At 39.5% G+C, this 72,089-nt stretch overlaps 4 protein-coding genes across 5 annotated transcripts in view; 2 read left to right on the forward strand and 2 right to left on the reverse strand.

Annotated features, from left to right (window-relative positions):
* Window positions 1-14,494: 14,494 nt before the first annotated feature.
* Window positions 14,495-25,976, forward strand: LOC306734779 (testis development-related protein; the record flags this gene model as incomplete). Its single annotated transcript, XM_079216169.1, has 4 exons — window positions 14,495-14,581; window positions 19,197-19,253; window positions 24,476-24,591; window positions 25,538-25,976. The coding sequence occupies 4 exons, from the start codon at window positions 14,495-14,497 to the stop codon at window positions 25,974-25,976; spliced, it is 699 nt and encodes a 232-aa protein (XP_079072295.1).
* Window positions 25,977-28,337: 2,361 nt separating this feature from the next.
* fbxo25 (F-box protein 25) lies at window positions 28,338-38,771 on the reverse strand. Its single transcript, XM_079216218.1, has 11 exons — window positions 38,715-38,771; window positions 37,713-37,884; window positions 34,647-34,741; window positions 33,784-33,833; window positions 33,572-33,664; window positions 33,390-33,483; window positions 32,613-32,797; window positions 32,154-32,336; window positions 31,671-31,814; window positions 30,223-30,249; window positions 28,338-29,766 (listed from the first exon to the last, which is right to left on the reverse strand). Exons 2-11 carry the CDS (start codon window positions 37,835-37,837, stop codon window positions 29,677-29,679), a joined length of 1,086 nt encoding a protein of 361 aa, XP_079072344.1. The 5' UTR covers window positions 37,838-37,884; window positions 38,715-38,771; the 3' UTR covers window positions 28,338-29,676.
* A 6,998-nt stretch (window positions 38,772-45,769) lies between these two features.
* Window positions 45,770-46,825, reverse strand: fam110c (family with sequence similarity 110 member C; the record flags this gene model as incomplete). Its single annotated transcript, XM_079215600.1, has 1 exon — window positions 45,770-46,825. One exon carries the CDS (start codon window positions 46,823-46,825, stop codon window positions 45,770-45,772), a length of 1,056 nt encoding a protein of 351 aa, XP_079071726.1.
* A 14,895-nt stretch (window positions 46,826-61,720) lies between these two features.
* Window positions 61,721-72,089, forward strand: part of acp1 (acid phosphatase 1) — a 13,630-nt gene continuing 3,261 nt past the window's right edge. The window contains exons 1-5 of one of the 2 annotated variants that reach the window (XM_079214744.1): window positions 61,721-61,792; window positions 62,644-62,717; window positions 63,517-63,630; window positions 68,942-69,003; window positions 71,554-71,659. In XM_079214744.1, the coding sequence (XP_079070870.1) occupies window positions 61,750-61,792; window positions 62,644-62,717; window positions 63,517-63,630; window positions 68,942-69,003; window positions 71,554-71,659 (399 nt within the window). In that variant the 5' untranslated portion in view covers window positions 61,721-61,749. Of the gene's footprint in view, window positions 61,793-62,643; window positions 62,718-63,516; window positions 63,631-63,701; window positions 63,816-68,941; window positions 69,004-71,553; window positions 71,660-72,089 lie in introns of both variants that reach the window. The other variant, XM_079214743.1, reaches the window with a different exon arrangement.

The raw sequence follows: 72,089 nt of genomic DNA on the forward strand, positions 1-72,089 counted from the left end.
CTGAAGCTTAAACAAGTATCCAAATAACTGACACTGCAGGCATTTGACATAGGGTTTGACCTTTACTAAACAAACATATAAAACGTTTAGGTATAAAAAACAAATGTTTAGTTGGAGCTGTAATGGCTGCCTGGATAGCAATGCATATGGACTGACTGGCACACTTCTTTACATATGAATGCCCAATAAACAGTATATACATATGTATGCATAGGAAAACCTGAAAAGGTGTAAACTTGCTTTGTTCTTTGCTGTCTAGGTTTGGAAAAAGGAATTTGAGGAAATCATGAGAAATCCCCCGTTAAGCCCAATATCAACCATGTATGTTAAAGTGTTAGGTGATATCAGATGCAACGTAACTTAGTAAAAGCAGCACTTCCATCGCAAATGAATATTATCAACAAGTCTCGCTTGGTTATCTTGGGACATCTAGCTCCAGTTAGCGCCTTCCGTGTGTTACAATTACATTCAAGAAAGGCGTGAACTGTGGCCAGTCAACATTACATAACACAAGGATGTCTTGATCCTCCACGTTGCCAGAACTTGACAACTATAATGTTACTACCTGGAAACAAATGTCCGGCAAATACGAAGTTACCTCTGTGGTTATGTTGTAGTTAGCGGCAGTCAGCTATCAAAGTTAGTTAAAGTCGGCCCATGCCACTCTCGAAGATGTACTATTGCAGGAAAACAACACAACTAAAGTAAACAGACTGGTTTGCTTAGTGTCATAGTGGGTGTTGTCGGTGTTTTCTGTGAAACGAAACTGCGCAGCTGTGTAGCAACTTTAGCCGTTAGCCAGCTAGCTTTTTAACAGCTCAAACGAAAAACTCACTTCTGTGGCGGCACAGCAGCGACAAAACGTTAATTCCGCATTTGTTTCGAGCTTTCCCCGTTGGATTTGTATTTGCATGGGCACTTTTGTTATAAATACACCGTTATTTTTAAAGTTTACATTAGCCCGCGTTCTGCTTTTACAGATTTCAGGGGTCCTTCCTTTTTTGACGATACGCAGTGATGACGCGCGTGACGTAACGTCTGTCTATACAAGTGCCTGCGTGTTTTTGTTGTTATTACTCTATTTGTTTTATTTATTCAATTCAATCAATTTAATTTGTGACCTCTTCATTTATTACTTTTTGTTATTAGGGATTATGACAAGTTATATACAAATTGAATGTAACATGCAAAGGTAATTTATTTATATTGTGTAAGTGTATTTATCAGTGACTACAACAATTGTAATTTTAGGCTACTACATAATAACAACACAGGGCTTCCACACAGGTTGGGATTATTTGTTTCCTCTGTACTATGAAGTCCCAAAAAGGTTTTAAAAGATATAAACACCCCTACTGAAAGCTTTTTCCCCATTTAATCTACCTGTCATCACATAAATATGGCAACCTCAATTTTGTGTGGATGCAGGCAGCTTTGATTTCATTGTGCCTAAAAAAATACCACTAGACTAATTTTCATAAAACTTCAATTTTATTGTGTGTGTGTGTGTGTGTGTGTGTGTGTGTGTGTGTGTGTGTGTGTGTGTGTGTGTGTGTGTGTGTGTGTGTGTGTGTGTGTGTGTGTGTGTGTGTGATTAAGTGAGTAAATATTCCTTTAATCAGTCTCACGTGTCTGTTACATTGGGCTAATCTGTTCTTGGCATGTGAGTTAAGGGATCCTGAGCTCCCCTTAAAAACAATTATTAGGCTATTTCCAGTAGTACTTTACAATGGTTTAAATAACAAATAAATACAATTAAAACAATATCTCTGCTTTCCTGTGAGAAAGGCACTGACACATATGCCAGCATAACCTTTATGGCTCCAGACTGTCTGCACAGTGATTGCATTTTTCTCCCACAGGCTAAATTAATCATATTTTCAGTGTATTTACCAAATGTGAGCGCTGAGCCAGGTACAGTAGATCCTATAGGATTAAGTTTCAATCTCTTCCTTTCGTGATGTAGCTTGAAGCAAACCTGTCAGTGCATTGCATGCCTTCATTGATGAGTCTGTGAAATCCTTCTTAGAAGAAACAGCGTCACTACCCTGAATTCGTGACAACAAAGAGACAAGCACTCACGCTCTGCTTCCTGATGGTAATTTCAGAATCCTGGAAAAAAGAAATAAAAGTAATCTATGTTAAAAGGCGTGAGATGGACTTCTTCAGGACCCTGGGGGTGGCTTAATTTACACATAATTACAATACCTTTTTAATTGTAACACACATTTGAGATTATTCAACATTTAGGAATAGGATATATTTTTGGGTAAATTGTTTTTTTAATTGAAATGCTTGTTTAATTAAAAAGAGTTCTGACAGAATGTATGTTTGGCATTTGTTTTGCCTATTGACACACTTGCAATTGTTGTTGCACTGCAATTTGTCCTTTTAATTGTACCTAATTCCTTGTGACCCCAGACGTCGTTACAGTGCTGCTTGGTCATTGATTGGGTTGTGTGCTTCTTCCCTACATAATTGGTGGCCAATGGATTTAGAGCATCTCAGGTATATTAATCTATCACAACTCCAGTTGCTCTGCTAATCCTACACTGACACAAATACAAAGACACACACCAAGACAATCCTACACCATGTGACCAACTTACGCAATGAAACCAAGGCTTTATATACCACCTGTATAGGGACTGGTCTCCCTCGAGGGAGATTGTCACAGTGCAGGTGTGTGTATCTGAGAAAAGGAGCGAGGAGTGTGTTTCCGGACACAGGGGAGGGCTGCTGCCACACTCAGCCTGTTGCAGAAGACCGAGGAGAGAAACAGGCTTCACAGGGATAAAGTTGCTTAGCAGACAGTCCTGAGGGCTGGTTGCAGAGGGGTCTCTTGTGGTTTCTGCTGTGAAGCGCTGAAGAGAACAACAACAATGTTTTTTCGCATCCCTCGACTGACCCCTGGATATATAAGATACCTCCAGGTGCGTAACATGCTTTCGGGCAAATTCCTACTTTATATAGATTAATAATTGGCCTCGGACACAGTGGAACAAATTCCATTAGAGCCTCTAACAACAAACAACTGTTGAAATCTAGAGCCTGCACATTTCTCCTTTTATACTGCTTCAGTAAAATGTCGGTGTTGCAGTGATTGTGAACAAAATAAACTCAAGATTTCTCCTAAATCTGCCTTTAGGTATGCGTTAAAAAGATAACCTGTTAAACTATTTTATTCATAACTGAAGAAAAGTTCAATATAAATAGAAAATATATTTGTATTGAGTTGTCACATCACTGCTGTCACATCAGAGCTATTTTAAACTGATGCGACTGACTCACTGTACACAAAGTGTCCATTTGTGTGTGTGCCATGGCAGGATTTAGAATAGAGGATTACAGCAGCCTGTCTTTGAATGGATTTGAATTATAGATGCTTTAGTTCCTCAGGTTCAGCTAAATGCCCTCTAATTGGATCTCCAGAGGAATAGTATGAGATCCATGTTCCCAATCAACCTGGTGGGCATTTCAGAGCCCTGCAACTGGATTTAGGAACTTACAGTGGGGCTATTTGTCTTAAAAACAGACTTTGTCAAACCTCATTATCTGTGTCTCAGGTCATCAGAGTTCAAGTCAGATTATTCTCACTCACGATGAAATATGTCTGAATTACACAAATTACCATCACTTGAGGTTGTTGTGTACTTTTATGACTGGGAAGAAACAGTCGCTGTCTTGGAATGATCGTGCATCTCAAAAAATGTTCAGTTTTGTAACAATGCTTTTTCAGATAATCCTGTTATCGGTGAACACACATTTAACTCCTCAAAATGTATCTGAAAAATTAAAACCAAATTCCCTACATTTTGGAGACCCACTGTTTTCACTGGACAGCGACTAACATAACAGTGATGAGCTAAGAAAATAACCAAATTTATATCTGACTTTAGGAAATGTCTTGGATTTGCTCAAATTTCTGAGATGTCTCCAAACCTGCACAGGAGATCAAATATGTATTGAAACCTGATACAAATGGAGACTCTAGTGCGTCTTTTCCCTCATGGTAAGACTATCGCTGGAATGAGGCAGGTGTGAGACCAGAGACACCTTTTTTAAGGACTCTACCACGGCCAGAGACAGGAGGAACGCTGCTGGCACATTGCCTTGGTCGTCATCATCCCTGGCGATGATCATGCTCGGTGGTGGATGTCGTGGCGATATGGGTGGTGACCCCTGCTCTCTCTTTCAGACTCAGGCAGCTCAGACTGTGCTGCAGAGCCGCGAGGTCCCTGTGATGCCGCGCATGGCCATCCTGCTGGGCTTCATGGGGATCGGCATGTCTGGCTACAGCACCCGCCAACTCACCCTGAACTACAAGCCGTCCAGCCACCTCTTTAGATAAGACAGATGGAGGACGGGGGAATATACATGCTTACGCACACATTTTTTGCTGAAAGTTTGACATTTTGGGAAACATGCTTGTTCAGACTGTTTCTGCTGTTGTAGCGAAGACTCTAGGAAGTAACACAATTGTCCCCCCTTAACTCCCTGCAAAACAGCGAACTGTTTTTACAGTTATTTTGTTTTCGAGTTATCGAAAACAAAATAGCATGTTGACTATGGAGCTAAGAGGTGCTGGTAGGTGGATTTTATTACCATTTGACAGAGCCAAATCTAGCCCTTTCTTTTGTGTTTCAAGTCTTTATGCTAAGATAATTGGCTGCTAGATGGAGCCTTATTTATCAATCTCATCCAGAAAGCAAATAAGTATTTATCCCAAAAATGTCAAATTATTCAGCAACATGAAAAGACCAAGAAGATTGTAGAAAGCGATGCTACCAGGTTTTCTATTTCTTTTCTATTTTCTCTGTGCATAATAATCTCCTCAGTGTGGTTCAAGTTCAGTGTCATCCTGGTTCTGGATTTCATTTTGATTTAGTTGTACTGGAGATGAATAGATTGTAGCCTTAATGCTTTGTTTGTGCAGTAAAAAATAAAAACCAATCCTCCTTATTTAAATACCCTTTAAAGCTAAGTGCAGTCTTTTTTCACGTGATGCAGTGGAACAGAAAGGCAGCTTTTTATGTTTCTGATGACCTCTGGTTGACGTTAAACTTGAACCACAATCCCTCCCCAAGTCCCTTGCCTTAACATGGAGTATTCAGTCAGAATTCCCCATTTAAATTATTTCTTTCAAACACATCAACGGTCTTAAAAGTGCTTAATCTCTTTCAAAGTTCTCATTCTTTTAATCAGTATTATTTCATCCACTTTGACAATTTCCATGTTGTAACACAGAGTTCCAAGGTCCCTCCTCTTTCAGAGAACAGCCACTATTATGAAGTCTTGTGATGTTTGCTCTGCTTGGATTTAGGGAGATATCACATCAGCAGCAGCTTCAACTCAGAGAATCCATACATTTATATTTCAGGCTGATTTCACTCTTGATTCAGATTGACAATCGGAGTTTCTCTTAGATCTCTCTCCTTTGTGTGAGCGTGACAAAATATCAGAGGAAAAAGTAAGGAATTGCACTCTTAAAAATGCACAGAGAAAACATTCAATAAACAGAAATATTTACCCTTTATTTATATTGTTCATACCCTTTGATGTATGAACAATGCTACTTTGCACTTTTTTTGTGGACATATCTTGTACATAATCATGTACGTATTACTTTGATGCTAAATGAGATTAGTAGAACGTGACATTGGGTGCTGCCAGCCTGTGTTGTGAGCTGGACTGGGAGACATCTAGCTGGATTGACACACTGCTGTGTTGTTGTCAGGCAGAGGAACCAGGACAGCCACCCTGGATACTACCTGAACCAACATGTGAATCCACCTGGATCTCTCCCTGTTGCACACCACTGTCAGACAAGATGAATGTAGATGAATGATCACTACGGTCTCTTAACAGAGGTAGACTTTTTTTGGCTGTATATCCCTTGTGCACAATGTTTTGTAATGGAATATATTTGACTTTGACAGCATATGATTGTATCACCGACGGTATAATGTGATTGTGAAGATGATTGTGTGTCCTACAAAAGAGAGGTTATCTGTATAGTTTGAATAAGAAAAGATTAGCATGTTAACAGGTCATAAAGTGTGTGCAGTGATACAGTGATCCCTCGCAGATCCTCTTACGATCTTTTTTAGACCAGCTTATACTTACACGTGAGAGGGGTCAATAACCCTGAGATGGAGACATGTAAGAGTGTGACAAAGCAAGAAGTCTGGTTATTTTATTTTAGGATTTTGTGCTGTAAATTAATAACAAGTACATTTTGTATGTCTTGTGGGTTTTGTCGGGAGTTAAACTAGGCTTGTGCCGAATGGCGATCAGACAATTTTGAATGAAGTATTTGATTTCTTGATTTGTCTGTGTTTATTCTTTAGATTTGCCTTTGTGATGTAAAGTATTACAAATGCATAACAGAGGCCCCTTTAACTTGCATTATTTTGTATTTTAAATTACTCTGTATGCAAGAATAAATCACAAGATTGAAAACCACTTTGCAGATTTGTATGTGACTTTCCGAAGAACACCGTGAAGACAAAATAATACTTCCTCCATGCTCTAGATGTCAGCATAGATTTTCAGCCATTTGCTCACACTGAGGCAATGATAATATAAATCGTTATATTCTGTAGATATTCTGCATTTCATTATTCTTATGTCTATTAGAGTTCAGGTTGTGCGAGGTCAGTTTAACAAATACTTTCTGTGAGAAGTTTCTGTGAGAACAGTCCGGTTGTCTGTTCCTCAAGGTTCCACGCTTTGCACCACAACACTCACACCTGTTTATCAGTATATTTACATTATGGAAGCAGACTGGTCATTGCATGTTCCAGCCTTGTGAGAAAAGATGAGAACATGATTCTCCTCCTCTTAGACAAGTTAGAGCCAATAGAAATGTTAGATGTTCATGACGGAAAACCGTGTATTAAAAAGCCGAACTTCCGGCTGTTCGGGGTGTTTTGAACGATCAACCTGCGTGTTGACTGGACGACTCCCTGCTATCGCGATTGCAGCACTTGTTACTTTACTGGTGATCAAGGAAAAATAAATTCCGAGAACGAGAGAAGTTGTTTGACTAAGTTCTCCCGGACGCTACACCAGGCATCCAATAATTGACACACGCTAACAGCAACAAGTCTGTAAACTTTACTTATCCATTCACAAGGAAGTGATGGATATGACCCGAATGACCCCTACACAACTACATACTTTCTAAAACAAGTTGTATTTGATAAAACTCCACTGCAAACCTACTTAGTCTGCAACAATCACTTCAACACCGTTTTGCTGTACAAAGGAGCATTTTGGGAAACTTTATGCATTAACTTAGCTCTACAGATAAATAGATCTATAGATATATTTTTTATTTTTTATTTGTGTCTCCCTTTTTTTGTGAGGTTTGTTTTTGTCACTCTACACTGGGAGATCGATACCCATTTTCTTGCTGAATCACCGTCTCTCGATCCAGGCAGGTTGATCTGTCCGCCAGACAGTCACCTCCAGTGTTGATAGCTAGCTCCAAGTAAGTCAAGCTCAAGGCTAAGACAGAGAGGTCTGACCCAGTTAAGCTGCTTTGGAAACAAGCCTAAAACAGTGGGAGCCAGTCAGGGTTACAGTTGTGCCCCTCTGGACTGAACAGGAGCATTCAGGGTTTAGCTTTACAGTGAAAATATGTGGAAATATACGGGGCGCTTTAAACATTGTGGGTTTGACCACTAGTTGAAAACATTACAAACATCCCTGTGGTTTCCTTTTGTGCAGGAAAACACACTTGTTCGTCTGGGTTTTTATCATCAGATTTCCAGCCTCAGGGAGGAAAGGAGTCAGGAGTCAGAGGCCGGCAGACACAATTTCTTACTCTCTATTATATTTGATTATATTATATTTATTGCCAACTTCTTCTTCATGGAATATTACAGGAATATAATTGCGATACAACAAGAAAACTATCAACAACATCAATCCACCTGTAGGCCTATACAACAGATATATAGTAGATGTACTTCGATAGGATTGACAGACATCACTTGTTTTTGGAAAAAAGATAATTATACACACACACACACACACACACACACACACACACAGACACACACACACACACACACACACACACACACACACACACACACACACACACACACACACACACACACACACACACACACACACACATACACAGAGGTCCATTGTGTATTTGTTTCAGTGACTTCTCCTCAGGAAGCTCTTGTTACCGTTTCTTACTGCAAACAACAAAGAGCTGAATGTCTTTGCAACCAAAGAGATGGATAAGAGCGAGTGAGGGACACATCCACAAGGTCTTTTAAACATTTAGAAGCTGTGTGTGTATGTCCATATGTAGATACAGTATGTGTATGTTTAAGCAGTGTACAACTTCCTGGAGGAGTGACCAGTGTTATGTCTCTTAGATTCTGATGTTACAGTATTATACCTGCATCAAATGTGATATATATACAGCTGCACCTGTGTTAGAGTCTGTCACAGCTGCCTCAGTTGAATCATAAATCAATGTGGAAGAAACGCCCATACTATATTCTGCAGGCATGTTGTGCAAAGTCTTTACAAGTAAATACAATTACGACAAGTGTATTGCACATAGCTGCACAGACAAAGTCAAAAGGTGGCAGACCAGCTGCAGGCCATGTTAACACAGAAAAACAAGCATTATGCCAATGTGTCAGTGAGCACTTTGTTCATGGCAGTGTAGTCGCAAATTTGAGCCCAAATGTAGTCAAGTATCGAGTAAACACCTCAGGGAAGTGTCCTCGAGCAAGACACTAAATCCCTATCTGCTCTTTTTCTTTGAACACTTTATAGAGCATAATTCTCTAATGGGTCATACAATATGTGAGTTTACAGCAAAGGTTTTGTTTCAGAGAGTAGATCATCATCAGCGGCTAACTTATTACTGAGCTTTTTATGTTCTCCATTACATAATCTGTTTCTAAATCATTGTATTTTGACAGGGTATTGTAGGTGATTCATCTACATATAACAGGGCAAGAATGGCATTGCTGATGATGAATTTATGGTGAATTCATTACAACTTATTTCCCCGATAAAGTACAGCTTTCCATGAGTACATTTCCAGTCAGATTTATTCAGTATGTGGCCAAAGTCACTTTTTGACTCTAATCAATATGTTTTTTATAACAATTAATCAAATTACAATTTGAAAAAGGGAGCTCAATTATGAACTGATACATAATTATCACTCTTGCCTCACATTGTTCTGGCCTGCAAAGTGACAGTTTTGGTTCACTCTCAGCACTCTCTAGCTTGTTTTCAGCCATTGCAGGCAGCTGTTTTCAGTGAAAAAGCTCTGATAAACTCAGTCCACACTATAACTTACCACCAAACAGAGCTGGTGAACATAGTGGAGCATATAGGAGCTAAAGAGCAAGAGATTTCTCTCAGGAGTTGACAAAAAACAGAGCTAAAATATAGCGAATATAGAACTTTCCAGGAGACAAACACAACGCTAAATATGGGAACTATTTGCTAACAAGTTCGCCATAGCAACCTAAAAGGTGATTATACGTCAATGTTGTGTTCAGAATTCGTTTCTCCTTGAGAATTACTTGAGAAATTAAAATTTTTACTTGAGAAATTAAAAATGACTTGAGAAATTCAAATTTAAGTAAAGCTACCTGTTATTACTCTTATCAAGACAAATGTAGTTTTCATTCAACAATATTACAATAGCGTTAATATGTTTTGTGTATATCAATAGCTGCATATTCTTCGTCTAGCTCTCTTTATTCACACATACAAATACACAAACTTGCAAACACATGGTCTGGCATGAATAAGCACAATTTGTACACACATGTGTGTGTGTGTGTGTGTGTCTTTTCCCCTCCCTTTATATGGCTCGTCTTAAGCAGCGGAAAAGCTTACCCTTGTTTAAATTGGTTTTTCTACCTAAAGCTCATTAAAACACCTCTAGTGTTCTATTTTGTTTGTCACACAAACACACATAAATACAAAACAAACCCACACATTAGCAGATACATGCATATAACCTAAAGGTATGAAACACTTACCAATGCTGTTACTGTAAGTACAGTGTGATTAGGTGTGCATTGTGTTCTTGGTTAATTTACAGGCTGAGAGGAAATAGCAGCTGCGTGGTGTTACCTGGCAGCTTGTTTCCAAACACAAGGAAGTGTGTATTCCTAGACACATGCAATCTATTTTAAGTCTGCTGTGCAGAATTGATGAGGTGTGACTGAAATGACCGTAATGTGGATGTTAAGGAGCCTTTTACAAGTCTTTGATAAAGCTTCTCTTTTAATGTCCTCTTCAAGGTCTAAAAATGGAGATGAGGTCCTTAAAAACACCCACAAATGTGGCCACAGATATATAAAAGACATACAACTTTTAAGCCCAATTGCCTGAGGGAACAATTGAAATAAATCTAAAGTTATACTTCAAAGCTCAACATTAGTAAAAGAGCACATACTTTCCTCGAGTTTCTGCTGCACTAATGACTCAGCACTTCAAATTGAAAAGTGTATGACACTCAAGGTATACCTGCTCTACAGCCTCAAGACCCCCCAAGATGTTCTACTTTCCACCGCCTCACCCCCACCGTTTCTATCTCTGACCTTTGACATTTTCTGGCAAAGACTTTTAGTCTCACATTCTTTTTCCCTCTGTCCAGTTTCTGACGGAAAGCTTACATTTTACGAGCCAGTCATTGATAATTCTCTCTCAAAAGTCAGGGTGTGGTAGGGCACTGTTAGCAAGAAAAGAGAGAAAGATGAGCATTTTAAATTCAGCCGGAACCATTTTTTAATTAAAACTTTTTTTTTTAAACAGTAAGTGTTTGAGCAGGAAGTATTATTCAAAAGCGAAAAGTGTAGTGATCTTTGGCTTGTAATTGTGGAATTCAGTACCTAAACTCTAGTATTTGTTTGGATTGCTGTGCAAACATGTTACAAGGTTTAAAGGGAATCTCTCATGTCAGTACAATGTCTACTGTTGAAGCAAGCTTTATACCTGATCTCATTGTGGATTTTGTCGATTTATAACTAAAACAAGCCTTGAATTTAAGTTACAATCAAACACAAGAAAATGCACACGGAAAATGACGACAGTAATCTAAATTTTATAGCTGTTCAGTTACCAACTGTGTTTAGTAAAGCTAGAGTCTCGAAGGAACATCGTTGAGAGTTGGCCTGTGAACATAATTAAAGCTTTAATCTCTGTTCTTGGCTAACACGTTTTGACAGCCCCGTGGGTTTGTGCAGGAGAACCCTGTGACCTCTGAATCTCATCAGATAGTTGTTGAGTCATGGTTAATCTCAGTCGGCTCCTTCCGTTTGCTGAGTAACCTCGACGGACTGAACGCTATGTAACCTACTAAGATCTCATTGTGGCCTTCAGTTTTTATTTGGTAATGATAAAACTGTAAAATTAACTGACTTTGGACTATTTTTTTGTTACTTTTGTTTCATTAAATCTGCACTAACAGATCTGTTTTGGCCACTTGTGGGCTAAGGAAACACTGATATATGCTATGATCCAGCTGATACATCAAGCAGTTACGGAGCAACATTGTCATGCATTTGGAGTCATGATGAATGTTCACATCATTTATTTTTTATTTTTGTTTGTTTCTACCAACTACTGAGGAAAATATCTGTCTCCTAGCAGTTAAATGCGTCAATTTGCTCACCAGCTGGCTAACGTTGTTACGTAAATAAAACTCATACACTGGAACTTTAGAACTGAACTGCATTTTCTGCCACTTCGTGTTCTGGCATATTGGTGAAGCACATTCATAAGTTAAAAACACCGCCCAATGTTCTTCAGGCCTAGTTTAAACTTTACATTGGATAATCCCAGCTGTGTCCATTATGACTGTGTGACCCTGTCAGACCGGACCTGCTGTCTCAATGATTAGAACATCTGACGTAGAAGTGATTTATACTGTGTGCCCCTTAACAACACATACACAGTACATCATGACATGCTGCAGTTGATAAACAGAGCCGGATAAACCCACTAGACGGGCTTGATATGAGAGGCTTTTACACTGGTTGGTGTTTATTAATATATACATCAACAACTATAACTTATCCTGTGGGCATTCATAGGAAGAGGCTTGTGTACAAACAAACAATTAATGGCAATACAGTAAAACACAGTTGTAAACACTTATATCTGCATGCAACTAAATTTTTTTATTTTTTTAATTACTTTATTACATGTATATTATATAAAGTTTTTACGGTGCTTATGAATGCCAAATGCGAGGTTAAATATTTGGTGTATTTAAAAAAAAAAGAAAGTCTAAAGGCCACACTGAAAAGCTCATGGAGTCTTTTTTTGCTTTGGTTTTGTATTCCTGTCTGTATTTTGAAAAACATTACAAACATTGTTCAGCTATATGATATATAGAGTATTGAGTGAATAATTCTTCCGTCTAACGCAGTATGAAGGATGTCAGTTTGTCATCCCAGATCTAAGGGTTTTAACAATGTGAGGGATTTCTAATTTGTATAAAACGCTCCTTGTAGGGCAAAGACGATCATCAAGAGGATTGATTAGGGACATAAATATTGGCAACCAGGACCACTAGACTGTAAATAACCACTGTAGAGATACTGTGGGAATACACTTCCCAGAAAGGGGTCTCAAATGGACAGTTGACCCACTGATGACCTCAGAGGTCAAAGGTCACTGACCTGACTGATGACAGGTGATGGACACATTTTACAGTAACAGCATGGCTTGTGTCAGCTGATGCTAATCAAGAGCTGCACCAAACCTTACAAGCAGTTAATTATGAACACTATACTGAATAAGGACCTTGTTGCACACACAGACACACAATTAACAGTTTAGAGCCAAGCGTTGTTTTGATCACAGACTTTGACACACCTTGTATGACTAACAACACTCAACCTTTTCTGGGCAGAGCAGATCTCTATTTCTCAAAAACAGAGTCTGTGTGTTTCTTTTGTTTTTTTCTTGTAAGTTCTTACACATCTAGCAATCCGCATTCCCCACTGACTTTACTGTATAATGTGGACATTGAAATGGAGATTTAAGAACCCTTGAATCAGGTGAGTGGCCTTAACCGGAGCTAAACTGTGGCTATTTTAGGAGGTCAGCCCACAAGCATAATGTGTCATTTGTTTCCTCTAGCGTCAGAGCTGGGTTTGTGTGTGTGAGAGAGAGAGAGAGAGAGAGAGAGAGAGAGAGAGAGAGAGAGAGATAGAGAGAGAGAGAGACTTCTGTTTGTGTGAGACACTCATATCTCTACTCTGAACTAGAAAAAGTAACTCCAAGACATTACTGTAATACAGAGCTGTAGGTTTTATTTTATTCAACAAACTGTCAATAAAAAAAAAGATTCGCTGAAAACCAACCATCCAGTTGTTTTGATGTCAAGGATTTGGGAGACAACAGTGGAGACCTTTTAGAACTAATAATTAACGATTAGTATTCCACTCATTGATTTATTATAATGATTAGATTTAAAGAAAGAACTTTCGATTTTTTGATTATTTCCCTTTGTTTATGTGGTGCTGTGTGCCTTTCGGAAACAACAAACAGAGGTCCTAGTTTTCCTCTTAATCTTTCCAGGTCTCCTGATCTCACTTTCAAGCTATAGTTACTTTGCATATTAAGAGTTTACTATGAACATTTGATCAAATATGCTGAATTGTTAAAGATGAACCTGCCTAAGGGAATATAAAGTGCCTAAAATTAGCTCCATCTTGCCCAGCAAACAATTTAAATACTGCTGACATGTTTATGCATTAGTAATAATAATACCATCATATTCACTATAATGATATATCATTGACAGGCAACATTCAGCTGCATTTAAGTGCTTTTATTTTGTAATGTTCTGCAGACAATGCTTCACATAAGACTGTTGCTTCAAGGTTTATTTTTAATTTGCTGTATACTTAGCCTTCTGGAGCAAAGGATATGAGTACTTCTTATACCACAGAATAGTTCAGAATATGTCATTCAAACAAAAAACTGATTTATCTATTTATACAATTTGACTCTGCTGTCAAACAACTTCATGACCGCGTAGCTCAATGCTTGCGTTGGCCAGAGATGAGACGCGTGACCCTTTCCTCCTTCCTCCTTCCTTCTTCCACCATTGCAACTTCAACCGACGGGGGTCGATGGGAGGAGCGACGTTTGGTCCAGGTGGTCGAGCCTGCGTAAAAATGCATCAAACACACGCACAGCACTTACGAAATAGTGAGCGTCATGAAAAAAAAAGTTGATCCCTGCAGCTCCTGGCACTCCTATGAATAAATAAGCTGTTTTCAGAGGAAACCTCCTGGATTTTCTGCGGGAGATACAACCAAAAGAGCGGAACGCGCTTCGGTGGTGCGTCGCTGCGATCTCTCTGGAAAACGGACGAAACGGGACCAAACAGTTCAGGGTGAACGTCTGACTTTTGTTCAAAGAAGGTAACTTGAAAACAAGATAAAGACGGCTTGTCTCAGCGACCAGTGGAGATATGTTTAAGAAAAGCAAGAGCAAAGTGCTGGTGGATTATGCTTCAGAGGAAGACGACATGTCCTGGCACCATCATCACTCCTACAAGGTAAAGAGACGACAATGACAGTCACTTATGTTCGTTTTTTTTCCTTAAGCAACAGGATTAAAATGACAAAATGATACTGTATAAATATACTAGAATGTATTATTATACTTGTTCAGCGTGCTGTGTCACTTGTTTCATGCAAGGGCTTAACAGTAAAGCTGAGACAGTTGAAACGGATCAAAAAAAGTTACACAAACTATTATAAGTAAATGAATAATAGACACAAAGAAACAAAACTAGACATACATGTTACATGTTGAGGAACAAATTGTGAAGCTGCTAAACTTTAAAAAAAAGTGGTCAAATACACCTCATGCTGTTAAATTGAGAATGTGGAGAAGGAGGAGGAGGAAGAGGACGACAAGTGCTCAAACTCCTGAAAATGTTTCAAAATAATTTGATGTAAATTAGTGTAAACTTTGAATCTTTTAAAATCATATACAGCTCAAAGATAAGAGTTTGGATTGACAGACAGCACTTGTTTTTGGAAAAAAAGAGAATGAATGCACACACACACACACACACACACACACACACACACACACACACACACACACACACACACACACACACACACACACACTTGCACAAGGAAAGGCCAAACGCACCCAGACGTCCAATCCCATAAGAAATACTTCACTGACATGTTTATTTATTCTGCTTCTTGCAGTAAAAATAATGTGCCATCATGAATTAAGGTTTTATGGTGAGAGTAAATCAATATATTTATGAATTCTGGGGCATACTAACATCTCAATAGAATTGTGACACACTTAGTAATTAGTAAAACTTAATATTAACAAACTACAGAGTTTCAAAATTAAACTAAAGAAAAATGTAAGATAGTTTTTAAAACACAGAGAAGAAAATAATGTTAAAAGTTAATTGTAAACCATTATGAATTTGTAATACACCACTTCAGATGTTATCCAGTCCCTGCATTGCCGCACTGGATGTCTAAATGTGTTATTAGCCAATCGGAAAGATGAGCCAACACCAACAGCATTTTTCATCCGTTGTTGTGATAATGTTGATATCTGCGAGCCTTGGCTGGGTTTTATTGGCTGTTCTTAACTTCCACCCTGGGAACCAACACATGTAGACCTTGACCCCCAAAGAGCTGATTTGAGTTCAGTTGGTGACACTGGCTACAGTGGTCACCAGAATAACTTTGGATGATGGGAGCTGATCTGAGATCTTTCCTGGGAAAGTCATCAGGGAGGTCTCTTTGAGTCACCATGGAGATCAAGTACATGCCGGGGTCAGGGGTCAGGTCATAAAATGTCGTAAACACAGTGAAGAGCCCGGTCCAGCCCAGCAGTGATACAGGATGAAGCAAGGATGAAGAGTTATGATAACACAGTCTGGACACGCGGGCTGAGCTCGTTCACATCACCGGCTGATATCGAGATGGATTATCTGGAGCCTCTTTGCGTCACAATCACATTGCATGAATATTTGAACCTTTTTTAAAGTATTTAGGAAGAAAAAAAAGCTAAATTAATAAATAAAGTTTAAAGATACAAAAAGGGAAATTTCAAAGGAAAGTCAAGGTTCAAATTAGGCTAACAAATAATGATTATTTTCATTATTTTCCCATTATTTTCTTGATTAATCAATTAATTGTTCAGTCTGTAAAATGTTAAAAAATAGTTACAAATGCTGATTACAATTTCCCCAAATGCAAGTTGGCCTTTTTCATTTAGTTTGTTTTGTCTGAACAACAGTTCAAACCCAAACACATACAGTTCATGGTCTTAGAACACATAGAAAAGCAGCAAATCACAATTGAGCAAATTATACAGAACAACTGTTTTTGTTCGATGACTTAAACGATTATTGATTGTAAAAATGTTTACCAATTCATATTATGATTAATTAACTAATTGTTTCAGCTCTAAAAGTTAAAAGCATATTTTGCCACTTTCGAAGTAAGATTGACCCACAAGTCTGACTTTTAACTTGTCTTAATCTTGTACAAAGTACAAGATCAAAATGTTATGTTTGCATAGTCATTACAAGATACATAGTCTCTTTCTGTTGCACTTGTTTATTCTCTGTTATCTGATTTTTTTATGGGAGAGCAGATGGCCTCCATGTCTGGTCACTCAAATGAGTTAAAACTGTACATCAGCATCACCCACACGGACAGAGACAAACAGGCAGACAGATAGAGACAAGTATTAAGGGATAATACAGCCAGAGACACACAGAGGAAAAGAGGGAGTGCATAAAGGGGGAAATTAATATCTATCCTCCCTCCACAGTGCTCTAGGGCGACTACAGTACAGGCCCTGTGCCGCAGCTTGCTTTCACTCTCTATTGAAGTTCAACAAGGCAGCTGTGAGCTTGCAGGAGGTACGTGTGTGCCTGTTTGTCTATGGCTTAAAGCGGTAACACACTTGAATACTTCAATAACACCACTCTAATACCACGGATGGGGCCTGCTTTGTGAAGTGGGATCATGAGAGTACAGATCATGTCTGAGCAAAAAACTTCAGACGGCCTCGCATATACATCATAAGTGCAGAGGAAAAGAAAGGCAAAGCTGAGTGGATCATGTGTTGAAGGAGTAAGGGTTAAAATCAAGGAAATCAAATGTTAGTTTTGTCAGGTAAAAAGTACCTTTGTACATTTAATGCAATGGTTCAATATTAAAAATATGATTATTCTTTTCACAAAGATTTAGACCAAGGGGTTAATGCTCCTTTATCTCTATAAACAGATTATGGAGTCATTTGCTAACAGTTCCCCCCTGTTTCCAGTCTTTATGCTAAGCTAAGATAACCATTGCCTGGCTGTGTAGCTTCATATTTAGTGCACAGGTATGAGTGGTAGCAATATTCTCATCAAACGCTCATCAATAAAGTGAATAGGCATATTGTCTCACTATTCCTTTCACCATCTTGGTCGTTAAAACATTTTCTGAGTCGCTGTTCTTGGAGAATATAGAGCATTGTTGGTGTGCAGTGGCTTTTTGGGAACTACTGCATCTTTATTGCCTAGTAATCTGGCTTCTAAAAGGACAACACTGTGGTAACATTTACACACTTGCACACAAACTCAGTCAAAGAAAGAAAGAGAGACAGACGGAGAAAAAAATGCCCCCCTAAGGTGTGAAAGCAGAACTCTTGCTTTCTGTTTAGAAATGTTTTTACTCCCTGAAACACTACTTTCCCCCCCTGAATCTCCCCCTCACCTCCCTCTCTCTCCGTTCCAAGTTGTTAATGCGTTTATGCCCTAACAGTAGTTTGCAATCAATGTATGTGAGTGTGTCTTTGATCAGCTCAGGTGGCGGAGACCCAGCAGACTTTGCTCAGACATGTCCAACCACCATTTCTCCTCCCCTATTTCTCTTTCTCTCTCCCTTTCTGAGCTGTTAGAACTTCTTACAGCTTTGATCATTTTACAGGAATCCTGGCTCCACATCAGTAATCTCAGGCTCAGCTGCATGTCTGATGACTTCTTGCTGCCCTCTTCTTATGATTTCATGTTTTTAAATCTTTTGGACCAAGTCCAAGTCAAGTCATGCGTCTTCACAGACAAAGCACAAGTCAATGGCAACTGTAAAAGTTGTGGACATATACATCCAGAATACATTAGACTTATAGAGCTGGATCTTCAGGAGAGGCATGTTATCCTCAGTACAGTAATGCTAATGCTTAGCCCTGTGCACAGAATTGATTGGTCTATATTTTAGAGTAGTCACAGTCTGTCAAGAGATATTTACGTGACTATGTGCTAACATTGTTCACTTTGTGTTTGGGTTATGAAAGGCCTACCAGAAGTCTTATTAACTTTATGTTTGTTTAGGGATTTTATTAGAGCCAACTTTATGGCCTGAATGTTTTGTTTTGAAGTGTGACGTCTTTAGGGAGCCAAGTCTCCACAATTCAATTAGATCATTATTGTTATTATACATATTATGTACAACTACATTGTCTGCTGCGGCTTTCTGAAAAATTAGGAAGAAAAAAATGGAGGCAGTTGTAATAAATGTATATTAAAAAATAATAATAAATAAGATAAGGTTAATAAGATGCAGGATAATTACAGTGTACACTGTAAACATATTAGGCACGTCAAGTCTCACAGTAGTTAAGTCCAAGTCAAGTTAATTCAGTCCAAATCAGGCTTACAGCTCTATATAATCCAAAACAAAGTAAAACAAGTTGTTCACATAAAATGATAAAAACAATGAAACTATAACATATTTTTTAAACAAAGGATATATGAAAAATGAAAAAAACCTGGACACTGAAGCACAATGGAGCCAAAATAGCTCCATTTATATACCCAAATCATGTACTGTTGAGGCAATAGGTCAAGGATTTGTTTTTTCTCTCTTTTGTTTGAATGTGCCTTTTGACTTCAGTGGCTTCCCCTCATCCAGCCGGTCCTCGATCCCTCCATCTCGCCTTCCAAATGCAGCATGTTTATGTTACACCTCAGAAAAAGATTGCCCTCAGTTTTACAGAAAACCCTGCACACACGTCGCAGACACACACATCCCTGCCACAAAGTGTGGATAGTGTGTGTATTTGTGTTTGGGGTGGTTGCTATTTGTGCTAACTCACTGCTGGTGTGTGTTTGTGTGTGTGTGTGTGTCACCTAGGACAAAGACATAGAAGGAGAGGAAGAGGAGGAGGAAGCTATCACTGCAGTATCCAAGGTAAACAGCACAACTCCACAGCTATTTGGACATAACACAGACACAAACTATTTGCTTCCAAATTAATTTTAGTTACCCCGTAAAGATATGCACTTGTCCAACATGCTCTTATCTTCTTACACATCGACTGCACACACACGTGGACATGCTCACAATATTGCACTTTTGACTCATGGTTGTGTAATCCTAAAATAATGTCTTATGTCATCAAAAACATTTTCTTTGAAGGGCTGCCGCCTCATAGTCGACAAAACTGTTGTTTTAGTACACTTGTCATGCTTTTTTGTGCTGAATGACTTATTCCCAAGAAACCTATGAGCACATCTCAAAACAAGAATTATTAAACTCAGTTTTACAAATTTGGCGATTAAATCAACAAATCAATTTGTCTATAAAATCATAGGTGTTAGTGTACTAAGAATGTCTTTGGTCGAGAACAGCCCTAATCCTTTGATTAACTCAATACCCCCAATGTACTCATGTGCACAGGCAGTTTCTTCTTGTCAGATGACCACAACGTATTTTCCGGTGCAGCTGAAGACGGTGCAAATCAGGAGGGTCAGAGCACTTCTGCGTTTATCTGTAAACACACCAGCTGTCAGCTGTCATCCCCTGCTTTATCCTTAACCTTATCACTGGAAAATCATTTTGTTTGTTGTTATAGCGCATGTTTGTGCACTTGTACTATTATCCTTATCCTAAAACCCACAGCTTGGAACAGTGGAGTGAGGTCACTGTAGTTTAGGGTAATGATTTAAGACTTTGGGTCTTATATTTGTAGTTTTGACCATCATTTTTTTTAATCAGTAATAACAACATTATATTCACAAAGCTAAAAAACACTGCACAACGTCAGATGGGGAAAGAGACACATAAGTCAGATAATCATTCAAGTCTTAAACAAACCGGATATGGTTGACACATCCAACCTAATTAAAAAGATGTTTGACAACATTGTAAACTGGAGAGATTTTAAATGACATTTTACAAAAACATTACACTGTATCTAAAATTATAAAAAGTTACCAATAAGGTTCAACAGAATGATCAAATAAGATTGGCTAAACTGAATGATTATATTAATTATACATATAATGTACACATAGAATAAAAAACTACAAAGGATTGACATTTAAGTTGAATGCATCATTTGGCTCTTTTGGCATTTATGTTACATATTACTTGATGAGGCTGCAGTGACAAAGTTGATTGCTCTTGATTGGACAGCGCAAAACATGTTTGTTGGAAGCAATTTACACACTAGAAAGTATGAATTAGGCCAAAGGTCATCGTGAGTTTGATGGAAAAAATGACTTTGTTATCATCTCTGTAAACTTTGATTTGTAAATTATGGTTTTATGATTTTATGATTATGGTTTGACAAGTGGCCTTTTTGTGTGCAGCAGCTTTATCTGCAGTTGTGCCCACAATGTGTGTGTGAGAGATGCATCTCCTGATCTGTATACCGACAACAAGTCTTCACTCTGAGGTCTGGTCCTGTCTGAACAATGTATTGTCTCAGAGCTCTGCCTTTCCCTTTATGTATGCAAAGCTACTGTAGGTGACTTAGTTCACAGGACATATTTAACGGTTTATCGTGTTCGTGAGGACAGGGGTGGCTGGGCTGGAGAAGGGAAGGAAACGCAGCATTCATTCTAGGAGCTGAGCCTTTTGGACGGGAACAATCACTGTGGAAGAAAAACAAGGCTGAAAATAGCCACAGACCGCTCTGACACCATGGAAGGCTACAATTCCTCCACCATCGGCTGTTTTATGCTCCTATTAGGACACACAAAGTAGACATGGCGTCCTGAAAGTGAAGGTTACCTTTAACTGTAAAAGGCTGATTCCATTGACATTCTACAGTGCTGTTTTACCACTTTTTAACATAAAACTAATCAGTCACTGCAAAACATTCCTGATTTCCCCCTAAAAAAACATATATTTGTTAGGCAGATGTCCTAAAGAACTTTTTTTTGAGACAGCTATAGCCTGGCTTGCACTAAACTCACTGTAAAACCACAATCTGTCATTTTTAAATGGTGTTGCTTGTTGTTCAACATGTTAATTAGTGAGTTGAGGTCAGAGTCGCTGGTCGGGGGATTTTCTTACCTTCAGATAGACCTAGGCTATTTCTTCAAGTTATTTATAAATATTTGCTGAACCTAGCTTCAGAAAAGTGAGAATTCGCTGGATTGCTGATCTGCAATCTATGGTTATGGTTTGTAGAATACAATTATTGAAACAAAGACAAATTTATTGATGCTGGAAATAATCGTTAAATGCAGCCCGAATACATAGCATATTATAAAGAGTGACGGGAGAAAGATGTCAAACAACAAAGGCTGTGGACGGATCAAAACTAGGAGTGGGTTAAAAAATCAATTACATAGTATTGCGATATATTGCAACAAAACACGAACGCCAAGTATCGATTTCTTATTATATAAACTATTAATATTGCAATTAGGAAAGTCGGGATTAACTGATTATCTGCGGTTATATAAATTGCGCTTTCATATCCATAACAATTGCTGAAAGATACAATATTTGTGGTGCCATAATTTCTGCAGAGACCGTAGACTGTATAGCTAGCTACATGTTATTGGTTTGTGTGTGGTGAAATCTCCTCTCGCAGGAGTCACGTAACACTTGAACTTCACAGAGGTTCTCAGTGTTCGTTTTCAAATGCCAAAAGATGCATACATTGCCTTATTCATTGTTTTCACACAGAGCCACACATGCATCCACGTTTAAGTGCTATTGTAAAACTGGGACATCTGGGACTTAAGGTAAATTGTGTATTATTTCAAAGTAACAGAATTTAAATAAACAGAATAGCAATACATTTACCAACCATATACTCTATACAGTAGCCAATAAATGTAAATATGACAAAAGTCTTTGCAGTAGAAAAACAATGACCTGATTGCTGACTCTAACCATGACTGACTAACCATAATTAGCAACTTTTCCAAAATCCAAATGCCTCTTTAATCATTCAGTTTCCATTTCTGGCGTATGGATGGAGGAATTCGGTCCAATAAGAGCTCTATTGTTCTGCCAGGCGTGGAGCTGTAGGTAAATCTCCCCCACACAGTGAGTCTCTATGAGCTGCTGGGTTTACCTACTTTTTGGCCGAAGAGATTACTGGGCACTGAGCTGCTTTGGATCTAGAGGCCCGGAGGTTAATGTTGAAGAGAATGGTGAATAGGCAGGCCTCTGTATGTGCACACATGCATGCATGCACATACACAGCTGGACTTAAGCTACAGTTCATGCACACACACACACACACACACACACACACACACACACACACACACACACACACACACACACACACACACACACACACACACACACACACACACACATATACAGGCTGATACATTCAATCTGTTTTGGCATCTCTGGTTTCTTTTACTGCAAAGCTCGAACTACAGCGAATCTGATCCACGGTTCACACTTGGCACGATGGCACACAGGAAACAAGAAGCAGAGCAAGGAGAGCGACAGAAACAGTAGAGGCCGTGTTAAAATAGGCAAATTTTTTTATTTCTTGCACTCAAGCATGTCCATAATGAGGAGAGGTGAGATGAGGAGGACCTCATTTTCCGTTTATCAGCATTATCAGCAACAGTGCCTGCCTCCTTACGAGATACCACAGTGAGCAGAGTGTTTCCAAATCCATCAAATGTCCTTTCGAAAGTGAGAAGATATCACAAGTGGGATGATGAATAATTGTGTGTGTATGAACCGTAGAGCGTGTGTAGCCTGTGGAACAAGCACATCTGTTTAAGTTCATGTTATCTATGCTCACAGCGATTTTAATTGATCACCATAGGTATAGAAGCATAAAAAGCAGTTTAGGGGACGCCATGGTTGGAGGCATTCATCAAACAGTGTTGTGAGAACTGATAATGTTTTGACAAGGGTAATGCAAAGGCAGGCACGGATATGAGTAGGAGCAAACGTTATGGCCTTGACAGTTGACATTGGGAATTCTTCCCAGGCACGAAGAGAAACGGAGCCAAAGGTTTGTAGCATACTCACTGAGGAGGGAGGTATCTGTACACGGTGGAAAGCAGCGAGGGCAGAGAGGAATTCTGATGTGACGGGGGAGACCGGGGGAGTTTCAGAGAAGGTGGAGGGTCTTCCACTGGAATGTGCCGCACGTTATTGCCAAGTGAATTCCACTCAATCGCTCTGTCTCTGTATTTATCTCTCTATAACATTTTATAGATTTTTGTTCAACAGCAAGTTGCCCTGCAGTTGTATGCAGCATTATTACCGTAAAACAGTATTTTGGGGGAATATGCTAATTCACTTTCTTCTCAAAAGTTAGATGTGTTGAGTTTTCTACACGTTAAATATGCAGCTAGTTAGCTGAGTTTAGCACAAATACGGGGAATGGAGAAACCAAAAGTAACATAATCTGCTTAACAGTGGAGTAACTTGTGGATGAGAAATAGTCCAGCACACATTTACCCACAGTAAAACTATAGTATGTTGTTTTTATGCTTTGGTTTTTCTCCAGATTAACAACTGGATAGAACCTGGCTGGGTATTATCCCTGTTTCCTGCTTTGTTTTAAGCTAAGCTAATAAGCTACTAACCAGTTAGCTTAGATCATACCATCCTCTTGTCTGTGTGGTAAATGTGAACCTAGAGCCAAATAGAGCTTCATCTATGGGGGAAAACAGCTAGCCTGTCTTGGTGAAGTTCCTTTGTCTTTGGTCTAAGATAAGATAACCAAGCTACAGGCATAACTTCATATTTACCAACCTAAGAGTGGTAGAATGCAGCTTTAACACATGAAGCATAGACTTCAATTGTATTGTTCAACTCTCAGCAACATTTTTCCAAAATGTCAAACAATTTCATTAAGGATGATAAGTGCTGCAGAAAAACCTTTCGTTAATTTGAAAAGACGGACTTAAAAATGTTGTGTAGAGATGACTTAGGTTTGACGGAAAGCACATTTCATTACTTCAGAGCCAATGAAAACCATCACAGAATTTCAAAACGTGCACATTCATCAATCTGAGCATAAGGTTGCTTTTCTAAATTCCTACCAAGTTGACTTTACCCTCTTCGTGTAGCATAAATCACTCATAAATAGGCATCGAGATAACAAGCTAACATGCAACAGATGCGGGTCATAATTTCATCTCTGCAATTCTAAATCAAATGCTCTCTTTTCTGCCGATTTCCGTCAGGAGGCCAAGGTGAAGAAGATCATGTCCAAGAAAGAGAGGAGGGAGAAGAAGATGTTCTCCTCTAAAGATGACGAGCACTTCTTGTTGACCGGAGTAAAGCTGGCTGACCGCAGAGGGTGAGGTTACACACGCAACTGCGTCATTACTCATCTCACTCCAAAGAAGACATGTTATCTTTATCACAAAGTTATTAATTAAACGTAGCCCTATAGCATCACAGTGTGTTTGGACTTCCCCATGTGGCTGAAACGAAGAGAGAGGCCCGCATGTCATTTTAACAAGCCTAGATTGTGAAATCGCCCCAATCCCCCCAACAGGCGTTAACATTTCACTAAAATATTTACTATATACTATACTATGAGGGAGGAAATCCATCTAATATCATGACTATACACACAACCATTTCCTAGGTCTTACACATCGATGTAGAGGGGGTAAGGTGTCAATCAAATATAAAACTCTTTGAAAATCACAAGTCAAAACTTGGAACAGTTTATTTGCTCCATACATCTCTTTACATTTTTTATAAATAGACCAAAGAGCCAAATTATGAAAATAAACAAAAATGTAATAAAAAATCTAAACTTTAACAGACAAAGACATTCTGATATTGATTGCCAGGTGGATATGAAGCCAAAAAAGAGCCTCTGTACACTAAAGAGGTCCGTATTTCAATCCGTATCATATTACCACTACCAGTATATAAAATGTCCAGCCCAGATTTGCTGGTTTACATCGTTGTAAGTCGGATATACTACTTTAAGTACCCATTGATGTATGCAGCAAAAATATTTTCAAACTTCTGAGTCACGTCCAACCACTTGTGTTTGTTGGAATGTAAGACAAAGCTTCATTTGCCAGCTGTTATTAACTTTCAGACCCTTTCAGGAAGTGGAACATGTATGAGGAGGAAACCCTAAATGAATCTCTGTGACAAACAACCGGGAATTCCTATAAAGCCTTTCTGTGTGGGGAAAGTTCCTGTCTCCAGTATAAAGATGTCTTGTACCCCACCCACCTATAAGTTTGTGCTTCTCTCCCTCTATTTGTTTTTCTCTTAAGGTCTCTCAAGAAAATCAAGGATGATGAGAAGGAAAAGGAAAAAAAGGACAAGCCAGAGAAGGGCCACTGTTTTTGGGAGAGTGTTACCATGACCATGAGGCAGATCTCCCCCACCAAAAAACTGGAAAAGATGGAGGGCTGGGAGCCTCCACACCTGGAGAACTCAACTGACACTCTGACCGATGAAGCCCCAGAGGACAAGATCCAGAAAGAGCACTCGCCAGTGCCCTTCCCCGACTCTGTAGGCCTCCCGTTGGAACTGGCCTCCTGGGCGGGCCAGGGTCTGGAGGAGGACTCTTCCCGCTATGCGAATCTGTCGGACTCCAAGAATTCAACAGCTGCCATCAGGTGGACAGCCCGCGCCAAAGTCAAGTTTGCTGGCATCAGCAGGATGAGCAGAGGGATCGTGTCAGAAAGTGCTTGGGAGGGGTTTAAATAGGAGCCATTTCACCTTTAATGCACTCCCTTCTCACTTATATACCGTCAATAAAGAGTATGAAGACCTGAACCAAAAATCTGCTCGTCTCTGTAGTCTAGTTCTGGATGAAATCGCTGTTAACTGGTATTGAGATGCTGTTGTAAAGCCCTGAATATAACACTTAGCGTTGAAGTCACTCAACATGCTAGTTTTATCGATGGGCTTTTGAATCACTGACAAACTGTAAATTACAACAAATAAAAGCCTTAAACTACTGTACCATTTGAAGTGTTATATACACTGGCCTGGCATTTAGATATGTTGTATTGCCAATAAATGAGAAGAGTGATTATCATATAATTATTATGGCTGTCGGTGTTAGAGAATTAATGAAGAATATACAAGCCTCCTGAAGACTTGGTTTTCTGGCTTTCTGTAAATACAGCACTAAGTGAAGAATGTGAGTCTGCAGCTTTACACATCGATAATGGGTGCAATCATGAAACAGCTTATGAAATAATTTAGTTTGCAAGTGTAAAAAGAGAGATTGATGGAGAGGAAGTGAGTTTGATGGACTTGCATGCACTTTTGTTTTAGCGAATCACAGTTGGCATTGCTCAAGAGATTTGAAGTTCTGTTGTGTTGGGAGCATGTGAGGGAAACAAATCAAAGCAACCCTCACAGTGTCATAGTTTGATACATGTTTAAATCTGATGCCGAATAATTTTGTATAACATTTGTAATGCTGACAAGATGAAAACCAAATTATGTGTGTACTTGTTTCTTGAGAAAAGCAGAGACTTCATGCAGCTGTGCCTTGTATCAATACAATGACATCAGGTATGTGCCGAAAATTTGAACTGGACCATTCTCTGTGCACAAAACAATGTCTATGCATGTGCAGATGGGTCGACCCAGCATGCACTTGTGCTGCATCAGAGACTCAAACTGATTTTCAGTTACAATCCCTGGATGCTGTTAGTTTCACCAGCAGTTGCAGTTCAACAAATGTGTGTCTGCTACATTATAAAGTAATGTAATGCTGTTTGTATATCTGTATATTGTTTAGGCCTGAGACAATGAAGAATCATTTAATTTCTACTGTGATTTATTTTTCTTTTAGGTGAATAAGAAACGTCATACCACTGATCTTTGCCTCTCTTTTCTTCTTTTTCTTTGTTTTAATCTGTTTACTGAATTTGTTTGATGCTGCAGTCTGATTCATTGCAGCCAGAAGTGTACACAGATACTGTTCTTCCAGGGATGCATGTATCCTGTATTTATTCATTAAACAGCTGGGTCACATTTTCTCAAGCGGAATGAAGATCTAGTTGGACTGTGTGGCTCTACTTTGTTCAACGCATTGCAGTCTGGAGTAGTGTTGCCCCGCTACTGGAATTTCTAACTAGTACAACCTTGAAAAATATCAATATTTCCATGGAGAAAATTGGCACAAATTGTACATAATATACAAATATGTTTTTTAAATAGTGAGGAACTTTGATCAAGTTATGAAACTGTCTCAATGTAATACTGATGCCTCTATTTTACCTTCATAAATAAATGAGACCATCAGCGAAAAGACTGCCTATTTTATAATTATTCTTTATGCTCGTCATCGGTGCCACCGGTTCGGATTCAATGCAAAAAACTGTGAAATCATGCAGGTTCACCAGAAAGTCCTTCATCTCAGACTCCAGCGACCAGCCCATCGCGGACTGACCCAGATCCGGATTTCCTCCGACCTGAAGTCAGAAGCTCCGGTGGGAGGAGGAGAGCTCAGCGATCGGCAGCAACATGTCTTCTTCTGGCCAGGGGGAGAGCTTTGCCTCACTGCGAGCCAACACCGACACCAAACTGCCAGAGGCCAAGACTGTATGTATTGTTGCTCAAGGGAAGGGAGAATCAGGAGAACCAGAACCAAACTGTTTTCTAAAAGGGACATGGATTCTCGGAAACTACCACTTTTGTCCACAGAGACCACCAAAATCAACACAGGTTGAAGCACTGGTAGTAGCTTTAAAAGATAATTGTAACAAATTGTGTCAATGATGACCTTTCTTGGCTAGTAGCAGAGAAAAGTGAAATGGCCACAGCAGCAGTGTGTCAACTGTGTGTTTCGAGAGAAGATACAAATCTTAAGTAATCTACTTCTTGATTTTCACTGATACAGAGGACAAATCAGAAACGGTCTTGTAAAGCATACTGTTAAGTAAGTTATTATGAAAATTATTGTTCTGTAAAATACAATTTTTCCTCAATTTCCAAAATATTTAACTATGTGTACAGATATCACAATCTATTTCTTCTTCCTTTCCATTGTGTTGCCTTTAGAAAGATTGAAACTGGAGCAGTATAAAATGAAGAACAGAAATAGGTTTTTAGAAATGTTTAATTATTTATAGCTAGTTCATGTCCCATAAAAGCATTGATGGTTCCATCAAGAGTATTGGGACGGCATCAGAATATTACGAAAGTTGGAGGAAAGATACAAAACCATTTATCCCCATAAACAATGTTCAACATTTTCTCTGTCTGTCACTTGACAGTTCTGACTACGGTAGATTGTAAAAATCAATGGAGTTTTTCATTATTTTATCTTTGTGTTGACGCTTCCTATGCACAGCAATAATTCACAAAGGACAACATACAGTATGTAAACAGAGACTCAAACATGACATGCATTCAGTTATACCACCATATTATTTAAATATCACCAAAACAGAACAAACAGAATAGTTAACTCCATTAAATAAGCAATTAACCAGAGTCATCATATTCTGCCACACTGTAAATATTCCTCCCTTTTTCCATTCCAAAATTAAAACAACTTCTTAGACATTACCTATCACCGCTTACCTACCATAAACATGCTACAATTCCTTGTACATATAAATCCTTTCACATATCACATTTAAATATAATTTTTACCTTTCCTCTCATGAATAGCCTTTTTTGTCAAAAAGACAAATATTTGTGCAGGAGGAGGAACAAGGTTACATGTATTTCAACCATTAGCAACATTCTTAAAATCTACAAACCTTTCCTTGGTTTATGGCAGTGGTTCTCAAATTTTTTTGTCATGCCCCACTTTGAAGGAAGAAAAATGTTCATGCCCCACCGCCCCAACAAAATTGTAACAATAGATTGGCTTTTGGCAAAATGCCAAGAATTGGCAAATCGCCAAGGCTCTTGGCCGTCGCGCATGCGCAAGCGTAACCTGTTAACGTTTCAACGAAGGTACAGGCATTTGGCCATGTATTTATTATTGAAGTTGTATATCTGTGTACTTTGTACTATGTGAAGTTCTCATGGGAAGAATGGTCGTCCTGAAACCACAAGGTAGCCGGTTCGATCCCTGGTCTCCCCACAGTTCGCATGTGGAAGTGTCCTTGAGCAAGACACTGAAGCCCCAGTGCTTCACAGCAGCCCACTGCTCCTTAATTACTAAGGATGGGTAAAATGCAGAAAATAATTTCCCCACTGTGGGATTAATAAAGGATTATAAAAATAAAACAATTACCCCACCACTAGAGCCCCACAGTTTGAGAACCACTGGCTTATGGAAACACTTGCGAGTAAGGAAATGAAGACTTTAAAAAAGTTATTTCTTTCAGTTGAAGCCCTTTGTATTTGGGTAAATGACCCCGAGGTCTCGCAAACGCTCTTGTTTTGGGAGTGAGGGTAAACGGCGGTTTGCTTGATGACCAACATGGAGGGTTTAGAATTTGAAGAGGTCGATAAAGTGCTGTGGAGAAATGGGCATGAGGCAGCTGTCTGGATCGTTGGCAGTGCATGGATGGCCACAGTCCTGGAAGAGTCAATCAGCACATTGTTAGAAAAGAAGGGAGACCAGGAAACCAGGGGAGCACAGATGCTCCCAGTTCAGACACAGCAACCAGTCATTACTAAGAACATGGAAGGACTTCAACACAGATTTAGTGATGGATTTACAAATAACTGGTGCAACCTGACGTTAGTATACACAGAGAAACATTTGTGTAAAACTGAATGACAACTGACCCTTTTCTTTTAGACGCAAGAACTCTCAACATTCAGAGGAATTTATTAACTTTAAGAATGCGATTAGAGGCCATTAAAAAGACAGCACAAAGAGTGAGATTGTTTACTCAACACACCTGGGGAAAAACAAGATGACATCAAGAGAAACTGAGAATAGAACAAGACATAGCTTAACACATGAAAAAAGATAAGTCACAAATGCGACCATCGGGGGAAACATGACACAAACTGGGACGGAAAGTACCTTGAATAACAAAGCCAGGTGGCAATCCTTAAGGAATCAGGGAGAATGGGAACCAGGAGAAGAGCCGGGAAGGAAGGGAGACGAGCAAGGAGAGGGACGCAAAGAGGGCAGAGGTTAAAAAGTACAGGGACCCAAACAAGGAGGATAACAAGATTGTTTAAGTAAATAAATGGGGAGGGAGGATAGATACTTGGAATAGCTGCATTTTACATCTAAGCACTGTCAGTATGTGCAGATGGTTTAAGGTCAGATCTCATATGTCAATGAAAGCAAACAAATAATATGTTTGCTCTTGGACTGATATGTAAAAACAAATTGTACTGGACAATTATTACCTCATTGTTAATGTATGCTTCCTGATGAATAATCAGAACATGGAGCTTTTTTTTGTTTTCTTTTTTTTACACAGTCCTCAAGTTTTAACAATCATTTTATCTGTAAAAAGTCAAAGCAGAAAGGTCATGTCAAGGTTTATTTTTCAAAATATTCCTCAATATTTACAGTTTTAAGTTGAGATTCCAATTATTATTGAACACCTTTCTCACGGTATGCAAGAGACATATCAGTGTGAGAGGGGCTGTATGGTTGGACCAAAGTCTCCTTGAGACTTTAGAAACAATAGAGTGTGTACCAAAGACTGTACCAAACAATAATGGATGTTTTGTCTCTGGCCAAGGGAATACGATGTGCTCTGATACAAACGTGATACTTGATTTGATAGACTCTCCTGTCTGGCCTACGTACAGTTTAAGAGATATCAGGTCTGTTTCCTTGAACAGTGCAGGTTTCAGCCCCAAAGCAAATGCTGTTTTTCTTTCGCTTCAAGGAAAAAAAGAAGTCAAGCTGCACTTATATCAGGAATTGATTATGGGGATATTTTATAAATGCATGCAAATGTATCTTCTTTGAAAATGTTTGAGTCAGTGTACCATGCTGTGCTACATTTTGTCTTTGTTTTTGGTTTCTGCACATACAATATCATTGCAGTCTGTATAAGAACGTTGGCTTGCCTTCTATATAAAACCGCAGAATGGAACTGTCACTTTCCTATGTTCTCTTCTGATGCCGGAAAAATATCAGTAGCTGCAACTCCTGATCTTGTATACAAATTATGTTTGTAATTCCTAAAACCTGCACCGTTTTTGGTGAGAGCGCTTTTATCGTTTCGGACCTCTATCTTTGTGTGAGCGAGATATTTCAAACTACATTATTTCATAAGCATGCAATATTTAAAAAAACAGGATTATGGATCATTTGAGCATTGAATGCACTTGCCTGAACATGAAATGAAAATTATTTGTTTGATGCAGTTTGATTGTGTTTTGATGTAATTTTCCTTCAATGTACAACTAGTAATTTATTTGCAGTTTGTTGAACCGACTGGCTAGTCACATAATGTTTCCTAGATAATATGAATATTGTTGCAGGTGTGTGCTCTTATTGTTTACCTTCCAGAAGAGGATGTTACAGTTTTTGCAGAAGTGCAAGGTGTCGCCATACTGCTCCTTCATTGGATAATGTTTTGTCAGGGTGAAGTACATCAGCTTCCAGTCCACTTTGTCACTGTTGGATAGGACCAAATCCCTACAGAACTGCACATGAATGGAAAGAAAAAGACAATAATAAAAATAAAAATAAAAAAAACACAGGGGACAGGGATGTAATTAGAACTGGAGCTAAGTGTAATTAGATATAGTTGAGAACAAATTCTCATTAACACCAATTCTGAGTGGGGGTGTATGCATCTGTGCATGAGCTGTGAAAAACATTGGCCAACTTTGCCCTCTAGTGGTCAAAAGGTGAACTACTTCGCAGACATCTCTTTTATTAACTATTATTGCAAGTTCACTTTTAAAATCATGATTAAAATGTCAGATGTTGTTGCATATTCTCATTTTCCATGTCTGATTAAACTAAATATGTTCTCTCACCTGTTTATCTGAGAAGTGAAAGTGGCAGAGTTTCTTCCACAGTATCCTGTCCTCACTGAGGCTGTGCAGAGTAGGCATGGCCTCCCCGACGTTAATGATGTCATAGGCGTCAGATAACTCACAAAGGATCTTGTTCTGTATGTGTAGCGGCAAGTCGTTGAATGTCATGCCATTGCACACTTGCTGGGAAGACAATTAAGAGAGAAAACTGGACTGAACAGAAAAACAAAAATATTCCTATGACATGAGTGGTGACCCACTGATAACCACGTGTTACAATTCATACAGGTTGAACAGATAAGTTTCCACTACTTCCACATTTACATACAGGCAGCTCAAATTTGACCTGGAAGCGTGTTGAGGCCCAGAGGACGCCAAAGCATGTCTTGGGATGGACTAAACACGATGGAATACAAACACGCAGGCGTACAACACAAACACCAGTACACCTCCTCCTACCTTGGGGATCTGCAGGTTTCTGACCTGCTGCTTCCATTTGTGAATGGTCTCCAGTCGGCACAACCAGATGTTGACGTTGCCCACGAGGACACACCTGCCAACATGGATAGTCAGATTGTGCAGCGTCAAGCTCAGGTCCTGCAGCAAATCCTTGACAAGGCGCGGGTTGTAGTGGTCGTCTAGAACTAGTAGTGACATTTTAAAAAGTTTTTTTTTTTTTTTAAACAACGAATATTTAACAATCAAAACGAATATTTAAAGTCAAAATATTAGCTGCTAAAATATATAAATTAAAAACATAATTGAACAAAAATGTTTCCTTCTCCCACCTTAATACCTATAACTAAATTTAAGGGAAATGAAAATCCTTAAAAATAAATGAATTGCTGAGACAACATATTTTTTCTGAAAAAAAAGAAGAAACAATTTAAAGAACCACAATTTCAAATGAACAATGCATTATTTTAAAAAGGGATGACTTTACATGCGGCAGACTAGATCTAAGTAAAGTAATTTGTTCCACCAGGCAACACAACCCCATAAACTACAAATACTGGATTTGTGGTTCGGCATTCAGTGCAATAACACGAGCGTGACTAAACAGTAGCCTGAGAAACAGCATCTTCTAGTTGCTCAGAGGGTTACCATTTGGTAAAGAGATGTTCTTTCTGTAAAATATAATGCTATATTTACACAACAAGGGCCTAAATATGGTGTAGGTTGCAAAAAAAAGTGTACTGACAAAATGTTTATACAATATCTCTAAGGCCTCCTTACCCTTTCGTACAATCTTCTCCAATATATTGAAATAGTTTTTCTGTGCAGCTCCGCTCAAAGAGGTCAGCTGGGTCCTGGCTATTAGCTGGAAAAGCTACGGGATAAAAACAGAGGTATACTGTTGATCTTGTATGAGTCGTAAAACTATTTCAAAATCAACATTTGTGATTATCATTGCTCACTTTTGCAACATAGTTGAATCTTCTCAGGTCCTGAATAGCACTGGAAAAGTCTAGACGGTTGAGTGCTTCACCAAGCGTGGAGTACCCATGTCGCTGTGTGTCAACATGAAAATACACACACATACATTTTTGTTTTAGAAATGTTTATTTAAAAAATAAACATGTACAAAAGCCTTCATGTGAAATGTTTGAGTAACAGCTGCATCACTCACTTCTTTCGTGCTCCTGTTATGCACGTAGATCCATTTATCCACGAAAATAACTGGACAAGGAAAAAACGAACACATTATTCATTGGAGTTTAAGTGTTTTTGTAAAGACTTACATACTGTGTGTCAAGTGGACATATTATGATGAGAACCTGTGCAATTTAATGCTATCCAATCCAATAGCTTTGCCGTGATTTTTTACCTTTATAAAAGATCATTATTGGCTAATGTTAACAGCCAATAATTGATCAAAACCGTTCTGCAACAGTTTCAATAAACACTGGACATCATAACATCCCCAAATGTATAATTTGCTGCAGGGTTGTGGTAGTGAATTTGCAATAAATTGAAAGGTGTTAACAATACTGTTTCATTCCTGTGTTTTGGGCACTCAAATTGCAGAAAATAAATATACATATTAATAATGTTAACATTATTCAACTTTATGATTCATATAAATGGGGCATAGCTGTAGAGTTAACATTTTTAGACGAGCAAGCATGGGTTTATGATAATGACGAATCAATCACGGTTTCCCACAGGTTAACTGTGGAATGGCTGAAAGTTACTTTTTTTTATTGAAACACTCCCCAAAACCTATCACTATCACCTATCAACTTTACAAATGTAATTCATTGTAAATACACATAGCCGTCCATACAATGCTGTCAGCTTCAATACGACGCTTCTCAGGCGATAAATTAACAACGTTTTCAACAGGTGGTGGTCCCTTTACTGTTAATTACGACTTGCTCTTCTTTTTATTTCTACTCTGCTGTTTATTTTTTAAATAAAAAGGGCTTTTAATTTCTGTACCACAGACTCCTCATAAAGTAAAAATAGGGATTATGTGTTGCTGAAACTCACACTGAGACTTGGTGTTATCGTTGAAGAGGTCCTTTTTCCTCTTCATCGTGACGAGCTCACACACATCTCCAACAAACAGATCGTCATTGCAGAGCCTGTTTGGACAGAGAAGGCATGGGAGGAATGTGTTAAAACCATCTCATGTAAGTGTGACAGGTGCTCTTGAAATACAATTACAGACCAGTGTAAAGAAGCCTGGGGGAAGTGAAGTCAGTGACTTCCTACTGACGTCCATCCTTGATGGCACAGAAGAAACCAAACGGAATGTAAAGGCCCATAAATTCTTCTCGTAAAAAAAATCTAGTGGCTAAGAAGGCTAAGTCTGATGTAACATGAGTCCCAATAGTTAAGATGTGACATAATCATTCACATTCAATCAACAAGGACATCAAGCTTCCCACCTACAAAGATTGCGTATATGCAAGATATTTGAGTAGCAATCCTTGGGTTAAAAGACCTTATAATAGGGGCATATTAAACTATTTTCAGATTAAAAAAAGAAAGAAGATGAATAAAGAACATCTTGGCAAACTATTCGGCCACATCGTACCTCTGTTTTTGCAGTGCTGATGGTGTTTTTTTTTCAACCAGGTTCCCACAAAGTAAAGGGATCATAATACTTTAATAAATAAAGAAATAAAATATCATAATAAAACTGTATATGGATCTCAGACAAAATCCTATTCATTTCATTTCATTTCATTTCATTTCATTTCATACAGGTTGATAGTAAGCTTTTGCTTGTAAAGAAAATGACTGATGAAATGGTTGCAACAAATGGCAATCTTTTGTTCCTGCAACAGATCCCAGATTACACTCAAGATATTTATTCTAATGAAAAAGCAATGTTCTGTTTGTGAGCTTTCAAAAGCTGGAGGAAATGTGTACACCAAGATGATGAGTCAGCATGTGGCTGATTTGAACACGCATGCGAGCACGGTCCCCAGCTTGGCTTTTCAACAGAGGTTGCATGCGGAGCTCCAGCCTCCGCAGAGACAATAAGAAATCAAACACAGCAGCAGGAATGTTTAGAAGGATTTGCTGGTGTTTAAATTATATCCTGAAACACACGAGCTAGAGAGACGAGGGTGATGTAGCAAGTCAGGGAAGACAGGGAAGAAAACAAGTATGCAAGTAGTCTGACAAGCTGTTACACTTCTCTTATTCACTGTTACATAGATGCATTTAAGTTGCATTTATTGCATGCTTTGGCATCTGCAAGATGACTAGACAATTAGGCAATTTAGACAGTGTCAAATACATTATCTCTCACAGACATTGACAGTAAAGTGTTTGCAGATAATAGGTGACAGATGTAACTACTTCTGTAACCATGTGCACCATGCTAGTTGACATCATAATGCTCTTCTTTCTCTCTGGCCTCCTTCTCTCTGGTTAGTCTGCCAAATGTACATCTGCTGCATGAAGTCACTGTCCTCTCTGACTGACAATGCATTTGGAGAGCGGCCAATTCGAACGGATGATGACATTAGTTATTTTTCTGATGTGTGCCCAGTGCCTTTTTGTGAAGAGACTGCTGAGAAGCCAATGAGGCGACAGCGTGGCTTGAGGGAGATATCGCCAACTGGTGCCGAGTTAACCCCGTCAGGCAGGACACCCGCATGCTGCTCACTGTTTGAGCATTGTTTGCTCGTGAGCTGGTTAGTGTATCTGAACACTGCAGCTCCTTCCTCTCTCTCACACACACACACACACACACACACACACACACACACACACACACACACACACACACACACACACACACACACACTACAACTTTATATTTATTATAATTTTTTTATGAAACGGGGCACTTCATTTCATGTATGACTTGACTCAACTCAACTTAAATCTACTTGCACTTTACTGTCTTCTTCCTCTTCTTGTTTTATTTGGTATCTGGTTACAAGCAAAATCAAAGTTTGGCTCTCTCCCATCCTCCTTAACGGGGGAAGCGGCTGAACAGCATCCCGTGAATAGTTATTCATGTTATTTATTCGGCATGCTTTAGTAAAGTCTTTTGATCCTTGATCCTAATAAAGTTAGAACGTTTAGTGGCATTTCATTTGGAGTAAATGTTTTTCAATGGACTTATTCATCAAGTTTCTTCACCTTCAGGTTTTAATAAAATACATTTTGTATAATTGTATGTATAATAGCCATCATTACTTTTAATACTATTGTTAAAAAAAAAAATTCATTTTCGGAAAATGTGCAATACATACTAGTTGAAGCTCACGGGGGACATTGAGACTCAAATGAATTCAAGCAGCACAGAGAACTACTAAGCCATGTGCAGTAAGAAGGCAATGCCCCCTTACCCACTTTCTACGCCCCTACAACCTGCACCTTTCCTCACACCCATCTTCAAACTCTGACTTCATTTTGATGTCAACTTCACACCTGTAAAGATGTGTGACTCCTAATCAGGACACAGGCAAATGCCCACAGACATAATCACCTGGCAAATTATTTAAAACCACCTCTGTGGTAGTGCCTGCTACTTTTAAGTCTTTCAACCCACAAAACGCTTCTGGGAGGGACAGTGTTATAAAAGCTTACAACAGGTATTGTTCAACCTGGTAATTTCCTGTCAGCTTTCTACAATCCTCTTCCACAAAATACCTCAAAAGTATTCTAGAGATAGGATTATCTCTAGAATACTTTTGAGGTATTTTGTGGAAGTTGGAAGATGTCTTACAACCCAGTCAACACTCAAAGTGAGCCTTGGCCTTACTTTGGTTAGATTCTGAGAAAACTACAATTCTGATGGGGCTCGAAAAAAATACTTATATACAGTCATTTTGAGTTTAAGTATTTTACTTATCAAGTTATTTAAGTATTTGTAATAATACTGTAGAATAAGCAAATATACCCTGATAGGGAAACATTGTTGTTCAGCTATGTTAGATTTGATTTGACAGGATTACATTTAATTAATTTGTCAATAAATAATGAATTTGCTTAAGTAATGACTCATTGACCAAATCAAGTTTGACACTGCTAATAAAAGCATTAAAAAGGCAGATATAGATAACAAAGGTGAATAAGATATGATTTTACCCTTTCAAGTCCATTTCTCTGTTATCTTCCAACTCGTGTCCATAAAGGAACATCCTCTTCCAGCCATGATCTGTCTTTGTCCAGCTCCATCCAGGTGACCTCCAGTCCTTGCCCAAGAAAGGCATTTTAGCCTGGGGAGGGTGGGGAGGGGGACTCTGAACAGAGAAGGTCCCTGCAACCCAAAACACCTGGAGGGTTAATGCGATGGGGAGGAATTATGTGTGTACTCTGGGTTTTATGGAAGCAAACAGAGGACATAATAACTAACTGAAAATAATACATTTACATTTTCTCATCTTCCAATTCAAGTCAAGTAAATGTCTCCTCTGAAATTGGATTGGTGAAATTAAAACTATAAGATTCAAGATGAAAGGTTCAAACGTGAACATCAGAGCGACTGAAGAGAATCAATCCATCAAGTTATATTCTGTCAGACATTTGACGAAAAACAGGTTGGAATGAGGAACACTTTTATCCAAGTGTTTGAAATTGCACCACTTGAAATTACCGAAGAGAGAAATGCAAAACACATGAATTCAGATTGAATACAGTGCTATTTAAATTTCAACAATAACTGTTAAGAAAGCCATCTATTATGGCCTTTCTTTACAGCCATAGCTTCGGACTGTAGTCTGCACTACTGGTTCTTGTCCGGGTCTTTTTCTAACAACCGCTGCTAAATAAACAAGAGGGCCATTAGATTTATGAGGCTCGTCTATATTACGCATTTTAACGCGATATTATAGGTAAATACTCGGATGCAAAGTGAGCCAAATTGCTTTAAAAACATCCCTGACAACGACTATGATGCATTTAACTGAAGCATTTGGAAAAACATGACAGCAAACACTGTCAACGTCGTTTCAGCGCTCAACAGTACAAAATGAAAACAAGACAAGCTGTCAGTCGGTTCAACGCATGCAGTCCCGATAGGACGAAAGATAAAGAATATAAACTGCTCTTTAACAGCTCTGGGACTGTCTGAAAAACGGCTAAACAAACCTTTAGCGACTCGCTTGTTGTATCGTCTGTTCTTGTTTCTGCTTCTTGTCTCTTCTGCCTGCCGTGCAAGAGATATTGACGAAAGTAGCGTTACTTACAAACACAGTGCGATTCGTCCACGCCCCCCTGCTGCTCTCTGATTGGACGAAACGTCTGTTTATATCGTTGCTGCCACAGACCAGAGTCGTGTAAAGTGAGAGTCGCGGAAACGGAAGTTCAAAATACTTGATTGTCACGTGATTCATCAGTCTACATTAACCAGAAGTAAATATAGAAGTATTAGATTAATGTCATCGACACATGTGGCAAGAACAGCTGAATGTTTGACTGCGCATCTGATTATCTTAAATAAATACAATTTATGAATAGTCTAAAAAAAAAAGGTCAAATTTGTAGAGTCCAGCCGTGGTTTGGGATCATTACAGTTGTGATTTTGTGTCAAGTCTTTTTTTATTTGTTTACGTGTGACGCAAAGACTTCCGCAAAGGTTACACTGGTGTTTCCAGCCTCCTCGATCCTCTCTCCTTGCCTCACGATGCATTTTAGGAATTGGGAAGTCTGGTGTTACGGTTTAACAGGCGACCATGTTAACTGGCGACTTCCGGCCGAAAGCGTCTACTGTTGTCGTCGTTACAGCAGATGTTGAGAATAGCAAGAGAACACGTCGCTGTCCTCGTGAATGCCGCATTGTTTAATTCTGCAGTTCAATGTCTAACCTTCTCGTCTAAAGTCTCTGGTCAAAACATACCGGACTAGACGTTGTTGAGTCTTTTCAGGGAAATAATCCACGCGAGCGGAAGCGTCGCTTGTTGTTTATGAGTTGAAACAGGAAGTCAGCAAATTGCCTTTCCTTTGAAATAAAGTTGTTACAAATAACACATGATGACTGTGGAGTCTGTTTTGTGCAAATATCTGTTACGTAATTTAGCTCTATAGTACACGAAAAAAGAAGAGAAAAAAGATATACGTTTAATTAACGGGATTCAAACTCATATCATTAGGTGGAAAAAGATCACAGGTCAGTGGCATTACCACTACACCAGGATAGACATAATGGATTTTCTTGTGGATTTACAATGAAATCATCTACAACACAGTCAGCAGTCACATTTAAACGGCAGAGAGCCACCAGATCAACTTGCGACCAACTGCGACTCCATGGAGCATGTTGACGTGACCTGCGGAGCGCTTTACAATATCGCTGCTTTCTCAAACTAATAGACAGCTGTTTAATATCAGACCATTCAAAACGTCTTTGTAGAACTACAAATTAATGAGGCAGATCTTTGTGGTGTTGTTATGAGGTGAACATACACAATGTGGACAATAACGCAAAGGAGGGAACAAGAAAAGCAGAGCCATAAAATTAAGAATTCAACCAGCCAAGAACACAGATGTGAAACAGTTGAGTTCACTTGAATTTAATAAGGGAAATACATTCTCACAACACAATATGTAAACATGGTGCACACTCAAGGTGAACGAATAATATTTGATTTGACTTCCTGTTTCAACACATAAACAACAAGCGACGTTTCCACTCGCGTGGATTATTTCCCTGAAAAGACTCAACAACGTCTAGTCCGGTATGTTTTGACCAGAGACTTTAGACGAGAAGGTTAGACATTGAACTGCAGAATTAAACAATGCGGCATTCACGAGGACAGCTACGTGTTCTCTTGCTATTCTCAACATCTGCTGTAACGACGACAACAGTAGACGCTTTCGGCCGAAAGTCGCCAGTTAACATGGTCGCCTGTTAAACCGTAACACCGGATGTGCAGCGCTGATTTCCAGGTCACAAAATGAGCATTTAAAATGAGCATCAATTAAAAAATCCTTTGAAAATAGTTATTTAATAAATATTCAATAAAATATAAGTGTAAGTTAATAAACTGAATTGTATATATTCTATATTAAATAAGACACTGATGGCACAGCGCTGTGTATTAAAACCCATTTTCAACCAACAATGCTTTGTGCTGGTTAGGGGGTACTGAAAAAAAGGTTGAGAACCACTACTCTATGGCACTGAGAGCACAAGTATAGCAACTATTAAGACGCTCTCACCAACAGTGAAGGGACGCTTCGTGATCCGCCATCGGAGAGAACAGAGATGACGTGCCTCTTATTATACGGCTCTGGTTGCGTTCCAGAGTCGCGTTGCCGATTGGCTAACTGCAGCTGTCAATATTATTATTTTTTTAATCCATACTGTTTTGTTGGGGCCTTCATGTACACGTGACAGAGGACTGCGCACATGTACTTATGTTTTGATTTTGATATAGGGGTTGAAAACAAACGACTGAACTGGGTGTTTGTGAGAGTAATGATAATGATGATGATGATGATGATGTGGCATATTAAGGAACATTTAACAAAGTTTTTATATTAATTAATTATTTTATCAATTGCATACCTTTTAGTAAGTTAAATACATTATATCTAGGTCACACACTGGCGTGGGAACTGCTCTGATGTTTTGTTTGACTTTAGTTGTCACATATTTTTTTCTCCAAGTTATGAGGCATGTTTTCCAGCTGCCTGAATGCTAAAATAATACAATGAACATTGTTCTTTCAAAGCCACAAGAGTTTTACAGATCTGGGACCAAGTCATCTAAATTCTTAGGCCTTATAATTAAAGTCAGAGCTTTTTTCACATTCATCTGTTAAAGGTTCAATGTTAGTAATCTGAGTTTAGGAGGCGGCCCCATGTGAGTGTAACATAGTTGAAAAGGATGCATTATAAATCCAGCTAAAAAGGGAAAACTGTGCCACCTGCTGTTGTAAATTTGTACCTGCACTGTATATATATATATATATATATATATATATATATATATATATATACACCGCAAAGGACTGTGGGAAATCCTCAGTAACAAAGGATCCTTGTCAAGTTTATATGTCCGAATGCAGGGCTCTCAAGTTTTTAAGACAGGTGAGAGTGACATACACCCCCCCTCCACCCCCCTCCTCCCCATATTATTATTAGCTTTTATTTCATTGGTTGCTGGACTACATTTCACCTAGATACAACAGATACGTTTTTCTGATTGGCTATTCGTGTAGCCCATTTCTTTTTTTTGATTGGCTGATGAGTGGCACCTCGCGGCAGAAATCCAGGGGATTCGGGGGAGACGTGCTTGATTCCTCCATGGTGAGGGCAGCGCGACCAGGTCATGTTTGTGCGCTGCGGCACATTAAATAGCCTAGAGTTTTTTTTCCAGCGCGAGAAATACGATGTGTGGCGGGAGGGCGTGACTTAAGACCGAAATGCGTGACAGTCACGCTCAATGCGTGACACTTGAGAGCCCTGCATTCCGAATGTCTGTAGAAAAGTTGTGTAAATAATATAAAACTATGTGAGAGTTGAGCGGGCGTTGGTTGTTGTAAAGTTACTGTATTCACCTGGTTTTGTATTCTGTAAACTACTCGTTTTATTGTCAACATTAACGTCGCTAGTAGTTAGCGTATGCTAGCGTGACGCTAGCGCGCGATGCTAACACAAAGTCGTCTTTTTATACAGAAGCAGACTGTTACAAGTGTCCTTTGTCCTTGTCGTGAATGCAGGTATGTACAGTGTGTTGTTCTGTTGTGGTGGTGTTTTGTTTTGTATTTCTCATGTTTTTAAGAGAGAGAGATTTTCTGTTCTGTTTCATTTATTTTATTATGTAAAAGAAATCACTATACGATCCCTGTTTAATGTTCACCGTATTTATTCGGTATGAATACTGTATTATTGCTCAGTAACAAAGGATCCTTATCAAGAAGCAGACTGTTACAAGTGTCCTTTGTCCTTGTCTTGAATGCAGACACATGAATAAAACGGTGTTGAACCAAAGCAGCTTCAGGAGAGTCATATAAGCAGAAGACATCTCACAGTGGTTACATGAGCATGATTTTGTGACATCAACTAGTTTGGAGACCAATCATGGTCAGACAACAACTTATACAACTGTGATCTGGAAACTTGAAACTCATATTCTACACATACATTAAGATCAGGAAAGTAGCTCTGGTATCCATTAGTCTAACCTTTGATTGGAAACAATATTTGCATATAGATGCTGGATTTAATAATGAGGGGAAAGAGATGCCATTTTCACAGATGTTAAATGAAGTCATTGACATTTTTTGGAGTAAAAATCAAAGCAGACAGAGTTTTTTTAAATGTATCTTTCAACACACATTGTCAAGGGTTTGGTCCATGTGAGGACTCCCTGGCATTGTTATTGTATTTGAACAGGCCAAAAGTCTCAAGTCAATTGTTTTCCTTTTTGTAAGACAAGTCTGATGTTAATCTGTAACAGGAGGGATATGGTTTGACAAAATACTACTCCAAAACCTTTTTCTTTTTCTTCCTCTAATAAACTAAAAATAGCCTTACATTTCAAGCATCCATTTAGACTAGTTTATGTGTGGTTATTGTCCCTTTGGGCCTGTGATTACAGTTCAGTCAATGCTTTGGTATGACTGGCGTGCATACATAGAGTTGTTGAAATTTTAACGGAGTGATTAGGTTCAGTCTTGTTGTCAGATACCACCCCCTTTAGGCTACATGCATTTAAAAGGTTTGCAAAAGGCCTTATTGATAATCCATTAATTGTATTATGTATAATCAAAGAATCCCATCGACAATATAGGATGAAGTGTGTACACAATGTGTTGCAAGTAATACATTTCAACAACAGTTTATGTAAGAAAAATAATAACTTTATCTGTGTAGCAAAATGTACAGAACTTAGGTATAAAACACATGTAACACAGGCAGCAGCAGAACCATCGTCTTAATTGGTGGATTAGTAATAGTAAAGCCTTTTACATAATACAAATCCCATTATAAGAATACATAATATAAGCCTACAGCAATGCAATCAGGGTACATTTTCAGTCAATAATTACACATTGTGCACTTATGATACCTTTTTCTAGGTTGAAATGCAATGTTAAGTTGTCGAACTGAATCATCAACTTAATTTTAAGAAGTAGCTCTAAGTGCAGGCATCAAACAAGAGAGGGCATGACATGACTTGTCTTAATACGAAAGAGTCACCCACACCTCTGCAGAAGTGAAAGGCGTGTCTAAAACATGGGTGCAGCTGAGTAATGAGTATATACTCACATAAATATGGTTTCTGAGTGGGTGAGAGAGAAACAGAGTTTGTGATTATTCTGTTGAACATAATGCATCAACAAAATTAGTTATAAAAGATTATTTGTCACTTGCAGTTGCCACTAAAAATGTATTTCAAAGACCTAATATGTCCAGTAGTATTCATTATCCAAATTGCAAAACATTTATTCACAACTATGAATACAGAAAAAAAAAGTTTGTTGTCTCCTCTATTTGCCATTGAATACCTGGTTGTTTCTGGTAAAGCCTTCTTCCCTGAGGGGCACTGTTGCAAATGGCAAATGTTGTGTTGTTTAGCAAACCTAACTTTAGCCCTTGAGACCTGAAAAGCAAGTAGATGTTTATCTGCTTTGACAGCTTGGTTTTACTTAGTTAAAACTCTGGGCTCAATACGCATTAAGTCATAGTTTTTTATGAAAATATGGAATTTGTTTTTCTCTCTAGACTATGTTTGCTGTAACTGAATTGCGACAGACCTGCTGTGCATGAGGTGAGAAGTTGTAAGGCAACATTGTGTGTGTGCATCAGGTGCGTTAGAGAGAGAGGTCAGTGTGCTCAGCGGGAAGTTGCCCTAATGACAGAATGTCAGACAATGTGGTGAAGAGACAAAGCAGACAGAGCTTGCAAAGGAAGGGGAGATTCCTTAACATCGGGTCACTGGCCTCAAACTACCAGATTATTAAGTTACATTCCTCTGACGCAAGACTCCTTTTTGTCTGGCTGCATGTTACATTTAATGATTTTACCAGTTTTATTACTGTCAACAAGAAACCACAGTAACATCAAAGGAGCAGATCCCTCTGGTGTGTGTGTGTGTGTGTGTGTGTGTGTGTGTGTGTGTGTGTGTGTGTGTGTGTGTGTGTGTGTGTGTGTGTGTTTGTGTGTGTATGTAATGCACTGTGCACCTTTCACCGGAAGACAAAGAGAAAGTGCATTTATTGGATTATAAATTTAAGAAGCAGGTTACATCACGTGCATGCTTGAAGAATATCATTCGTGAAAATGAATATTGGAACCCATGAAATGTTTCCATAACATAAGCTCTAACCTTTATCTAGAATTACCAGTACTACAATATCAAAAATAATAATTAATTTTATAAATGGGTTATTAATTGTAACTGATTGTGCTGCCTTGTAATTTATTGAGTGAGTAATGTCATATAGACCATTTATAAGCCAATACTAGCCTTCGTATTCCTTTATAAGTCTTTGAGTGATGATAACTGGGCCAACATCTAATTACTAAGCACTTATTTAGCATTTACAAATGGATTAAAAGCATTTTTGAGTGCATTATTAAACCCCAATAAGGAAGAACCTCACAAAGGTTTTTTCCCACAATCTTTAACCCCAAAAGTTGCTCTTATTACCAGCTTCTAACTGGCCTACTAAAGGATTTATTAACCATTCAAGAATATGCTAAAAATAAGTTGTGCACTCTTTAGAAAAGGTTGTCGAGAATTATTTAAGCAGATATATTTTGTATTCCAATTTCAAGAAATTCCAATAACTATTAATATCATTGGATATCAATATTTCAGTCAGTATTTTTTACCAGGGGCTCAGTTTGGCTGAATCTAAACATCCTAAAATTGTAATCCATGTCATCTTCTGGATTTGTACGTCATTGTTTGTGTCTTCAAGTGTGCACATAGTTTGGATCATTAGTGCCAGATTGCATTCCAAATTGCAGCTGTGCTGTACATCTGGGAAGAGTGGTACACAGTTTGATCAAAAGTAAACAACAAGTAAATATATATTTTCAAGATGAAAATGTTTGGAAAATAACAGCTGTCCGGTTTCTGTGTGTGACGTGGGGCTTTCTGTGCAATTTATATAACAGCTAGCTTTATGCAAGTTCGAACCCCCCCACCCCCCCACTCCCCTCTACATACAGTCGAGGTCTTTGGCATCTCAATCGAGGTCTCTTAACTTTTTTCCAGTTTCAATAGCATTTTTGCAGCTGTACAACCATTTGATTATCCTTGCATTGCGCTCAATAACTGAAGTCCCCTGATGTATCTTTTCATGTAACTCGTCTTCCAGGAGTCCGTCACTGTGTCCACTGTTCCTGGAGAAGCCTTCGTCTGATGTAGAAACGCTGACACTCCGGGTGTTTATTGCAATATCATCTGAGCGAGCAGAGAAATTCTCCTTTCCCAACGACTCAATAACCTCACCGCCCAGTCCACAATACTTGAAAAAAATATCAAAGTCTGCAAAGTTTTTGGAGTACCTGGAGCTGATGTCAGAGTGAGACCGACTGACCCCTTTGCCAGACCTTTCAAACTCAGGAACTGTTAGGAGACCAGCGGATTTCCCCACAACAGCCGCTCTCACCTTTGTCCCAGAATCCCTGTTTTCTGTGCTGTGTTGATCTGCTGCTCCATTCCTCCTCCTCTCTGACGGAGAGGTCACTTCATGTGTGCTGCATTCCTTTGCTGTTCCCTCAGGTGTGGTGACTTTTTCCTTGTTGCGCTCACCTTCCCACTGCTTTTCTGTTGCCTCAGTTAACGGAACACTTTTATGCACAGAGCTGAGCAGCAACCTGCGTGTTATATGGTGTTTCCGGTCATTTGCTGACGTTCTCAGTAAATCACATTTGTGCCTGTAAAGCAGAAGAGAGTCTGGTCGTTTTTTGGAGCTGGACCGACGTACCTGCCCTGGCGAGCTGGTGTTTTGTGCACCGCATTTAGCCGCTCGTGAATTACTCCCTATGACAGGATTCCCACCACGGTTCGAGCTCCGGTTGGAAGACCCATTGCTTCTCACAGAGGCTGATCCAAGACTGATTACTGGCTCCTGAGTTGAGTTGGCCACCTGCTTGCTTTTGACATATTTCAGTTTGCTTGCAGCGAGCCTCTCCACAGCACTCATACCTCCTTTTGTCTCACTATCCCGTTCCATTTGCTTTCGGAGGTATTCAGGACCCTTCTCCAGGATTTTTGTGGTGTCACTTGTTGCCTCCATTGTGGTTTAAATGAACAAACCAGTTATTTCCAAAGAGTAGGTAATCCTGAAGTGTACGGTCTTCCCAGTAAAAAGATTCCATTCAAGCCCGTCCTTTGCCTGAGCACGTATTAACGCAGGGACTTCACCTTGTCTGTTCAAACACACATCACATTACCCCGCCCATCCTGCGCAAGGAAGGCTAGTTTTAACCAAACAAGCCTGTTCAAAGTACACCTGATACCATCACAAGTGAGAACAGTGAAAGCTGAGGCTCCTGCAGATTTTTCTTCTTCTTTCGTCGATGAGGAAATGCGGGCCTTTATCTTCGTTGCTCAATACAGGACAAAATCATATGCGATCTCCTCCCAAGAAAATGCTATGTTTTTCCAAAGTACTCTCGGCTTTCCCGAGCAGAGACACTGACTCATCAAATGAGCTTGACGCTCACTATAGTGCACATGTTGTAAATGCTTTCCTCTAAAAATTCATCTTTAAATTATGCAGTCTTTATGTCTCCCACGGATATTGTTAAAGACAATTATAGTCTTTATCTATCGAGGCTATGACAACAGTATTGTGCAATTCTAAAGACTCAAAGAGGAAATGCATTTGATGGGTTATTACTTCAAGAGTATGGTTTTTCACTTGCTCAGTAACTGAGTTCACTGGTGTTGAAAAAACAATGACACTAATTTGATTTTGAGGTTTAGGTGAATCCTGAACGTTTCATTCTTTCAAAACCCCTAAGGAAAACATCTTACCTATCAAATACAATAAAACACTAATTTGACATTCATGTTTTATTGAAAGAACTATAGTTCTTTGTCTTGGACGCTTTACCCATTTTAAGGTTAGCAATGCCAATATTAAATGGGTCACAGCAACGGTACAAGCAGTTATAATTTAAGATAAACAAACTCTGATAGATTCCAACAGTCCCACATGCTTGTAAAAATATGAATAACTCCACAATAAATAGTCAATTCATTTTTGTGTACTGTATAATGTGCAATTGGACTCTGCTTGCACTTGCCTTGGTGGTCTGCACTACCAGACCATGATGACGTTTTTCCATATGTGCATATCAGTAATCTGAATAAATACACAAATATAAACATTAAAATCATTATTGATAATGTCTTATTGTGCGTGTGTGTAAGTGTGTGTGTAAACATTGTAAACATTTGCAAGTGTGGTGTTACATAGTGGTACCTTGAAGGAGAGCCAGAGCAGCTGATCAAACAGATATGCAACATGTGTGTTATGAAAGAATTGCGATTGATGGTAATCGACCAAGATATAAAATAAAATCTTTGGCAACCGAATAAAAGCTTTGAACAGCCAAAACGTTCAGTTTCAGCACAGCACGGCTCTTTCTTCACACACTTTCCACCAAGTGTTGCTGAGTGAGTGACTGCACTTTGGCAACTTTCCTCAGCATTTACCGCAGGCCCAGCTGAGGGTTTTCTCCAGCAAAAAATGTGCGACGCTGCGCCGAAAAAACAAACCAAACTCGACCACTGTTATGTGAATAAGTGCATGGCTCTGTAGATAAATTGATTAAATCTGTAAGAGAGTATATGTGTTAGCTTGCTATTATCTATTTACTTTTCTGGTCTAGGACGTAATTATACAAAATTACATAATTTTGCTTTTGCAGTAATGCAACCCTGAACATGCACGCTAATAATACACTTTTTATTAATAGAATATCATTTTAATTATATCATCCATCTCTTTTCCTTTATGGGTTTCAAAACATGTGACATGTGAGTGCTTTGATGAAAAAGCTTTGATGAAAAAGCGAGAAAAAAGCATGACCATGAATTTATATGACCTTTTTTATGTGTCCATCTAATATTCAATGCCAGCACTTCCTGTGTAACAAGCCCAAAAAGGCAATGACTGTACGGTACTTATATTGATTCCCCTCAAATCACATGAGCAAATTTTTTCAATGTTTTTACATACTTATCATACCACATCTGTTTTTGTGGTGTTGCATTTATTCATTCTTATGATTTATTTTGATTGGCTTCTAAAGCCTGACTGAACAGTTCATTTGGGGATTCTACAGTATTTACTTGCACTTTATCCTTCCCCAACCTCTGCTTCAAAGAAATTATGATCTTATGTCCTTGAGAGAAGTTCCCAGTTATGTGTTTTGGTGCTGAGGCAGAGGTATGCAAGATGTGTCATTGTCAATGAGCTCAAGTCAGTTCTAATACAATGTGTTTACACAGGCTTCTTGTCTGAACAGAACTATAAGTCCAAGCTTTGATTTAATCATCTTATATATATGTACATGAAACTTGACCTTGGCATTTAACTCATTCAAAGCATTTAGGAGCAGTCTGTCAAGGGCTGGCGGAGCAACTTGGCTTCCAGTGTTTGGCTCGATGACACTTCGACATATGGAATATAAAGGAGCTGGGGAATGAACTGCAAACCTGGTGGTTACAGGACGATCCGCTCTACCCACTGAAGGATTCAAAAGGAAACCTAATTTTTATTATCAACACAGAACTGCACAACAAAATGCAGTTAAAAATACAAATAGAAGTGAAAACATTTCACATCAACTTTAACTGCCAAGCATCATTGAAATAAACACAGAGTACCTCCTGCGGTCTGCCAGTCAAGTGCAGCTTGATCCAGGATGCCAAGATGGAGTCAGGTCTCTGTAAAAACAGTCACCAGCGTCCTGCTGCTGGGTTAGTCAGATAATGGCTCTAGATGAAAAGCTAAGAGATGACCAAATGTTACATGTGTTGAGGTGTTGGGATATTGCATTGCAAAACATACAGACATATGTGGCAATCTAGCCGTCTGCATTGCTTAAAAAATGGGCAATCAAAAACACACACACACACACACACACACACACACGGGTGCAAGAGGGAACGCAACATAAAAAAACCCTCCCATGTCACATTTTGGTTAAAAGTGTTGGAGTCGTGTAGTCACAGCATTGACAATCATTTGACATGTGTTCTGACTTATTTGGGACATCTGCTTCTTCTTCATCTGCTTCTAATTGTAATACAAGAGAGAGGGAAAATAACTCTGGGAGGGAAAGGGATGTGGGTGGGATTAGAGTGAACATAAACACTGTCACCATTAGCCACAACTTCTCCCCGGAGACCCTTTCACTTTTATTTAATTTGTAACTCATGCTGGTCGTTGGAAAAAAACATAATCTACAGTTTAATGTGATACTGCATAATCTGCTAATTGTGTTTTCATTGAGGCATTCACAATAATTACCATTCATCATTGAGACGTGAATGAAACTGGTTGACTCAATTAAAAAAAAGCTTGCAAATTATGAAATATAATTGCTGCAGGCATCTTTTGCTTGCAGTTATTGTTTGACTCATATGTAAAGCAACTGATAATTGGTGATTATGTATGCAGTACTAATTACTAATTACCAAGAATATAAGGTTGGCTCCCACTCAATTAGTCTGTGTCTATTTATCAGGAGCTCATCTTACTGTATTTCAGTAAACAACAGTGTTTGCAGGATTACTGCTGCAGTGTTTTCTCATCAAAGGTTTTAATGTCCTTTGACCTAATATTTTTCTATTGGCCGTAAATCTGTAACATACTCTTCTTTAACGATCTAACACAGTGAGGAGAATACATTTTTATTCACAGACGATAAACTGTCGACAATTGCTGTTTTTATATTAACACTAATCAAATGTATGATGTGGGTTGCTGGTATGACACAGAAAACCATCATTTGACTCTTCAGTTGCTCTCTCTGGAGGTTTTTGAGGGTATGCCAGCTCATTGTTTTGGTGTTATAGCCCACAACTTTGCGGTTTTGGTTCCAAATATACTGCTGTCATCCAAAACAAATGTCAGCTGAAATTCTTTGGCACTGGCAATCTTAAAAAAAGGATGTTCTTGGAAGATTTAGATTGATAAGCAGGAGAAGAGCAAAAAGAAAGTTTGGCATTCATTACGATTTTTTTTTATTGAAACAGGGCAAAAATAAAAAACTGGGAAATTCAACAAATCTAAATATAACTAAAGAATAAGAAAAACAAACAAAAGTTTGTTCCAGCCTCATACGCTGTCAACCCATGAGCCTCACTTAACTGGAACCTGTGAGCTAAACAGACCAAGCATCCAAATCTGCTGAGCTGCTCATCTCCCGAACATCCCCAGGCAGAAGTCAAACTCTATCAATAAACAAGCTGTGCCATTTTTACAACTTAATAGAGACATGTGTCAGACAAACTGAAACACTGGACTCGTAAAAGGAAGAAGCTAACCTCTTCACAGTTCACTCTCACTGCTGTTATCTTCGTTTTGGCTGCAGCCGTGGTTTTTAGTGAAGAAGATCGGTAACCCGCTGTGAACAACATGCTCCGCACAAAACAGCAGACGGTCCAAGTTAGCGATGAGTGAAGCAGCTACAATTCAATCATGAGGGAGTGTAGACCAAAACAGAGCTAAAAGTACGATAAATATTGGACTTAACGTTTAGCTGGTGGACAGAAACTCAACAGTAGTATTGGTTATGACTGTTGGAGAGGGCGTTTACATGCACTCTGGAAACATACTTACTGTAAATATGCGTAAAAATGCATGCAGAAGGTCGGCAATCAGATTTCTTCCTTACCCTGGACCTTATTTTGGAAGCATGGCAAACTTTAAACAGTATTAGTGAAGATGCTGCTTTGATGGGCTTGTGTGTCTGAGCAGACTGACGATGCTGAGAGGAGGAGAGGCAGGCAGACAGAAACACAAATGGAGGTTAACAAATCATCAGTCACTCATTTAGACTTGTGGAGGCCACTTTGTGTTAGTTGTAATCGGACATTATTTTAAATACAATGACACTGTGTAATTATCTTTCCTTTTAGTTACCTGTCTGCAGGATTTTGTATGTGCATACTTGTAAAAAGCTAATTAGAAACTTAACTTACAAGGCCAAGAAATCTGTCAGAAGAAATCTTCCCGAGGTTTCTCTAAACCACTACTATGATTTTGGTTTCGCAACTGTAAACTGATTGACGCACTGCTTGATGGGTGGCATAAGAGGTGTTCTCAGTTGCACCTGTAACCACACCCAACTGTGATGTCATGCTGTATTGACACTGCTGTTTTTTCCAAAACCACTGGAGGTCAGCATAAACTGTAAAAATCCAAAATCCAAGATAAAATCTCTAAGAAGACAAGTGACATTTATTTGAATTAGGCAGTCACAATATCAGATTCTCACAACATGATTATCTTGGCCAGAGCAAATTACGATATTATCGCAATAACTATAGACAATTTGAAAAAAAATAATAATAATGGTATCAGATAAATTCATCTTTTTTTGTTGAACTTTTTATTTTGCATTTTCAACACAACAGAGCAATCCTTGACATTTAAATAAATAAACATAATAAAATATTTTGTCAATATTTTTGTTAATATGATTATTTAACATGTGTATTATCAAAATGATATAATTACAATTGTTTTAAATAGTATTGTTAATACCCGTATATATCACACAATGTAGTCAGTTTGGTGAAGATAATTATTTTCTACTCAAAATTAAAGAAACTACTGTTACATCTAAATAAGAGAATCACACTTTAGTGGGTGTAAGTTTGTAGGGTAGCACAAACACAAAGAGAAGTTTCTTTGTGGAATACCATTTTATTTTAGCCATGTTCACATTGAATTAATTACAGTCTTTCACTGCGGTGAACAATTGCAACACACCAAGAATATGAACCATTGATACTAAGATGTCAGATCAAGAAAATAAATGCTAGCAACAATAAACACACATTCATAGACAACCCTCTGCATATAAAGTCAGTGACATCAAATAAAAGTGTTCGGCAGACAGAAAAGTTCTGTTGAAGAACATCTGTAACTTTCATCCCTTGAAACCATCATTATTTGAAGCAGATGAAAAGCAAACTGTATTGTCAAGTCAGGTCAAGATAACAAGGGGATTTTGACAAATAGCCTGTATTTAGAATGTATAAAAACTCAGTTGCCAGTTTATTATGTAGTAGTTAAACTACTGTATTCTAATTCAACAGTCATGCAATACATCCTACCTTTATGAAGGTTATAATGTTTAGAGAGAGAGGTGTTGCTTCTGCATTATAGTTGTTGTTCAGTGGCTTGTGGTGCTGTTGCTACTGTTTTGTTGCTCAAAAAGAGCAGAGTTCCAATTTGACTTTAAGTCCATGCATGTGGGAGACTTTGACCATAATTGTAACAGTTTGGAGGGCATTAAGATGCTTTTAGCATGCTGCAGATGTGCACATAAAGGTGGAGGGTAATTGTGAGAGAAAACAGGGCTGCCTGTTGGTTTTGGTACAAAGCAATACAATCACGTTTGCACACACAGAGCTGTTGTGCACTGTATGAAAGGTTTTAGAACGTAAACTCGCTAATGAGATGCTACGACCATGAAAAGCTGCTATTTACTGGTTTTCTCAGTCAATTTGGAACATATTTTCCAAGATCAAGTTAATGCTCTCTTAAAAATAGTTGAGTCAGCCATAAATAAAATGAAAACCATTCTTTGCAATATGGTTCAACTTCTTTTTGTAATGCTGTTTTCTTTAGATAGAATGTTTATAGAACACAAATACAGGCAATACCATATTCTTTTTTTTTCATAGTGCAATTGGGCAGACATTTATATGATAATCGCAATAATCCACAAATGTTTTATTTAAAGACAGATATAGGCAGATAAGAGAATCGCATAATCACCTCAGAGGTCCTATAAAACCAGGGGAGCCAGGGAGAAAATAGAATAGTGATTACTCTGGTACACCTAAATCACAGAAATAAAAATTACTATTCGCTGGGATTTTTTGCAATTCGACCAGTATAATTACTTATTCAGAACCTTTTGTTTTACTCGTATGACCTGACAAAACATATATTACATCCTTCTACTGATGGGCATGGACAGTGTTTGGCATGGAAGGGGAGGATTTGTTGTTAAATGGAAGACATTTACGCTCTTTTTCTTTGCTTTTTCCCCACGCTTTTATAACGAAATAGACATCCCCAGACATTCCTCAGAACTTAAACCTGTCTCACATGCTTCAATGGTTACAGGTTACCCAGATAGCAAACTGACTCCGTTCCGGATCCGCCCAGGAGATATCAAAGGCTCCGGAACGGATCCGCAAAACGGGTCCGGATCGGAGGCTAGATGCACAGCAGGACGGATCCGGAAGGATGCACGTCGAAGATCCGGACCAGATCAGGCAAAGATCCGGCACAGATCCGGAACGGCTACGGGTTAAAGATCCGGCCCGTATCCGGAACAGCTACGGGTCGAAGATCCGGACCAGATACGGCCCGTATCCGCTCATATTCAATTTGGACCCGTTCATAAAGCGGCTCATTTGGCCCGGATCCTCCATTACTCAAAATAACTTCAGAAAAATCTCAGAGCTAACCAACATATAAAAATGCATCAATGGAAAAAAAAAAAATGCAACCATAAATGATATCAAAAACAGTTTTTTATTAAAGGACAAACAATTATTTTTCGACGTGTACAGTTATCAACTAATAATGATTATGAGACAACTAGTTCTTGAAAGGTTTCATGTTTTATGTACAGATATTACCCTTATAGAACAATTTGTACCTTTAATATAACCTAATATAACTAACCTAATATAACTTAATAGAACCCAGTGGACATGGTTATATGGTTAACAGCAATCGCTATTGGAGAACCAACAAGTCTCTGTGTAACTGGTTGAAGATTATTCCATTCACAATAGTGAAACAAAACAAGATTGTCGTCTGCAACTCGAAGAGCAGCAAGAATTAGCGGAAAATAATATGGGGTTTAGTTTAAACTTCACACGATTAATTTTCAGCCCAAAATGTGCATGTCTTTCATTCTGAAAATATTCAACCTGACTGCACATACACATTAGGTTTGTTCAGTGGGGGGGATATTTCCAGCACGCCGGAGTCTTTGACACCATCTGGCTAAAGGACTTTTTCCCATTCACCCCTTTCCAATTGATGGTCTTCCCAACGTCATCGCTGAACATGCGGGCGAGGATGTTCCATGTCACCCGTTTTGTATCATGTCCAATGGTTGCCAGGGAGGAAATCTAAAATGGATCAAAAAAGTACTATTAATATCTGATACTTTACCGAATGTTTTCGAAAACGAAAGTGTTAATGACATACAATAGTTCAAATAAAAGATACATTTTAATCAGATTTGCTTGAGATGCTTAAAACAAAAAAAACTCACCACACTCTTCTTTAGCTGAAAGTTGGAGGGATCTTTGAAAAGGTCCACTTCCTCAACTGAGGTAAACGAACCGGGTCTCCAGTCACTTCGACTTCTTGGCCAGTTGAGTGTTGCTTACTGGCGAGATTGTCAACTTTGACCATCAATTGGTCAAGCTGCTGCTTCATGTTTTCCAATAAGCTCATCATATGAACTTGAGCAGCTGTTAAAAAACATTAGAATAAGGTTAAAAAATAATTTGGACAACCGATTTCACTTAAAATATGGAAACATCAAGTTTTATACAATTCCAGTAATGCAATCCTAATAATCATATTCGCTTGGATTCAATGTGGCAGTGTGTATTGTAATATACGTGGTATACAATTAACAATTGTTAACGTTTTAAAAAGTGAAATGATTAAATGTTCAATTTGAATCCCATAGCTGTTATTGCTCACCACAGCAGGCAATGGTGTCTGATCCACACCGTCCCCCTCGCCAAGTTGGTCTGTACCCCTGGCTTGTAGGTGTTTGCTGTCCTGCTGGTGATGGCGTCTGTGGAAGAGGAGGGGCAATTGTGCTGCTCGTCGTTTGACCTCTGGATCTTTTTTTTTGAGGATTTTCCTCACTATCGTCATCCGAGTCCCCATAGAAATGGCTATAAAGGGGGTTAGAAAATACTCATCCGTCATACTAACACCAAATGACAGATGTATTTTTAATGTTTTTATTAAAAAGGTAAAAAACAATGTAGTTCATTTGAGCTATTGACAGATACAGTGTTAAAAATATACTATTCTCAGAATATGTCTACTGCACTTCTTTGTACAAAAATAAATAAACTACAGCAACCTGAAAAAAAAAGGACCAACATGTTTAGGTCAACTAACAACTAACATTAAATCTAGGGCTGCAACTAACGATTAATCGATGAATCGGATAGAAAAATCAAAAAAGCATCAATTTTCAAGCATCAATTTTTCAAGCAGCTGCATCAGACGCAGCTCATGTCATGGAGAGGCTGAGTGGGCTACGGATATTATGAACCCAGATCCAGGGTGTTTGATGTTACGTTTGTGGGACTTCCACAACAGAAATAGCACTAACCACGCCCCTCTCCGGCGCGTCTACAATAACCACAGATAGTCCAGCATAATTCGACAGTAGCAACCAATATAATATCGAACACTTACCTAAAACGTTATGTAGAGGGAGTTCCGCTGTTCCTTCAGTCCTTGGTATACAGTACGTGTTCAGGGTGGGTCCTCAGGGATGGTTAGCTCAGCCCAGTGGTTGCGCCCTCTACTGGCTCCGGGTTTGTTTGTAGTGGAGCAGGGGAAGCCTCCAAGTTGGTGTCCTCGTGTCCACATATGAATGTGGACATGGGTGGAATTAGGGTGCCTTGCTTGATGGACACCGGATCCATGGTGTCTACTGTCACCGAGAGCTTCTTCCTCCAGCACTTTGAGCCGTGGGGTCAAGAACAACTTCAATATTGCCACTGGCTGGAGCTTAGCGCTGCTAATGGGTTGCCCATAACTTACATTGGTTACCTGGAACTAGACGTGGAGCTTTGTGGCAAGTCGATGCCACGCTGCGGGGTGTTAGTCGTAAAGGACTGGTGTGTTGTGGATGAACGTGATCCGCAGGTGCTACAGAGAGCTCTTTGGGCAGCATGGCCAAGCTTTGTTTGATTTCCCCCCAGTATCTGGGGCACCAGAGTCTCTCGTTGATGCGCTGCAGAAGTGCCATAGTGCCAGTGTGAAGACCCCGTTGGGTACTGCAGGCAAGGTAAAGATCCGGGGTAAGATGGCTTGCTTTCTTTGGCACAGGTATGATGGTGGTGGCCTTGAAGCATGGCGGAACAACAGCTTGTCTCAGAGATGTATTGAAGACATCCGTGAAGACGTCCTTAAGCTCCTCTGCACAGTCCCGCAACACACGACCAGGGATGTTGCCTGGACCTGTTGCCTTGCGGTTGTTGATGGTGGAGAGAGTCCTCTTCATGCTGGCAGCAGACAGGCACAGAACCTGATCGTGGGGAGGAGGCGGAGGCTTGTGTGGACGAGTGTTGGTCTGTGCTTCAAACCGTGCAAAGAAGCTGTTGAGGTTGTTTAGCAGAGAGATGTTGCTGTCGCAGGTCTGTGGCACGGGTTTATAGTCTGTGATGGTCTGAATGCCCTGCCACAGGATGCGTGTGTCTCTGCTGTCTTGAAAGTGACGGGTTATCTTATTCGTGTGGTCTTGTTTTGCTTTCCTGATGCCGTGGGACAGGTTGGCTCTCGCTGTTCTCAGGTCCGTTTTGTCCCCAGCTCTGAAAGCCTTGTTTCTGGCCCTCAGCAGCCGATGGACTTCCCCTGTCAGCCACGGCTTCTGGTTAGCCCGAGTGGTGATGGTCTTTACGTGGGTCACATCATCAATGCACTTACTGATGTAAGAAGTAACAGTGTCTGTGTACTCCCCAATGTCTGTGTGGTTATTGTTTGTGGCTGCCTGCTTAAACATTCCCCAGCTCAACTTGCATCCTTTGAGTTAAAGTACAGGTCGGGGAGAAGCAATCAGAATGCTGATGCCCTCTCCCGGCAGAACCCACCAGGTGAGCTGGACATGGAAGCCATGGTCCCTGGCACCTTGCTTCTGGAACCGTTACAGCGGGCATTGCAGTTGGGTAAGGTTGAAGCAACCCAAGCGGCTGTTTCGGTCTTGCCTAATCGCACACTGTCTGACCTGTGTTCTCTCCAGCAGGCTGACCCAGTTATTCAGGAAGTGGTGTGCTTCTGGAGACAAAGGCAGCGTCCTAACCATGAGGAGCGGAAACAGTTATCGCAACCCTCCTTGGTGCTGCTCCGACAATGGGACCGCCTGGTTGAGCAGAACGGGGTCCTTTGTCGCCGGATTTTCCGCCCTGATGGAGCAGCGGCAACGTTCCAACTGCATGTGCCAGCTGTCTTAAAGAATGAGGTTCTAATGGTGGTTCATCAGGAGCATGGCCATCAAGACGTGGAACGAATGTTGGAGCTCTTGCGAGCTCGGTGTTACTGGCCAGGTATGTCCTCTGCGGTGGCAGCCTGTTGTCAGGCCTGTGAAAGATGCCAAGTGGCCAAAGACACCCAGCCAGCTACACGTAGCTACTTAGGGCATTCATTGGCTTCCCGGCCTAATGAGATTGTAGCCATTGACTATACGGTGTTCGAACCTGCCCAGAACGGCTTGGAAAATGTTCTGGTGATGACAGACATTTTTAGTAAATATACAATGGCTATTCCCACCCGTGATCAACGTGCCTCTACAGTGGCTCAGGTTTTGGTTGCAGAGTGGTTTTACAAGTTTGGGGTTCCTGCCCGTATACACCCAGACCTGCGGACGACCCCAGTAAAACCAAGTGAGTCCATCGTAACCGGTTAAAGGCACTGGTTGGAGCAGACTCTCCAGGTCGCGTCTCCACCAGTGGCCCGGGTTCCATGGACATGCTGCGCTCTGAGGACGAGTCCTCATCCCATGGTGATTTGTGGAGGCCGCAGCAGGAATGTCCTCAAGCAACAATAACCACCCTTGGGCCGCTACTCCCACCATTTGACCCGGCATCCACTGTACCAGACCCCGTAGTAATGCCCACTATGGTAAGAATAGATCAACCATCTGCCTCAGGGGCTGGCCTACCAGCCGATCACTCTGCCCGTTGTGATGGGCCAGCACGTCGGACTGCACAGTCGACTGCTGAGCTTCATTCAAATGTGCACCATCTTCCCAGACCAGTGGAGAGAATTGCGGACAGATCTGTGAATCCCCCTGGTCCGGTGTCCAATGCAATGTTTGCTGTGTTTAGGCCCTGGAGTTAGTAGATCGTCTTTGGGGGCTTGTCTGTTCCATCGTCGGGGCGTCGATGCAAGAAGGGGGGGTAGAATGTAACGGGAGGGAGCTTTGGTCGCTGGGTCTCGGCGCATCCCCTAAACTATAAGCCAATAGCGGTGGGCGGGCCTCCTATAAAGGTGACGGAGATTGCAATGGTTCCCTCCTGACGTCAAGCGCGTGTTCCGGGTCTAGACTTCCACCATGGACGCTCGTGGGCTCCCCCCTCCTGCACAGGAGATGCCCATATAGATCGCCGTGGTGAGTTCCGAGCGACTCTTGATCTTATAGTGTCTCGTGGCGACGTATTCATAATCCGCCTGATTTTATGTAGCTGGCTGTGACCTCCTCATATGGCGTCTTGCCTCCTTCCGGCGCGGATCGGAACCCTTGCCTGAGCGGTAAGTGCCTTCCTTGTGCCCAGTCAGGTAGTTTCGGGATTTATTATTATTTGATTGATGTCTTCCCGGCTCATAGGACACAATTGGCTGAGTTCGGGCGGAACGCTGCCGCAAAGGGTGCACCGCTAGCCGGCGCCACCAAGAAGCACCTGCTGTTTTGCCTACGGCGGATTTCGCCGACGGCCGGCTTGCACCTAGTCTTGTGTTTGTACCAACCTGGTTTCCTACAAGTGACTTATTCGGCTGTGTCGGCCTGCTGCGGCAGCCGCGGAGTCGAACCAGCACGGCGCCCCGCCTTGTGTGGGAAACGCCATCGGACTGGTGTGGAAGGAACTAATTCTTTTGGCGAGCTCTTTTATCGCGGGTTTATAATAGATTATCACTGTTCTCGGTTGTCGTTTGGTCCTTATTTGCCTTTTTGTTTCTTTGTTTTCCTTTTGTTTCCCGTTGCCTTTTGTTTCTTACTTGTCTTTTGTTTCTTAATTGTCTTTTGGTTGAGTTTCCTTTGTTGGGAGAACCGGAGCCTGGGATTAATTGTTTTTCTGTGTGTTTGTAGGTGCGGCGGGACTGAGGTGGTGGGAGTGGTGCTTCCGGGTGTTGGGGTCCCCCTACGTGTGTTGTGTGGTTTAGGGTACCCCTGGTCCAAGACCCTCACGTGTGGCTGTGTGTGTGTGTGTTAGTGATGTGAGCGGACACGTGTGATCGGGGTGCTTTCTTTTCATTTCGGGACCCTCACCAGTGCAGTTCCCTATCCCTTGGTCAGTCCCAGCCCTACACCCCTTTTTTTTAATAGTAACGGCTCTTTTATTGGTATATTGTATTAATATATTATATTGGTGTATTGTCTGTTATTAGTGCATTGTATTAGTATAGGATATTGTGTTAGTAAAGTGTATTTTATTAGACTAGTGTATTTAAACTGGCATCAGTGAACACACCGTGATTTAAAATAAAGACTGTTCATTTGTACTGGCACCATGTCTCCGACCTGACTACTATAAGGAACCTGTGTGTCCTTCGAGTGTCATCCGAGTCTGGAAGACTGGGCACAAACATAGTCTTGTCACAGTTATAAAAACGTGTGGTGCAGCTGGCGTCAGATTAGAAAAGACAGGTGTGAAATGAGACGTGAACATCAGTTGGAAGTAGGGCGTAGACACTTCATGATTGGTTGTTTGAGTTGTCATCTATTCTTTCTCCTTTTATGAATATATATTTAAATAAAAATAAAATAGTTTGTTTGCTTATAAATTATATGTATATTTATTACACAGACTTGTGCACTATAAATACACCAGCAGCTATTTTGCTTGTACTTCAGTGAGAGGCGGCATCCGCCTGTTGTCCGCAGTTAATCCGCGGTCTGAAGGTGCGCGATCCGGAGGCGGGGCGTATCCGGTGCACATGGCCAAACTGAGTCTGACAGCAGGGCGGATCTGCCGACCTGAAGGCGGATCCGCCCCGGAGTCGACTGCTATCTGGGTAACCAACCAGTATCTTTAAATGTTTCCTTGGAAGATAAGTGTTGCAGTATTTATAAATAATAAATTATATTATAAATAAATTATAGTTATAGGGACACTGAAGCATTGAATTACTTTAAGTCTGTGCACTTGTTGCCAGTCCATGCTGATGACAGTATACACTTAAGCAGAGTGTCAATCTCCGTCCACTGAAAGGGCTGACTCTGTGGGTTAAACCGACATAAACCTCACACATCATCTATGTTTTTTGTTTTTTTGAGTTGGTAACTGGGATTTTTCGAAATGTGAGGCGAAACTACAGAGAGAACGTTGTACAACACCCTGTGATCTGTTGTGATGATTGTCTAAGTCAAGGATTTTCTCATGACCTGTGTAGGCCTTTCATGACTCAAAGCATTAATCAAAATATTGAAGTATGAATTTAGTCATTACATCTACGTCCTTTAATGTAGCTTGATTAATAAAGCTAGATTAAAAAGGGTTCTGAAACCAATTTATTTTATGAGGTGATTAACTCAAAACTGTATTATTTGCACTTCAAAGCTGGGATTGTGAACCAAATTCACATGTTTCTAAACATCCCAAAAGTGTGCTTTCCTGTCAAAACCATACAAATGGTAAATAAGCTTTTTAAGTTATACTTTATACTGTATACTTAATGATTTTTTTTTAAAAACATGCCATGGATTATTGAGGACAATTCATTGAAACAAGAATGAACCTGCAGTCTAAATATATCATCAGTTAAATGCATTTAATTATTACAAATAAAAGGTAAATGTTGATAGTATAGTTGCATACATGCATCGTAATGTATATTTATATATATTAATCATATTGAATGCATTTTCACAATATCTATAAATTCCACATACATTTTTAAAGGTGTTTAATGTTTTTGTTCAGGCACGAGTGGCCTCCACCTGCGACGTCATACAAGACCGTATAAACAACATGGCGGCCACTGGAAAGAAGTCGGTTTTGTTCATTTGCTTGGGTAAGAGACATAATACGTGATTTTACCCCCAATAAGCTCATGTGATCCTCATAGAGTGTGACAGTATTAAACAAGCATCATATAGGAACAGTAACCCGCTAGCTAAGTCGCTGCTGTGAACTTTCAAATACACTTTTCACAAAAGCCAGGTAACCTTTCGCATTTATATACAGTTGTTAAAGCCAGCTGTGATACAACATCTTAGTGTGATTCGCCTAAACGCTGAGTAACTTTACTTGGGGCCTTTCTCCTTTATTTGTACTTCCTCGATTACTCTCCTCAACTCCTCTCTCCTCGCGTCTTATTTCCGCAAACGGGAGATGCATCGTCAGATGTAACTGACGCGTCCAGCAGGCATATAGGGAGCAAAACACCCCATGTAAACCCCAAAACATCTTTGGAATGTAATATTTCATCTCGTGGGTCATCTGCAATTTGGGCGTGCCGTAAAAACAGCATGCAGCAAATTACGGTTGCATAGTTTTGCATTGTGGCCATTGTTTCTCATTTTTGTGTTCAGTTTAACATTATGCTATTGTGATTTTTGAGACAGTGGCCCCTTTTCTACCAGTGAATCTACATTTGGGAACAGATTTTGTAATCTCTTTTGCACTATCAAGATATTTAATTGTCAGATGTACTGTATACGTTAGCTGTGGAGCTATATAGAAACAAAACATATACAATATTGTGTATACAGTGTATTGCCTGTGTGTGTGTGTGTGTGTGTGTGTGTGTGTGTGTGTGTGTGTGTGTGTGTGTGTGTGTGTGTGTTACTCTTGTAAATGACTCAAGTGTTACCGTTTTTGATAAAACTTAAAAAAAAACACAGCATTTGTTGGTTTTGACAGGGAATATTTGCAGATCCCCAATAGCTGAAGCAGTCTTCAGGAAGATGGCAACAGACTCTGGTGTTGTTGATAAGGTAATGTGATCATTCATTCATAATTACATCATACACAACAACATTTATAATATAGGTCTTCTGACAATTTTTGCCTGATATATTTACAAAGAGAGCTTTTTAATATTGTTTCCCTGGGACTGGGAGTATGTCACTGAGCACAGTTGTCAAATAGCCCCAGAAACAAAGTCTCAAGCTAACTTTTTTTGAAAGGACAAGTACTGCACATTGCTACTGACCATTTTTTAAAGCATGCTTGCACTGATTATTGTCATAAAAGTGTTTTGATGTATAGATTGTATGAGAGTATTACCTCCAGTTTGGAGAAACGGACAGGAGTACCAGCAATATATTGCTGTGGACAGGGGCAGCAGCAAATTAACTAATACACTGAACCCCACTGCAAAACACCCCAACTATCCCTTTAACTGACATGTGTGGAACTAATAGTTATTTTGGCAGATTAATTAAATAGTTGATTGAGGGATTTATTTGGGTCATAATCACACAATAAATGAAATGTTTTCATACTGGTTATCAACTATATGGCAATATGTATATATTAAGTACTCTTTTGTGATATGACACTGGGGGTGAAATGGTAAATACAGTGCAATATAAACTACTATGAATAGATTCTGAATGAGGGCAGAATATGTTTCAGAACCTTTGTCCTTAACTCTGTTAAATCTCACTTCTAATCCTGCCCTCAAGAGTACAACATCCTTGTGCAAATATGTACGACCCCACCCCTTGGCTATACCTGAGGGTATGAATCATTTTTGCTGTGTTATTGTTCTCCATGCTCTACTCTGTCTAGTGGAGGATAGACAGTGCTGCCACCTCCAACTATGAGATAGGAAACTCTCCAGACCACCGCGGTCAAGCCTGCATGAAGAGTCATGGTGTGCCGATGCAGCATGTGGCCAGGAAGGTACGACCACCCACTTCTACATCTCTCTTAGCAGTAGTTAGCGCCCCCTTTTTTGTTCTCTGTTGTTGCAGTGGGTCATAGACAGTGGTGCCACATCTGACTGGAATTTAGGCAGCTCACCGGATGACCGCGGTTTGGCCTGCCTCAAGAAGCATGGCATTGAGACGAGCCATAGGGCCCGACAGGTACAACCAGACATCCCGTGGCTCCTCTCACCTCATTCATGTTTGTGTGTAAGAGTAGGATAGTTGTAAGATGATGCCTACTAGACACCCAAGTGCTATTAATATAGCACTTGGCATACTGTAGCTTTTTCCAGTTTAATACAGGTTCAAATAAATTGCTACTTTCTGTTTGTTTAAACTACAGCTGCATACTTAGCGCCACACGATTGCTCTGTCAAAACAAGCACAGGTTCATCTTTAGCTGAACTGGATGTAAGGGCCAGTCAATATTGCAGTTTAAGAGGAATGCCAAATACCACAAGTCTGTGTAATAATGATACCTGTTCAGTTTGCTTGTTTGTCTTTGCGAACCCCTTAAAACAAAGCTTTGTTGGGAGCCCGCCTTGCAGGTTGCATAAGGCTGTGCATGGTGGCCAGTTCCGTGGATGTGTAAATGATTACTTGGTTGACAGTTATTTGCCTCTGTTACTAATCAGATGATATCGCCTTCCATTTGGCTTTTTAAAGGATTTGATACAGATGTGTCACATTTTCAATGTACTTATACAATATTACATTTATATGAAATATCGCTATGTCATGGAATATGACATAGCCATATTTCATATGGAAAGATATGCATTTTTATCTCATATTGAAATTATTAGAACAGTAGAAATGGCTTTTTAAACAGAGTTATGGTTCACTAAACAATGTTCAGGTTGGTTTAGCTTAAACCTCCGATACAGTGACCCCCTTGTAATAGTTTGGGAAAATCTACAGGAGACAGCTGTATGTACTGAATTAAGTGGCGGTGCTTTGAACTTGTGGTCTGTCCCGTGGGATCCTTCCAAACTGTATTTTCAACATTTCAGGACACAAGTGACTTGTTCCAGACAACACAGGTTTAAACTTTGTCTACAAATAAGTGCAGCTAATCGAGTGACAAAGCAACACCCCTTCAAAGTTTTACTGAAAGATTCTTCTTCAGGGAAGTCAGGGAAGAAAGGGGGCAAGGAACTTATGGAAGTTTGTATTTATGTGTATTTTTGCTAGTATTGAATACTTCATCACTACGAGAGTTAACATGTCTATATGGAGTAATAGAGTCCATGGTAATCAATAATTCCTCAATTCAAAATAGCAGTTTATCATTTTACAGGCTTTCTGAATTTTGTTCCGCTACTACGTTCCGCCTCTACGTTCCGCCGCTACGTTCCGCCGCTACGTTCCGCCACTACGTTCCGCCACTACGCTACGCTACTACGCTACGCTACTACGCTACGCTACTACTACGTTACGCTACTACTACGTTACGCCACTACTACGTTGCGCCACTACGTTGCGCCACTACGTTACGTGCTACTACGTTACGTGCTATGCTACGATATTACTATTATAGGTAACAAAGTAAAGTTAAAGTAAACGCATTACACTCAAAATAACTACACTACTTTACTAGACCTCAGTAACGCGCTTTCCTGCGTTACCCAAGCCATTTTTTACCAGTCCGAAAAGTTCTCTTTTAGGTCGCGTGAGTCACACGACACTTCCTGCATGAACAATAGCAACAAGCTGCTAGCTAGCGCTGCTGCTGCTACTGCCCGCGACCCCTCTGCCCAAGTCGGGTGTCGAGCCTGGTCCCGCTATCTTCGGTGGTTTTCGGGGAGCTAGCGGAAGTTAGCGGGGAAGTGACGGAGCGCTAGCATGAGCCCCAGCTGGCTACAGCGGGGAGCTAACGGGGACTCTGACCGAAGGTAGTAGCGGCTTGTGTACGTGTACGGTAGATTGTTCATGCAGGAAGTGTCGTGTGACTCGCGTGATTATTATTTTTGGAAATTATATTAATTAATAATAATAAATTATTATTGAAAATGTATCTTTGCAGTTAATTTGGACATTTGCTTAAAACAATGGAAAGTAAAGTAACTAGTAGTGAAGTTACTTTTCAAATGCAGTAACTAGTAAAGTAATCTAGTTCCAATTTTCAGAAGTAACTAGCAACGTGTAACTAGTTACTTTTTCTGAGTAACTACCCCAACACTGGTTACGCTGCTACGTTACGCTGCTACGTTACGCTGCTACGTTACGCTGCTACGTTACGCTGCTACGTTACTACTACTGTTCAGAGTATTTTGGAATTCTTATTCTCTACAAAAGCAGTTTATAGCCATAGGATTTTTATTCAACTGCCAGTCTGCTACTAACACCCACATATCATCTCCGTTCAGCCTACCGATGTGTCGGTATCGTAGGTACCCACTGTGTGCGTAACGTCAAAAGACACGTACTGGTGAATATGAAGTTAGCATTAATGTTATAGCGTAAAGAAAGTTAGCTTTGGTTCAGGCTCACTTAAGGTGGGCTGACATTTATAGTGGACCAGCTGTTCTCATTTTAGCAACAAAGTGGTCAGCCACTAGTCAGGGAAATGTCAGGAAGGTATAACAGTATAAAAAAATAGAAACCACCCAAGCGTAATGTGTGTTTCATTGTGAAATTGAACCCATTGGCCAGGTCTGTCTCTATACTGCTCTGTAAAACGATGGCACCCGTGTGTATGAATTATTGATGAAGACAATCTAGCTATTGTTGTATATTGTCAAAATCCTGAAATGGGTCTGAAATTACACCAAGATGTTTGTCCATGTAAGGCCTTTGGGCTTATCCTGTGTTCTTAAAACACTCTTTTTATGTTTCTATGAGAGAACTCGGGGGTTTCACCGTGATGCTTGAGATCTTCCGTCTCGTTGGTTTGTCTCTCTGCAAACCATTTGGTCAGACCCACGTCTAATCTCCTCAAAGCAGGGATGGGGAGGCTCGACCCTTGGCTTAAACCCAGCCAAATCCTCACAATGTGCTTTGACAAGCTTTTTCTCTTTTCCTTTATCACCCCTTTCATTTCTATCACTAACTTTTGCTCCTACTGTTTTCCTCTTATTCCCCATTGCTGTGCTGTGTGAACTATGCTGAATTTGTACCCCTGCCAGTTTTCAAGCCGACTGGCAGATGCTATAGAAACAACACGAACAAAGATGTTCATTTAGAAAAAGCAAAACGGCTTTTATAGAGCTGAAATTTAGTCATACTCATCAGTGTGTTATTATTGAGTTGCCAATATTCTAAACTATGACACAATACAGACACAATCTAGGAAAGTATATTCCTGTGTGCGGGAAAGGTATCTCCGACTAGTTGTTGAACCTCCAGATCCAGGATGACCAATGCAGATTTCGTCCTGGGGGTGTCATTGGTGTCATTTGGGTTTGCTCATCCAGTTTACATTTGTTTTGTGCAATTGGAGAAGGCTTACGTCCATGTCCCCTAGGAAGTCCTGTCGGGGTTGTTTTCAGTGGGTGATCCGTTTGTGATATTCATGGACGGGATCTCAAGGCGCTGCTCGGGGGGGGGGGAAAGAGTGTCGGGTATGGTGACTTCAGCATTGCGCCTCTGCTCTTTGCAGACGATGTGGCTATGTTTGCTGACAAGTGTGAAGCTGTCAGAATGAGAGTCAGTACCTCAAAGTATGAAGCCATGCCTCTCTAAAGGAAATCGGTGGATCGTGTGCGGTACTGTCCCAAATGAGGTAGTTCAATCTCGAGATCTTGATCATGAGTGAGGGTAAAATGGAGCGTGAGAACGAGTTTTGCCTTTGGACAACAAAGGCAACGCTCTAGATTTCCCAAACCATCTAAGTTCTGACTCTCACCTGTGGTCATGAGCTTTGTGTATTAACCAAAACAATGAGATTGTGGATACAAGCGACCAAAATGAGTTTCACTCGTAGGGTGACGTGTCTCAGTTTTAGAGATAGGAGGAGGAGCTCAGACATTCTGATGGAGAACAGGTTAAAGCCACTCCTTTGCATTGAAAGGGGCCGGATTTCCGGGCATGTCCAACTGGTTAGAGGCCCCGGGGTAGACCCGCGCTGGAGAGATTATATAACTCTTCTGGCCTAAAGATTTAAGGACATAGGCTTTTTTCACAGCAAATATTTTGATGTGTCATAGTAGTAAAAGCACAAGTGTTACTGATATCATTAACAATGGCTCTGTTGTATTCAGAGTCCCAGTGAGCCATGGCATGCACAATGCCAGGAGGACCCTGAAATGGATAATTTTCACATCAATTTTAAAATATCATCTATCATAACCTCTTAGCAGAGTTTTAGCTTCTCTTGAACTCACTGAACTTGCTATGTTCAGACTCACAGCTTGAAAAAAAAATGTTTCAGTAAGAGTGCAAGGTAGACATGAGCAGAGAGATCAATAGCAGCTGCCATTTTCACCACCAAGTGATCAAACCGTTATGGCTCCAGCCAGCTACTTTACATAGATATGAATATGTCAACACACTATACTACTTTTCACTCCAGTGTTGTTACATGGATGTCCACAGCTGTTTCTGTGGTTACATATGTCTGTATATCAATATCTGGAGCGTTACAGGAGATTTATTCATGTCTTTTGTTCCTCTCTTCTTTCATTCGTCTCCTGCTACCCTCACTTCGATCTTGGCATTTGTATCAACTGAGTCTCAAAACCCAAAACTATTCAGGGTGCTGTCTGCTTTTCTTCGTCCATTTAAATATTCAGAGAACAGTGAACACCTTTCTTAACTCCTCTCCACAAAGTTGTTGTCCTGAAGATTTCAGCCCTGGTTGATTTGCAACAGCAGGTGTGGTTTAATGATTCAACAAAAACTCATTGAGTAGGTTTTTTGTTAGAAATACAACCAAAGAAACCTGTTGCATTGGTTTACAGTGCAGCATTACACTCAAGTTCTTTAACAAATAAGTCCGGTAACAATTATCTAATTTCATGCTTCAAACGGTGTTAGAGGTTTACCACATTACAGCCGGGAATGGCGGACTCCGCCGCTAACAATTAAAACTTCTGTGTTGCGTGATAATTACATAATGTGAATACATTTTTTATCCTTGGAAAAATGTTGATCATGAATATTATCCAAAAGAGAGATTTTATGGATTATGAAAGACTGTCTTTATTGTAGTTTAAGAAATTGTTTTTACTGCATACTTTGAACCTTCTCTGAAGGACCACAGAGAGGCTCTGCTGTACTGTGTTGTGTCCCCACACAAAGCCAGAAGTAACATTTGTTTTTTTCCCCTGCATTTCTCCTTCTAGGTGACCAATGACGATTTCATGAGCTTCGAGTACATTCTCTGCATGGATGAGAGCAATTTGAGGTACAATTAATTGAGCCCACAGCAGCACTGCTGATCATATCTGTGAATGTAGCTCACAGGTGTCCCAGCTGCTGAAAGCAGTGGTGTCAGTATTAAGTGTCTTGACTCACCAAAGGCTGACTGGGATCAAGAAAACATTTGCCTTGAAAGGGGTCACACTAGGTTGTCCTTCTGTCTTGGTAGGAATCTGTGCTACTCCTTCACATGCACATCAACATGGTGGTAACATTAAGTATAACTAACTTGTAGGTGAATACCTCCCTTTTAATGAGCAATATCCTTTCTTAAGCTCTTTCCAAAGGTCAGGGGGAGGGATATTTTTTGATACTTTGAACGGTTAGGGATCATTTTGAGATCACATGCCTATGGCAGATCTGATCTGTAAGCAGCTTACTGAGTTCTTTGGATGCCTCGTCTTTGCTCTTTGGGCAGTTTTTCCCCTTTCTCTCCCACATCATGTTATTTTTCCTCCACAAATGTTAAGCTGACCAGACTGAGAAAATGAGACCCTGTCTTAGACAAAAGGCACTCTGTCCATGTTGAGTTTTCCTTCTTACAAAGCCCATCTCATTATTGTCACCTTGAAAGTGATAATTAATTGTTTAACCGTCTTTAGTTTTTAATATTATTACTTTAGTTTTTAGAAGGTTAAGGTATTGTGTTCATTTTCTCTATTCTTAAAATGTTGCCATAATACAGCTTATACCATTGTTTGTCAGTGCTTTGGAAGGAAGTTAATCACATGGGAGAAAGGGCAAGCTCAAATCGTGGCACCGGCACCTCGTAGAGGCACTTCCGGTGGCACCGCGACAGTTTAACTTTTATTTGTCATTATATGACAAGTTGTTTAAGCATCAAATCTGTGGTCGGTTTGTCAAGAATCAGACTACTTAAAAAGATACACCGACGGTTTGAGGTCCTGCTCGCGGGACCGGTGAGCCCCGCCAGCACCGGGCGGTCAGCGCTCTGCTGCCCGCCGAGAGCAGCCTGATCTGGGCTGGGCTTTTTTAAATGATCCGCTGGGTCCGCTTTCTCCGTAGTGGTTAAACATAAGATATACATTGGTTTTGAGGATCTATCTACAATCTTTATTAGTTTAATATTTATTCACGGTAACGTTACATCAGTTTGACTGAGGGAAAGGTTATTTATAACTTACGATTTTAATTTAATTCTTACTTTGAACTACAGCGTCTTAATACTTTTGACCGAATTGTTTGCAATTATATGTGTATCTATATATATATATATATATATATATATATATATATATATATATATATATATATATATATATATATAAAAATATATATATATATTACAATTATATAGGTTAGGTTACTTTATTTGTACCCGTAGGTAGACTTGGTGAATATGTGGATCTGTGGATCTTTCCAGACTTGGTGGAATATGTGTATCTGTATTTCTGTATCTGTTATTTTGAGTGTGTGTGGGTTTACCGTATCTTGATGTTCACATTAAAACGTTAAAGATGCTATTCAGTTATATTAGAGCCTAAGTAGAGGTAACTAATGAAAACGTGCAAAAGACTTGAAATTCCAAAGAGGGATTCATAAATATTTTGGGGTTTGTTGATATTGCGTAGTATCTCTATTGATATTGTCTTTAATAAGGGATTTAGTCATTTAGTTTGTTGCATACGCCCAATGAATACCAGACTGTGTTTCAAGGCAGTTAATGTATATTGGGTGTGTCAAAGTTAAAGAACTGTTTAAGAAAGGGTAAAATACAATTACAACACAAGATATAAGGACTAAATAAGAGGCACAGACCTTTTGTTAGACTACGTAGATTCTATTGGAGGCACTGCCAGTTGATTCAGTTTTTAGAATAAGAGATCAACGGTTGTAGGAACCATTATATTAATTTATAAAAACAGGTCATAGCACCATTACTTTTAAAACTGTACCTGGGACCCCGCCCATAGTACTACTACACCTAGCATATTCATATAATGCTATATAGCTACATGGGACAGGTGTTACATAAACAAACACAATATATATCAAATTATGTGTATCTGTTTATATAAATATGTATATTTATAAACACAATAATATATATATATATATATAGATATATATATATAGATATATATATATATATATATATATCTATATATATATATATATATATATATCTATATATATATATATATATATATATATATATATATATATATATATATATATATATATATATATACATATATATGTGTATGTATATCTATATGTATATGTATATATGTGTGTGTGTGTGTGTGTGTGCGTGTGTGTGTGTGTGTATGTATGTATGTCTGAAACCAGTGAAAAAAGTTTGCTCTTACTGTCACATGGATGTTATTTTCATGGTGTTGTTATATGCTGTCCATTATTGAAAGTACATCACATTCCAACTATTCATATAAGATAATATGGATGTTCCACTATGGCAGACAAAAAAAAGGTATAACATTACTTACCAGAGGTCTCAAGTGAAAACGTTCAAGTGTTTTTCCTTTGAGTTAGAATCTTTCTCTTGTCTTCACAGTGAGTTGAACAGAAGAGCAAATCTCGTGAAAAACGTCCCAGCAAAGATTGAGCTTCTGGGTGCATATGACCCAAATAAGCAGCGCATCATTAAAGACCCATACTACGTAAGTATTCAAGTAAATTCTTCTGTTGAGTATCATAATAAGATAATTAAAAGCAAGTCATAAAGTTTAACTTTAACTGCCAAAATGATAACTACCATATTTCTAATATATACCATATCTAATATACTACCATATTTTTGCTTTAATTGTTTACTTGTTGTTTACAGCCTTCATCTGAACATTTAATTTGTTTGGCAATATTTGTTCTTAATTCATTTTACATGTAAATTAACAAATAATTTTAAATCTGGCTGAGAAGTTATTTTCATTGTTCCATTTGCTCATAGTAATGCTGATTGAGAAAATAGGTTTTCAGGGCCTCTCGGATATAAAAAAACATAGAATCTGGCCATATTCTGTTCAATGGCTGTGCACCTGTTTGAGACTTCAGCTTTGGACCGAACATGTCTGTCTTCAGGTGCATGTGGGA

The sequence above is a fragment of the Taurulus bubalis genome (genome assembly GCF_910589615.1).
Source record: "Taurulus bubalis genome assembly, chromosome: 3".
NCBI lineage: Eukaryota > Metazoa > Chordata > Actinopteri > Perciformes > Cottidae > Taurulus > Taurulus bubalis.

What these genes read in the sequence shown, in the direction of transcription:
- fbxo25 (XM_079216218.1), bottom strand. Translation starts at nt 37,837, where the DNA reads ATGCCTTTCTTGGGCAAGGACTGGAGGTCACCTGGATGGAGCTGGACA. An exon ending in CGATAACACCAAGTCTCAGT is followed by an intron (nt 33,834 to 34,646) that starts GTGAGTTTCAGC and finishes TTCCTTGTCCAG; the next exon opens with TTATTTTCGTGGATAAATGG. An exon ending in GTAACATCCTCTTCTGGAAG is followed by an intron (nt 30,250 to 31,670) that starts GTAAACAATAAG and finishes TGATTCCTTAAG; the next exon opens with GATTGCCACCTGGCTTTGTT.